The 72089-nt window shown below is 38.5% G+C and overlaps 1 protein-coding gene across 1 annotated transcript; it reads left to right on the forward strand.

The window, feature by feature from the left end:
* Positions 1–21165: 21165 nt before the first annotated feature.
* Positions 21166–54997, forward strand: LOC148000254 (uncharacterized). Its single transcript, XM_087591934.1, has 6 exons — positions 21166–21230; positions 23343–23484; positions 49964–50021; positions 50907–50974; positions 51290–51481; positions 54894–54997. The coding sequence occupies exons 2-6, from the start codon at positions 23385–23387 to the stop codon at positions 54995–54997; spliced, it is 522 nt and encodes a 173-aa protein (XP_087448060.1). The 5' UTR covers positions 21166–21230; positions 23343–23384.
* The last annotated feature ends 17092 nt before the right edge of the window (positions 54998–72089 follow it).

The following is a 72089-nucleotide window of genomic DNA, read 5'->3' on the forward strand; positions in this document are numbered from 1 at the left end:
GGGAACCATTACAACAAGCTTCTAGTGAGGCCTGACAGTCTGCTTAACAAACTGTTAAGCTTGAGGGGGATTTGACCAAAATTCAGAATCATAATTGATGTCAAACTTTGGGCCTGCTTAGGAAATGCAGAACCTTGAGCTCTGAACCTCTTAGTATTACTAATTCAGGTAACGACATTGTTGAAAGTGAACTAACTTGCTTCAACATTTGATGTGTAGTTCTGCCTGCCCAAGGGTCAAAGCGTGAATATATCTTTACTTGATAAGACAACTGGACTCAACTTTTCACACATCATTTTAAAGTGTATAGATTTGTACTCTAATCGCAGCCTGTATTTGTCCCATATGCTGCTTTTTATTCAAATGTATTCTCTCTGGGAAGACATTAATTCAGCAATGATCATACAGAAAATGCTGTCTCATTTGAAACTGAGCTCTTTTTCCCATGGATCAAATCAAAATTATGATAATAAAATACCTTGATTTTCATGGAAACTTGGCCTCTTAGATGCTGAATCTGCTGCAGCTATTTCAGTGCCTTCTTGGCTTCTGTGGCTATAAAAATAATGTATAAAATGAAAAGAAGGTAGGTTTTCCTGAGAAATATCTTGTTCTTGTGGGATAAACACATTTTAGAACAATTAACATGCAATAAAAGTCATAATGTTTCATGCTCCCTAGTGATGACAGCAAGAATTGGAAGTGGATAGGGTAGAGAAGGAACCCTGAGACAGCAATTCAGAGAGCAGCCTTGCTGGAGGTCCGTTTCTTGGCTCTTCTTAGGGCATACCCTTGTCTAGAGTTCCCATGCGGATATGACTAAAACCTGAAGGTTGAACCTAGATACCATATGGTTAGGACAACTGGACTGACCACCTCATTCTTCTTCCCTACCTCACCTTAGTTTCTAACATCAGTCTCTTTAAAAGTATCTGACTAGCATTTAATGTACCATGACTGAGTGCGATAGTCTCTCTCTTCTGCCTCCCTACCTTCCTCACTTCTTCATTTTTCGCTCCCTCTCTCCCTCCCTCCCTTTGACTGCTCTCCATCCCATCTATGAATATATAACAATTTTCTTTATAAAATCAACTCTATGTGGTTTTATAATCTCATTCTTTGTATTCTTGAAACAAGAACTCAAAGCCACTGTCTCAGGGCAGCATTGGTGGCCATTGGTTTTCTTAGACCATGGGCCCACCAAGCTAAACTTTCCAAGATCTGAGAAAGGTTCTGTCAAACTCAACTACCCATATATTTTATTATCACCAGGATAGATCCCAGGTCTGAATTGGGTAAATCAGCAAGTCCAGGAGGAATAGATCTTTCAAAATGGGAGCAGGTACAGTGTCACTCACTCTTTTCAGTAGTCAAGTAATATAATAACACAAAACCCCAACAAACTTGAGAAGAAGGTTATTACAACAGAGGCTCTCCAGTACCATCTACAGCCCCAACACATTGTTATTTTACATGATACAACCCATGCAGTGGATTTACTGTATTTCATTGTCATTGACTCTTGTGTATACTTCTCACTGGGGGACATAGGCATTTGTGCTGGTTTTGAATAAAAGACTACTTCTACCTAAGCATGCAAGTCTGCCATTAAGCTACATTACTTATTGTTCATATGTCACGTGAAAAATAATCTCTACTACCTTTCATCACCTGATTCTTACCTTAGGAATTATTCACTTTTATTTATGTTACCAATTTGACATTTGAAAGAGTACGTATTGTATTACTGGACATTTTACTTTAATAAATTACATTTTTACTATTCCCGGGATACAGATAGGGCAACATCTATAGCTATGATTTAAGGAATTTCAGCCACTTGCACCCTTGTTACAGAGATATGTTCAGAAACAGGTCTTTCCTAAGGGTCCTGAAACCAAACATCACATTGTGAGTCCCTGTCCACCCATCTAAAATAAGTACCCAGATGATCATCTCCGAGAGCATCCAGTGTGTTAAATGCCATCTTCAGAATAACAGAGTATAACCATCTGAACTAAAAGAAAATTAAATCAATAAGCATTTTACATGGGGATCAGGCAGTACAGCGCTTAATTCAAATTGCCGAGGCTCTCCAAGGCAGAGGGGAAATGTTAAGTACATTTCTAAAGAAGCATCTCAGTGTCATCAGCAGAAGAGCAAGCAATTCCATGCATTCCAATCAAAACTCAAGAACACAGATCGACTAAGTGCCGAACTTGAAACTAGTCTGCTGTGCCCTGTACTCTCATCTCTCCAATGTCAAGTGGGTGCGCTACTGTCTGCCTCATATTTTTAACAATTGTCCTTCTCAGGGTGAAAACATATGTTTTTTTTTCATTTACTGAATACTTTCTGCATGTTGAGACAGGCCGTTTCCCTGCCTTAAGTGTAGATAAACGGGAATAACTTTCTCTGAACCTGTAGCCAGTTGAGTCTATGCTCACAGCCCAGCAGTGACATGTTTTGAATGAGAATTAAAAGACAGAAAGGAGTCAGAAGCCTCTGTTGGTCTTCTGATAACTCCAGCACAGTCAATGAGACACAGCAGGAATAAATAAGACGGGACAGACGGTTCAGGTTCCTACTTGGGAGGAATCGCTCTACTCTGTCCTTTGCTAACTCTGCAACTGAGTAGCCCACACAAAGATGAGCCTTTCTTTCCTTTTAATTTCATATCTCTCCCACTAGCCATTCTTGCCTGAAGTTTTTAGCAGAAATGTAAAGAGATTTCTCTTCTCCCAAGACTAAGTATATAGCTATCAACTAAGTCCTTTCTGGTGAGCCTATTAGTTTGTGGCCATTACTTACAGACTATGTGAAACTTTACAAGCAGCAACCATCTGACTAAGTCTGACTGGATTAATTTTTTAGTCCTTATAACAGTGACAATTAGGTTTTCCAGGAGTATATGTGTATGGCCACTTGTAGGGCTCTTTGGAAGGGCTGATAAGGGCTTAAAGTAAATCAGGAATCTTACATCTTTTCCCACTTCTTCCATAAAGGCATACCCATATGTCAAACACACCCACTGCTTCTCTGCTTAAACACAGTGATAGTCATACCCAACATGGAAAGGACAGGCTACATTACAGTTTGTAAGGCTTCACATTTTCTGAAATAAAGTTTCTGCTGTGACAACATGATGTTCTTTTTTCTTGTTCTTTTTCCATTGACACGTCCTTAAGTAACAGTTCCTCTTGTATTCTTCTAAATGCTACCAAAATGACCTAGGGCTATTTCATTTGTATAGTCAGAATCCTTACTTTGAATTATCCACTTAATGTTGTAGATGACAGTCTAACCCTCTGAAGTCCTTTGATTTTACCCTATTTCTATTGCACTTGGCCTTCCCATTTTATACTGTAAATCATAAGAAAGAGACTTGCAGAAAGAGACTATTGTATAAATGACATATTGCTCTCAGAAAAATATATGAGAAACAATAAAGAAAAGGGGAAAAACTATGTTTGACAAGTAGTTTAAATTGTAGTCTACCCTCCATTTCTTTCCTAGGCTGGTAGTCCAGGGTGCCACGACATAGTGGGATGTCTTCCTTTAAGACAAAAGAAAAAGAGTTTGTACTAGCATTTCGGTTAGTTATGGTTTATGAGACAGCCTAAGAAATGCAAATGGCTTTTCAGACATTATTAAGGATGAAGTCTTATCTAGAGCAAAAGCAACATTCTGAAAAAAAAAACTATGAGCAAAAAACAGTCACAGCAGCTAAAGACTGGGACTATTGACCTTGAAGGCAGCCAGGCTAGGTCATGATGGCTGTGCAGAACAGAAAAAGTAATTTATGAAAAGATAATGCCTGCTTATGTTGTCTAAATACCAAAAGGACATGAGGGAGATGAACTTATAAGTCTTATTACTTTTCCTTCCATCTCCATCCTATTTATTTTTTAGTTTTATTATATTAAATTTCTTGAGTATTTCTCCACACAGGTTTATCTATGAAAGCAAAGGAAATACAAACACCAATTTATTGTGGACTATATGTTCTGTATACACAATTTATAAGTGTATTTAGTGTAAGAATTCAATCTTCATTGTCCTGTACTGGCTCTTCTTTTCTTGGGTGGGGTGTAAATAATTAAATTAGTGATGTAAGATCTTACCCGGTAGCTTTGAAGAGGCTGAAATTTGCTTTGTATCTCAAGCTGTTTTCAAACTCAAAGGTAATCCTCCTGTTTCTGCCTCCCAAGTACTGGGATCATATGCATGTACCTGATGTTCTGTTTACTTTTCTAAATTAAATGCTGGGTTTTTATATACAGTAATACATAATAACTACCCTGACTAGCCCAGCCATATAGATGCCCTTAGCTTATCCCTTAGCCATGCAGTTAACACAATCTAGTCACTCACTGTCTCCCATTCTGTTAGAATATGTTCATTTGTATACATGTTGTTAGTAGTATTTGATTAAAGGCATGGTGACAGTGAAGTAGCTCGTGCAGAGAAAAAGTTCAAAACAGATCTTAGAGATATTGATATGTTGGTAATCCTAGATATATAATATAAAGAAAGGTGTGTGTGTGTGTGTGTGAGAGAGAGAGAGAGAGAGAGAGAGAGAGAGAGAGAGAGAGAGAGAGATCTAGACAACTTGAAAACTTACATCTTAGACTTCATTAGGGGAGCTTCTTCTGTCAAAAGCTTTACGCAATTCAAAGGTAGTCTGACAGAGATACCATACTTGCAAGAGTTACAAGCAATGGAAAATCATGAAATGATTGTTCTTTTCACTCTAATAAAGAGCCCATGAATGCATTGTGAGCTGAAATACAATTATTTCCTTAAAAGAAGATTCGATCTGAGCAGGCCAAGTGGCTTATCATCATTTAACTCAGGTCATGGGAGGGCAGTAGCCACAAGCTTATTATGTCTTATTCAACTTAATTTATATTTATTAAAACTTCCGATTTGTTCATTCTAACTAGCCCACACAGGCTACATGATGTTCTGTTCTATAGAATACTATAACAACTCATCCCACTGGCTTCTTGCTGTGCAACCGTACCTCAAATTCCTATCAGTGTGGAAGCCAGCAGCATCTTAGTACATTGCTTTCATCTGTGAATTCCATGAAAAGAGATTTAATCTTTGACAGAGATAAATATGCATATTTTGCATTTTCTTTTAGTAGCCATTCTATAGCATAGCAATCGTAATAGTAAGTACGATGTATGCACAAGTTACTATAAAATGGCTTACTAAAGACTCCTTAGATTAAGGAAGAAAGTAAAGGATTATTTGCACAGAATATTGTAAGGTCCAATGAAATTATGACGGTAGAAATGGATACTATCCAATCTTTTTGACCTCAAACAAGAAAGACTCCGTAAAGTCTAGTCCCTTCTTCAAGTAGATTAATGAATTCAGGATATAATAGATCCCTGAAGTGATTTGCATGTATTGATTAAATGCCACAAGTGAGATGCTGTTGGTTAAATTGCCAGAGACACAGAAAGGAGAAAGCACAACTGCGTGCATCGTTTAAATAAATAGCGAGGCAACTCCTCCTGACACATGATTATATTCTTTACATTCGCCCCATGTTTGTATACATAAAGAGAATATGGTATATAACACACACTGAAAAGACCTGCACAATGTGCTCTAACACTGCAACTAACCGTGTCTTTAGAAAATACTTCATTATTTGTTGAAATAAAAAAGTAATGATTAATTTACTGATTAAAGAAAACCTCAAAAAGTGGAGACCTGGACTGGTGTCTATGTACTAAACTGAATAATAGTTTGGAAGCCTTTGCTATTAACTATCACAGTGACTTGGGCTGACTATGGAACAGGATGAGTTAAATCAAAAGACCACAGGTTCAGGGGACCTTGGCAAAGAGAATGTTTTCCACAAGATCCCAGTGTCTCACTTCCTTAAGCCTCGTTCCTGAATTTCTCAGAATGATTCGTCTATGTGACAGAGTTATGGAACCATTTAGAGGCAAAGTCTTACTGGGAAAGTGTGTCTTTGTGGGCTTGCCCTCAAGATTTACAACTGAGTCTTCTGCCTCTGCTGCAATGCCTTCCCTACTTGGGTGGACTGAGGTCCGAAATTGTCCAGTTCAGCTACTGATGAAGGAAGCAACATTAGAGTTTAATGGGAAATGTGAAATGGGTTGTTGGTTTCAAGTTAGGGGTGTAGTGTTCTGGTTTATAGCATGACTTTTGTTTCAGTCAGCCAATCTCTCTCTCTCTCTCTCTCTCTCTCTCTCTCTCTCTCTCTCTCTCTCTCTGTCTGTCTCTGTGTGTGTGTTAATGTGTCTCCATGTCTGTCTCTGTTTTTGTGTGTCTCTCTACATGTCTGTCTATCTGTCTTCATGTCTCTCTCTGTGTCTCTGTCTCTCTCTGTGTTTGCTCCTGTTTGCCTCTCTCTGTCTCTTTCTTTCTCTGTCCTGTCTGCCTGTCTCTGTGTCTCTGTCTCTGTCTATGTCTCTCTCTGTCTCTCTGTCTCTCTCTCTCGCCCCCCCAAATACCCACCCCCGATCTACAGAGATGTGTAGAAATGAGTCACAACAATGGCAAAGGAGCTGCCTGTTGCTGGCTTTCCACCTTGATGGACAATAACGCCAAACTGTGATCCAGAATAAGTCCTTTCTGTCTTCAGGGTAGAGTCACAGCAGTCAGAACATAACTAACACAGAGGCAGCAGACACTGCAAGGCAGGTGAGGCTGCAGCTTCTCAGCTGAAGGAAGAAACAGAGTTTATTGACTATTGTGTGAAGAAGTGGGGTGGGATATAGTTTGGCAATTGTCGATTAGTCATGGGAAGGTTTCAGAAGCTGTTTCCTTTCTTTGTGCACGTCTTACTTTCTACAGGGTGGCTAATGGTCCTTGCAAGGACTGCTGAGTTACAGATGCCACTATTAACTTGCATAAATATGCTGGTTGGGTAGAAGAAACTGGTGCTAGTGGACAATGGCCAATTTAACCCCTTATTTCACTAAAACATCTCTTAATTGGCTGACAGGTCTGGACACAGAACTGGCTCCCAGGTGGAAACAGTGCAGGAGACAGGGCATGAAGACAATTTTAAGCTTTCCAGCCAATTTGAGGGACACGTCTTACTATAGAATCTCGACTAAAGAGTTAATGACTGCTACAAATTAGCTAGCCTTTAAATATGTAAGAAATAATTTCAGCAGCTTTGATCATATTGCGCATGTCAGAGATACTACCAAAGCAGGGGGTGGAGCTGGAAATAATGTGTGTCATTCAAAATGCATTATTTTTAAATCTAATCAAGAGTAAACACCATTTGAGGAATGATTTACACTGCCCTTTGGTAACAGTTCCTTCTTATATCTGTCAATTTTGTGGCCATCTTAAATCTCACTAATTTCAGCTTTCTTTGGTCATAAGGAGCTGCTGGCATGTGACATTATTGTTCTGTGGCTAAATCTGATAGTTTGTGCCAAAGCTGTTTAAAGAGTACAAGGATTGTGGCATAGGAGAGCACAGCATGCTTTTAGTAGATAACAGGTTAAGGGGCCCAGATTCAGAGGAACTGTCACCTTGTGACCCACCTGCTCATTTTCAATAATAGTTAATAGATTTTTCCTCTTAAACCAGGTATGGTATATGTCTTAGTTAGGGTTTCCACTGCTGCCCAAAACAATCATGACCAAGAAGTGAGTTTGGGAGGAAAGGATTTATTCAGCTTACACTTCCACATTGCTGTTCATCACCAAAGGAAGTCAGGACGGAAACTCACACAGGGCAGGAAGCAGGAGCTGATGCAGAGGCCATGGAGGGATGTTGCTTACTGGCTTGCTCAGTTTGCTTTCTTGTAGAACCCAAGACTATCAGCCCAGGGATGGTACCACCCATAAGGGACCCTCCCTCCCTTGATCACTAATTGAGAAAATGCCTTAAAGCTGGATGTCATGGGGGCATTTCCTCAAGGGAGGCTCCTTTCTCTGTGATAACTCCAGCTTGTGTCAAGCTGAGATACAAAACCAGCCAGGACAGAAGTGAATGCTTGTAATCCTAGGGTTTGGAAAGCTAAGCAGGAGGATTAGCACAAAGTCTAGGTCAAATAAAGAGAATCAAGAGAGGGAGACAGACAGTAAGAGAGGAGAAAGTCTATCTGATCCCTTCTCTTCAATTCCTCCTTAGTATGTGTGAAAATCTGCTTTAGAATCTGAATTTCTACCACTGTTGAGGTTGCTCACCTCCACAATTTCATTTTGACAACAAGGTCAAGTGTCTCCTACACATTAGTTCAGCTAGATTAAAGCTTTCAAAAAGTCAGTAAGGGAAGAGGCTAATGGATATGAAGTAGAGCAGGTGTATGAAGGTTTGGAGGGGGGAAGGGAAGGGAGCAATGGAATTAAATTCTCAAAACTAAACAACTAAAATAGAAAAGGAGCAGGATATAGGACCAATAACGAGAGCACAAGACTTCAAATAGACCGTCATGGAGTTGGAGAGAGCACTCAATTGTTAAGAGTACCTGCTGCTCTTACATAGGATCAGGACATGGTTCTCAATATCTACATACATGCTGGCTTACAACTATTTGGATTTCTAGTTACAAGGAGTGGATCCTTTGTTTCTTATCTTTGTGGTTACTCATACACTTAGTGTGCTTACATGTAGGCAAAACAATTCTATGTGTAAAATAAAAATGAATCTTTCTAAGAATTGACTGGCAGCTGCTTTGCAAAATCATTATTTTAGAGAATAGGTTGATTTCAATCTCTTCTTTGGTCTAAGATGATTCTGAGGAGAAAACGGAATCTTCATTTGGTCCTCTAATTACTTGACTTTCACTCCAGGCACTGGGGTCCCTCTCTTCAACTTGAATGTGCTTTTAAGTTCATAGTATTGATGGTAAGTGGCACTGATAAAGAGTTCTCAAAGAAATGTGAAAGTGAGCCATATGGATTTTGGCCATATTAATAAGCTTCTTTATTAGATATAGCCGACAAGATCGTTCACACAAACCCTTAGTGGTGAAATCTCATCTATCACATGAGGGAGCAAATTGATTACTGTTCCCCATAAGGCATTGACAGTATTATTAATTTTCTTATTATGAGGGAGAGAGAGAGAGACAGAGAGAGACAGAGAGAGACAGAGAGAGACAGAGAGAGACAGAGAGACAGAGACAGAGACAGAGAGAGACAGAGACAGAGACAGAGACAGAGACAGAGACAGACAGAGAGAGAGAGACTGTACCTGATGGGGTATGCCTGGCTTTCACTTTCGTTCAGTCTTTGTCCTTTTCTGCTCCCTGCTCTTTGCCTTTCCCCGATTGACCTAAAGGATCAAGGTTGAATGAGTTCCCTAGGTGGTATTAAGTCTCCTCCTCTTTGCTTTTTTTCTTTTCTTCTCTTTTCTTTTTTTTTTAATAGTGAGACTGCCAAATCCTTTGTTACTGCGAGCTCTCTGGATAAATTCTTATTTGTAACTTGATGAATGATTAGTCCTTTCCACAGAGGCAATCAATAAATGACATTTTCATTGCTCGGAGGAAAAAGAAAAATTGCAAAGGAAGCCGTGCTAGGGTTAATATCTGCCTGTTTGGAAAGGAGAATGAAAAGAAGAGTCCCTGAGGGCCAGGGCTTCACCTCACTGCGTATTGAAATGTGAGGCACAACCAACGGTCTGGTTAATAACAATTCATGGATCTGCCAATCTTTTTGGCCAATGTCATCAATATTTTACACTGCAAAATAACAACAATTAAGAATCAGGACCTGGAGAAGCACTTTGGGCAAAAGTGTTTCTACCATGATAATGAAATCGACACTATAGAGCCTGTATTTCCAATAGGTGTTCCGGGAAAGAAGCAAGTGGGATTTGCTTTTCTAAAGCGTTCTTTGTAACCAGGGAGCACTGATGCACCAGACTTGTTCTGTGATTTTTTTCCATAAAACTCAGACAAAAGTGATTTAGAAATGAGCAGTGGCCTCAGAGTCCTGTTTCCTCACGACTTACCATGGCCTAGATAACGCTGGGGATATTGGATAAGTAAAAAACTAAACAACGACTTGGATTAAATCTTGCCAATATTACACTTGATAGGCAACATAGTTTACAAAGCACACACAACCACCCATTTCCCCTAATTCAATTTCTATGAGTTTTAAGAAATGTAAAATTGATCTGAGTTTTATTTATCGTAGTTATTAGTGAGAGTGAAAATCAGTAGGGCATTGCATTCCATTTTTAAAATTGTATTTGGCTTGCAAGCTTGAGTTGAATTTTTGCTTATTTTCAGATCATTTTTTTATTCATACTTTAAGGATACATTTGCTTTGGCATTTGGCAACCTAAGATAGCTAAAACCATATCCTCAGGTATATTCCACACCTGGATAGGCTTTTACTGGAACTCACAGATAACATACATACATCCTTTCAGGAACATTCTTGCCATAAAAATTACATGAACATAATCATTCCCACCTTGGGCAATTCATTGTGATAAGAATATCTCTTATATTCTAAGAGGCTGAAACTTATCCTGGACTTCACAGCCAAAGTATACACACCTTGAGGTCACTTCAGACTTTAGACTGCTATTCTACTGGGTACTTAGTCTGTTAAAGCTGCCTTTAGGAGGATAATGTAGCAATCAACCTTACTTGGCTTGTATGTCTCTCCAAATCAACCCTTAGAATCTAAACTAAAGCATAGCTGTAATCTTAAATTATCTACTCTGACACATAGTAATCATATGTGTTCTGATAATCCTTTTCAGGAAATAACAAGTATGCTGAAAGCAGCAGTCTTATAAGATGAATGCCCACCATGAATCTTGTACTCAGCACTCAGATATTGTTTGATAAACAGTGTTGATATTTGTAATAATGTTTGTTCTCTGGATCAGTTGGGGTCAGGTAGAGTTAGTGACTTAATCCCTTGTAAAACACTGTTTAAGATTTCTATAAATTCCTCCATGTGATACTTTCTCTTCTGGTCAATAAAAGTTAGAGAAAAAGCCCTTTGTTAGGGACACACTTATACAGGGGGACACAGACACAGGCACAGATCACAAGACAGGCATGTACTCATACAACAGACAGACAGGATGGAAGGAAGGCCCAGGAAAAGTGAAATAGAGAATTGAAATCTGAACCAGCTCTTTCCTTTCTTTCCTTCATGTGGACACCAGCACATCTTTGATGGCTGGGACTTTATTATTAATGCCTCAAACTGACCACACCCCACATTGAGAAGTATGAAATTAGAGTCAGTAACAGCTCTGTGACTCATAGCCCTCAGCTTGTTTCACTATAGAATCTACAGTGTTCCCTGGGGAAAATGGCTGACCAGTCTTCCTGGTCTGATCCCTCACACTGTATTTGCAAGCTCCAGCTTTAGCTACTGTGATTTACCAGAGTAAAAGAAGGTCTTTCCTCAGACTCTAGTACTGATAGCTGTGGCAGCTAAACAATTAAACATTGTCTAACAAATGAGAAGGGAAAATGTTTTTCAGTATCTTCAGAAACTGTTCTTCAAGTGAGGAAAACAGAAGCACACGTTTGTGCCTTTCTAAAATCCTGAGGCCTACATAGGAATGTGATATGAGACAGGTATGGCAGGCAGGGTTGATATCAGGCATAGTGGTGTATGAGGACTTCAGCCTCATGGCCTGAGTAGTCTAACTGTGCATTGGAGGTGTCCTTGATACACCATTTCCCTGTTGTAAAAGTCATAGCTAGAACTCTTTTAAACTTCTTATTTGAGGAAAGTAAATACCTGATACTTGGGGTTTTCTATAACAGGTAACTGAAAGCATAATGTATGTTCTGAGAAATTCTTCTTTTGTTTTATAATCTATCAATGTACATACATACACACACATATACACATACAACTTATATATATATATATATATATATATATATATATAGTTACTAGATAAACATGTCTTCATCTTTGAAAGGTAGACATTCATTTTGTATTTCATAACAGGTAGTTCCTCTATGGAAACCTCACCTGTTGAAGATAGTAAGAAAGGCTGAGTAAAATATGTTATTGCATTTTGAACGATATAACATTCATCTCTAGAAATCAGAGGTGAGTAAAATTTTCTCTCTTCACCAATCCTTTTAAGTACAACCAATCCCAAGAGAGTCTCTCAAACATTCTTCAAGGTTAAAACTATGATTTTCATTGAAAATAAATGAACACAATAGAAACTTGGCCATCTTGCAGAGAATAAAAGACTGGATTGCAGACCATTCAATGGTTCACCTATATTTGAACCCCTCCTCCCCAATCTCTGCCATACTTACAGAAGGGTGGACGTGAAGAGCAAAAGAGCCAGAGGGGGTTGATGACTACAAAGAGACAGTGATTTCCCCAAACAGAGGGTAGGTGCACACATGCACTCAGAGGAGTTGTGATAGTACGAGCAATAATTGTACAAGCCCAAGCCAGACAAAATTCCATCACCAAGAGGAGTCGTGAGCAGGAAGACCCTCACAGGCCAAGGAGCTATTAGCAACTTAGAGCTGACAAGAGAGTTAGATTTCTTTTTCTTTTTTTCTATCATTTAGCTCTTTTATCGTTTTATTGAAAATATATTTTCCCTCACATAATATATCCTGATTATGATGATTATGGTTTCCCCTTTCTCTGCTCCTCGCAGCTCCTACCCTCTTTCCTTCCCATCTGTATCCACACCCACTCTTTCTCTCATTAGAAAACAAACAGGATTTCTAAAGGATAATAATAAAGCATGATATGATAAAACAAAAAGCAAACACATTGGAATTGGACAAAACAAACAAGCAGAAGGAAAAAAGTTCAAGAATAGACACAAGAAACAGACTCACTCATCTGTCCTGTCAGAAATCCCACAAAATCACTAAACTAGAAGCTGTAACATATGTGAGGAGGATCTGGTGTAGACCCATCCAGGCCCTGTGTATGCTGCCTCAGACTCTGTGAGTTCATATGTGTGTTGCTCAAGTTGATTTACAGGGTCTTGTTTGCTTGTGTCCTCCATTTCTTTAGGGCTGAGTGTTCCAAGGGTTCCCACTTTCTGCATAATGTCCGGCACAGACTCCCTGTATTGGTTCTCCTCTGCTGCAGGAGGAAGCTTCTCAATGGATGACTAAGTAAGGCACTGATCTATGAGTATAGCAGAGTGTTGTTAGGTGTCATTTTATTGTTACCTTTGTTTGTTTTTTTAGAACAGTCTCATTTGGTTTTATCCGAGATCCTTGGGCTATCTACTCTTAGACTCTTGATCACCCAAGAAAGAGCAAGTATGGGGTTCCATCTCATGGAATGAGCCTTAAATCAAATCAGACATTGGTTAGTCCAACAAGTGTTATGCCACCATTGCTATAGTGTAGGCAGGACAGCATTGTATATCAAAGAATTTGTGGATGTGTTAGCATTTACATTTCTCTTTTGGTTGCATACACAGCACTTTCCTATACCAAAGACTCTAGCACGAAAGATTGAAGGCTCTGTGTAGGCACCGTCTCAAATTATCCATGTTCAATGATCTATGTAGCTGTTGACGTCAGCAATAGTGCCTAACTGTCAGTGTATGAAAAAGCAACATGTATTCTTGGCAACAGCTCAGTAGCCATATCTTACCAAATGAAGATTATAGTACTGGGGTTGACTTATATCCAATTGAGCTGCTGTCCAATGGGGTTCCATTGGAATGACAAAACTATCCAGGCTGTTGTCCAAAGATTCAATTTTCTTTAAAACAATAGGTTGTGGTTGAGATCTTTGTGAAGCTTGCTTTGTGTGTGTGTGTGTGTGTGTGTGTGTGTGTGTATGTGTGTGTGTATGGGTGTGTGTGTGTGTGTGTGCATGGTACATATAAATAAGATATGTAATATATAGATAAAAGATTAATATATCTATATAGTGTGGTCTCTATTAAGTCAATCATTATCCAGTGGAAGCCACACATTGAATAATATACAGGCAACAAATATTTGACTTTGTAGAGAAAAAATGACACAAAGTTGGGTGCCTTAGAAGAGGTAAAGGTATGGAAGAAGCTGGGGGTAAACATGGTCATAATATGTTGTATGGAATTCTGAAAAAATTAATAATGTTTTTCTCAAAAAAGAAATGTGGAAGAAGTGTTATCTCTGTTTCTTGTGCCTTCACTTAGCATCTTTTCCTTTTGTTTGTTTTTCTTGTCCAATCCCAATGTGTTGATTACTGTTTTTGTCTTACTATAGTATATTATTGGAAACATAAAAAATAAAACCAAATATGTTTTGTGGCAACAAAAACAAAATCAGAAAAGAAACATGGAATGCGTGAACATACTCTAGCAGAGGTCTCAAAAAGATGATTTAATTCCAAAGTTTGGAATTTCTATATAAATTAGCACGTATTTATGTTCAAACTCACAGTGTACCTAATGTTTTGTGAGATCTAAATTTCCATTTTTGACTCATCTTTAATCAGTGTGATTTCCAACTATGTGCTAAGCCCTCTGTTAGGATGTTACATTAATATATGACACAATTTCTTAAGAAATGAATTACCTCTGCTTGTTCATGGGCAGAGTTGACAGCTATATAATAATGACATCCACTGGACATCCACATTTGGTCATACTTTAGCAAAGTGAGTAAAATCCAATTGCAACACTTTGTGTTACTTATCCACTGTTCTTAATGTCCTGACTTATTGGATCCCAGAGGCAAAACCTACAATATCCTGCAAGAATGAGATATTTTCCTCCTATGTCAAGCAGAATAATGCTAATATGGATGAAAATTGAATACATCAGAATTCCTATTTTTCATGATTGAGGCTAAGGAAAAGCGAAGGACCAAATCAATTCCTTGACCTGGTAAAATGGCCTCATCTCATCCCAGAAATTGAAGGCATTATAAATGTAATATATTTTAAACTTCTTTTTTACTGTAGCTATAAAGTCAATGATATAATTCTTTCATTGGTGGCTCTTAAAAGGACCATGTTTTTACTTGTTAACAAAAAAATCACCTCATTTAATGTGAAAATATTATTTTAAGTAACTAACATCTACTGGTTATGTTTTTTTTTTCTGCGTAGTCATAAGACCAAGTTAGCTTTAATGCTCACATTTATGATGATTTTCATAAGGAATAAAGATGAAGTATAGTGAGGAAAAAAATAGGACTTGAGTTTAGAATGAGGACAACTGAAAAATAGGAAACATTCCCTAGTATATTAAAACTTTTTTAACATAATATTTTTACTGATTATTTGGGAATTTCACATAACGCACCTAAATCACACTCACTTCCATTGATTCCCCCACCTCAAATAAAAGAAAACAAAATCCAATTTGTGTTGGCCATATAATCGCTGGAGCTTGGTCATACTCTCCAAACACTGCCAGAAGCCATCAATTGTGGAGAGCTATACTTCAATAATTTTATCAAAGTTTTTAAGAGTTCTTTTTAATGGCTTCCTGTCAAGGCTGTTTCCTTTGAGGGGTGGGGATTGTACAGGAGGAGGGAGAGATTATTACAGAAGCCTTTCATGTCTCTCATTCTCCACGGTGAAACTGTAGTCATTGATATCACTCCAAAAAAGCTTCCTTGAAATTTACAGTCAATGGAAGCATGACTAGAGAATGAAACACAGATATTCACATGGTACAAGGCATTGTCATACCTTCAGATCTCAGCATGGCACTATAGAGCATGGTCATTAACATGGTCCCTGGTGCAGTCAAGGCCTTAGACTGACTCATAGCCCTCAGAAGCAGCATGGACTGCAATGGACATCAACATGACCTCAGGTGCCAGCATAAGCCACACACAGCAACATGGCCCAGGCTGCAACAAAGACAATGAATATTGCATGACCTTTGTTTACCTTCGTTTATGGGCCATGGACATTATCTTGGCCTACAGCAGAAACATAGACCCCAGCCTGTCCCTGGGAAGCAGAATAGACCAGTTCCACTAACATGGTTTTCATGGCTGTATAGACTATGGGCATCAAATTGGTCACTGGTGGTAGCACAGGCCTCAGATATTGACATGGCCACTAGCAGTGGCCCAGACCATGGACAATCACATGAACCTTGGAATTCAACATATCCTGGAACTACAGCATAGACCATGAGTTCCAGTTTTGTGAGTCTACTTTTTATAAGCATCTTCTCAGAGGTCCAGTCTTTCTTGTTGTTATTGTTCCAGGGGTACTATGGACTCTATATGTTGCTCTTGGAGTCTTCTCTCCAAGACTTCATGGGTTTCTCAGAGCTACTGCTATCTTCAAGGGCATGGTTTAGGCTGAATGCTTGGCTCTGAGTAAACAATTTTATTTTTAGGCAATTCAATATGAGTACACTACTGTATTTACATATTCACAGCTTTCCTTCTCCTACCTCCAACTTCACCCATGTCTTCTGACCCCATATTGTTTTAAATTCTTGATGTCTTCTATAATTAGTTACAGATACACACACACACACACACACACACACACACACACACTTAAATTATGAGGAAGAAGACTTAGTATTTACTTTATCTTTGAGCTAACTACAGGAAACATTCAGAAACATTGTAATTGCAGGCCTTATAGGATGAGAATTGATAGACAAAAATGATCAATAGGAGATAGATAAAAAATGAATGATAACTAGCTATCTAGAGATAGATGGACAGCTACATAGATGGTAATACACAATAGATAAATAGATAGATGATAGATAGGTAGATAGATAAATAGTTTGTGGTATATGCCTATAATTCTAGTACTCTAAATACAGAGACAAGCGTATAAGAATTTCAAGATTGTCTTTAACCACATAGGAGCTGGAAGATATTTCATAAAGCCTGTCTTAAAAAGCAAGCAAAACAATACTTTCTGAAAACATATAATGTTAAACTTTGTAAAATATTATAATTGAGAGTATATTTTATTTAAACATTGGCTTTCATTTTAGATGATAATATACTATGACAGATAAGAAAATTCATTGACTCCAAGAAGCTAGTTATTGGTAGGATTTTCTGGAAAATCTTATTTGTGACATCATTTTTGTCTTATTGTCCATTTTCATATACTTTTTGGCATCCTTAGTTGAGTCTCCTTTCATTCTCATCTATCTTGATAAAGTATTACTTTTGACTGGAATATCCTCTCAATTTTTAAATTTAATTTCTCTTATAAAATATTGGATACAGAAATGGTCTCCCATTCAGTTTTATGACTAGGGTGATTGTCCTCACACCAGGACTTTAAGCTTTGAGTAAATAATAATTATAAATAAGGGCTCAAAATTGACTGGTCCAGGAACTCAGAAGCCACGGGTTTCTATGTGATCTTTTCCTTTGATGGTTCAATTTGAAAGAGCTTGTCAGCTTTTGTGACATTCATATCCAAGGCTTCCTTACCATCTTTAATTGGTGTTAAGGATAAGCATCCTTCCTGTGACTGTCTGTCACTTCACAGGTCCCTTTCGGTGTCATTAGCTTTGTTGTCTACACTCACTGTAAGTAGGAAGTCAGAATCATCACATGAGGTGAGTTAAAAGCATAAAAATGGTTGCCCTCTGTCAAATTGCTGGTCTTTGCACAAGCTGACGATTTATTCCCTCCTCATAACTGGAAGTGCCACAAATTTTGTGGCTTACACTGACATTTTTGCTTAAAAGACATTATTGCCTGCAATCTTATTTCACACCATGCTAGTCTGGTAAATGGCCGTTTTTCATATTAAGAATTTCAACCTGTGTGCTGATTGGTGGGCTAATAACATGGGAAGCTCTCCCTTGGGGACTATAAAGAGATCGTTGGATTCTCAGACCTAATACAGCTTCTCTTTACTTCAAAATAGGTCTCTTTTTTATCAACAACAAGATTTCAACCAAACATGCCCCTTCACTCCGAGGCAGGGTGAATGAATATAAATTCATATTATAGATCTTTAATTGTTATGCCATGTACACAGTTCTGTTATATCTTGTTCATATCCTAAGTTCTGTATTATTCTTCTGTATCCTAAGAAAGACAACTTCTCTTAGAGATTTTCATTTTAGTATATTTTGAAAGAAATCTTGGATTATCTTGCTTCCAACTTTGTATTAAGGACCACCCACAATGAATGACCATGTGTGCTCATTAAATATAATTATTTTTATGTTTTTATCTTGTTGGTAGATCTTCAAGCACACACACACACACACACACACACACACACACACACACACACACAGACACCGAATCCCAGAAACACACTCACTACACATAACATACATAAAAGTATGTATGCCATACTACAGGCAAATACATCATCTTGCAATATACAATTATATTTATCCTGCAATCCCCTGAAGTTTGGCCCCACTTTCTGGTCTTCAATTCCTCATCTGTTGCTCCATTTACTCATCTACTATCCTACTATGGCCTTCCTTCTCAAAGTAGTTAATGCTCTGTTTTCAAATAGATACCCAAACCAAGATATTCTAACTTTTATAAATATTTTGACATGTTTATACTCTAAAACATGTATACATTTGAGATTACAACTAATAAGTAATAACACATTATAGCATAATTTAAAGTAAAAATAATTATCACATTTTACCAGTATGGGGGATATATATGAAGTAACTCTTCCAGATCAATACAGTTTACCCATTGCAAAGACAAGAGATAAAGAGGTCTAGTCACTTCGAAAGAGAAATGTAAACATCAGCCCACCCACAGATCTGTTGATCTGCAATGCGTCCTTCTTGCAAGATATACTAGGGCCATGACAGCCCAATGCTTGTGGAAGTAGCCAAGCAATATCTGATTTGACTTAGCACCCACTGCATGAGATGGAACCCATACTTGTTATTGCTTGGGTGAACAAGAATCTGAGACTAGATAACCCAAGGACCTAGGGTAAAACTAAATAACACTGTCAGAAAGTAAAATGTAGCATTAAAATAATGCCAAACCACAATGTGCTATTCTCATAGACCAGTGCCTTTTTTCAGTCAGCAATTGAGAAGCTTCCTCCTGTAGCAGAGGGAAACCAATACAGGGAGTCTGTGTCAGACGTTATGCAGAAAGCAGGAAACCTGGAACACTAAGCCCTAAATGGAAGAAGTGGAGGAGGACACAAGCAAACAAGACCCTGTAAATTAACTTGAGCAACACACATATGAACTCATAGAGCCTGAGGCAGCATACAAAGGGTCTGGATGGGTCTACACCAGATCCTCCTCACATATATTACAGCTTTTAGTTTAGTGATTTTGTGGGATTTCTGACAGCAGAGATGAGTGAGTCTGTTTCTCGTGCCTATTCTTGAACTTTTTTCCTTCTGCTTGTTTGGTCCAATTTCCATGTGTTTGCTTTTGTTTTATTTTACTATATTTTATTATTATCCATTAGTTGCATTTTTTTTAATGAGAGAGAGAGAACAGGTGTGGATCTAGATGGGAGTGGATGTATAAGAATGAGTAGAGGGAATTGAAACTATACTTGGATTTTTGTATGTGGGAAGGAAATCTATTTTCAATAAAAAGGGGGAAAGAAGTCTAGATATTCAACAGAGCCATTAACCTAACCTGGCACAATTATACTGTGTAAAATTCATACTCATTCTTAGCTCATTGGCTAAAAATTAAGTGTGTAATATTGGATATAACTCTTCAAGATGTACTATCATACTTTAAAAAATTAATGCACTTTTGAACTTTTTGTAAATCCTGGTTTAATTAAGAAAGTTTTACAGAGGGCTTTCAATGGTGTTTTGACAGAATAGACTCATGATATAAACAAAATATCATTCTAGACTAGAAAAGGTGAACTTTTTGAGAGCTTCAAGAGAGAAACTCTTCAAGATTTTTGGTCAAATGTATTGAAAACCTTATTCTCCTAAATATGTGAACCCTCATTAAACCAGTATGTACAGTGACCCCCACAAAATTACATTTTCTAAAAAAGGTAACTATGGGTCACCACAGTGATTTGTTTGATCCTATTAAAAATGTCTGTGAGTTATTCTGTGAGAATTAAATGTTCTGGTTAAGCTGATTAACCAGAAGGAATACTGTGCTAGTGTGCCTCATGCTGTGGAGAACAAAATGTTCCCCACTGGAGAGAGACTAAATGTTAAAGGTGAGTGCTTTAGCATCTAAAAGCATCTTGGAAATGTTTCATGTTATTTCAGTATTTTGATGTTTGAGATGCAAGTGCCGATTTTTGATTATCTGTTTGAAACCCTTCTCACAATAGGAATGAGATATTGAACAGAAAGAAAGAAAGAAAGAAAGAAAGAAAGAAAGAAAGAAGAAAGAACGAACAAGTGCAATCTACAGAGTGTTCAAACCCGACATGCTCTCTCAGCAGAAATTATTTATCATTGTGTACTGTTATCTCATGTCCATTGATTGGGCCCAGTGGTTGATGGGTAGTTAAGCATTCCCTCAACCCCACCAAGGGGGTATTCCTTTCTTTGCAAGTGATCAGTCTCTCATCTGCCTACAGAATTGACTTCCTTGTTTTATTATGTGGACTAAGCCTGACTTGAATATTTGAACTTTGAATTCATTTGAAATCAGAATCAACTCTAGAGGAAATTGTGCTGGTGAGACGGCATCTTAGACAAGGTAAAGGGAAACATGTGCTTCATTGCCTTAAATTAGATATTTGTCTGTGAAATGCAGGGACAAACATGGAAATACTTTTCCATGATTCACCTTAAAGTCACCAGAAAATCTGAAAAAGAGAAAGGTCATGATGCTGGTTAATTGGCCATCACCGGCCCCTGAGAAAACAGAAGGCACCAAATACCTTGACATGTTTATCTATTATTGATCCTCCTCCCTCATATCCTCCTTTTCCTGTAGCCTTGCTTCGTTGTGTCTTCTCTTCCTGGTTGTTGTAAGATACCCAGTTTCCTCACCTTGTACTGCCCACCATGAAGGTCTACCTTGCTACAGCAAGGCCAAATGACAGTATACCCACACCTCTGAAACTGTGAGCTAAAATCCATCTCACCTGCTTTTTATGAGTTGATTTTATTACCTAACAAAATGTCCCCAAACTGATAGGATTCCCTACCCTTTAGCTTTCTTCTACTACCTTCCTCTCTCTGAGTTGTGATCTCATTGTGGTTTTGCTCAACATTCTATTTTGCTTTCCAGTGTTAACCACATCACAATGGTAGTATCTTACCACAGACATCCTTTGTCACCCAGACAGCCCATTACCTGTCTTCAAGTTCCTTTCTTTACATCTGTATCACAAAGAATGGGTACAGGTATGGCTAGCATTTTAATATGTTAAGTATATGTTGTCTGGCAGTATTATATTATAGTCTAGGAGTGCCACTGGTAATTAAGTGTAAAACAGTAGCATATACTTTTAAATTAGAACACATTTCTAGAACCTTCCTCAGAATCACTAACAAAGTGTCTTTATGTTTCAGGCGTCCATCATCTGTGGTAACTGAGAACTGTTCTTGGGATGATGTGAAACATGTTTTCTTGGCAGTGAACTTACGTAGATAGGGAAGCACTTTCTTCAACCTTCTGCTGTCAGGGAAATGATATACAATAATAGAAAATTTACAACAGCTTAAAATTGATAATGTGGTCAAGCATTATTGCTGTGCACAAGGGCAAATTAGGCCTTGGAAATTCCAGTCATCAGATCCTAAATTTCTTGGGATTTATAGTGCCTTTGAGTCAGACTTCTCTGCTGCCCTACCCCCCTCCCCAGTACAGGAAATAAGATTATTTCCTAGTGGACTGCAGCTTCCTGTCTTTTCAGCAGGCATAAGCACAAAATGAGGGGATTTTAAAAACACATGTAGTTTACTCCTTAACTGTTTGTAAATCTCTCTCAAACATATTGTCTTATTTGATCTTCACCAAACCAGTGAGGTGACAAGCCGCCAGCATTCAGCATGTGACAACTCTTGAGATGCAGTCCCACATTTCAACTTCCATATTTAGCCCCCCCTTAAATACATTGCCAAAGCAATACTCCAGGCCAGGCGAGTGTTATTCACAGTCATTTTCTTCTGCTAGGAAACTTCACATTCTCAATCAGATTGGAAGGGACATGCAAAGTCACTTCAAGAATAAAATATGCCCCAAGCAAAACTCTACCGACCACAGTCTGCTTAAGAGGACTTACTCATGAAGAAGAGTGTGTGTCAATACACATTAGCAGAAGCAGTCAAGTTCATGTGGATTCCATGTTGGAAAATATCATGAGTGTGTGCGATTTGTGTAGACAGATAAACCAACCAACAAACAAAGCAACAAATAAAGACTCACAAACTTTAGCAATTAAATCTTCAAATTAAATAATAATATGCTCTGAAATCAAGTTTTCCGAATTCACAATTCTAAAGCAAACATCAAACGATTTGATAGTATAACTAGGTTTTGCCAGGCAAACGGTGTGTATATAAACAGCACATGGCTAGGATGATTTTATTCCGTTTCACACTTTAATTAACAAATTGCTTCCGTGATCTTTATACTCTGGATCTCGAGGCTGTCAGGATGAAAATCACAGTGCTGGTCCCTTCAGCTGCCCACTCCCCTCCGCCTTTCATCTCTTAGGGTTCTGTCTGAACATTGAATCATTTCAAAAAATGATTAAGTTGCTCAAAGTTTAGAAGCCTGGAGTGGAGGCTAAAAAAAATGTTTAACCACCTCATTTTACAAGACATTTAAAGAGGCTCTTAAAGGCAATAGCAAGGGGGAGAGCCTGGCACAAGTTCACAACAGTATGGAGTGTATTTAGAACTACTGCAGATGGGAATGAGAGTTCACTATAGAAACTGGCTTCAAACTCAGAGTCAATAGTTCCAGCTGGAGATTTAGCACAAAGGAGCAGAGTGTAGGCCGTGGACTGCACCTTAGTAACAGGAGACATTGGGGCATGAAGAGTCCTGACAAACTGCCCTAAAGGCAGACCAAGGGTTAAGGTGGTATATTGACATCTACTGTCTCTATAACAAACTATGCAAGAAACAACTCAAAAAGGCAAATATTTATTTGAATCACGGTTTCTAAAGTTTAATCTGTTTAATATGCTAGAGTTCAAAACAAGACAAAAGATCACAAACGACAAAGGTGGGGAAGCAGAGGCACAATGACAGTGCTCCTGGACAACACAGTTCACATTCACAGGTGGATTTTCTCCTGCATTTAATGCTCTCTGAAACTGTACACACACACACACACACACACACACACACACACACACACACACACACACACACACACACACGCACACACTCGCACGCACGCACGCACGCACGCATGAACACACGCACGCACGTACGCACGCACGCACGCACGCACGCCCGTGCACGCATTCACACAGATACTCTGCTATGCTCTTGTCTGTTCAGCATCCCTGCCCTTCAATCAATCATCACAGCCAGACAGGAAGGATGAAGAATGAAGAGCTTGACAAGGTATCAAAGATAAATTTTCTTCCCAAACGATCTAAGCAGAACTCATGGGCTGGACAGGCTAAGGATAAAGATGAAGGTGGGTGCCTCTCACTTACTTACACCAGATTTATTGTTGGGACCTAATTCCTTCCATAGAAAACTCAAGAGAAAAGAATTGATCTTGGTCTTGATTTCCGAGGACCCAGTCAATCACGGCCTGAAAAGAATGGAGGAGGATCATGCATCATGGTGTCTCTCTCCCTTTCTATTTTCCTTTTTTTCTGTAGTGGGTTTGGCCTATTGCTGCTAGTATAATAGCGTCAGTTTGGGTTCCCCAAACTGCTTACCATGTCTGCTCTTAGATCTGGGCTCCTGCCACCAGTTGGTTCTGATTAGTAAATAAAAATGCCAACAGCCTCATGTGGTTTGTGAATTTTATCTCGGGTATTCCAAGCTTTTAGGCTAATAGCTGCTTATCAGTGAACGCGTACCGTATTTGTGCTTTTGTGACTGGGTTACCTCACTCAGGATGATATTTTCTAGTTCCATCCATTTGCCTATGAATTTTATAAAGTCATTGTTTTTAATAGCTGAGTAGTAGTCCATTGTGTAAATAAACCACATTTTCTTTATCCATTTCTCTGTTGAAAGACATCTGGGTTCCTTCTAGCTTCTTGCTATTATAAATAAGGCTGGTATGAATATAGAGGAGCATGTATCCTTGTTATGTGTTGGAGCATCATTTGGATATATGCCCAGGAGTGGTATAGCTGGGTCCTCAGGTCGTACTATGTCCAATTTTCTGAGGAACCTCCAGACTGATTTCCAGAGTAATTGTACCAGCTTATAATACCACCAACAATTCACAAATCACATGAAACTCAAAAAGAATGAAGACCAAAGTGTGGATGTTTCAGACCTTCTTAGAAGGGGGAACAAAATTACTCACAGGAGGAAATACTGAGACAAAGTATGGAGCACAAACTGAAAGGCCATGCAGAGACTGCCCCACCTGGGAATATATCCCTTACCGAACCCAGATAATATTGCAGATGCCAAGAAGTGCATGCTGAAAAGAGCTCAGACTGAGATAGCTGTCTCCTGAGAGCCTCTGCCAGAGCCTTACAAATACAGAGGCAGTTGCTCACAGCCAATCACTGAACTGAAAACAGGGTTCCCTATGGAGGAGTTAGAGAAAGTAGCTAAAGGGTTTGTAAACCCATAAGAATATCACAGTATCAAACAATCAGACACCCCCTCCCCCCGAGCTCCCAGGGACTAAACTACCATCCAAAGAATACACAGGGATGTACATATGGCTCTATCCACATATGTAACAGAGGATGGCCTTGTTGAGCATCAATGGTAGGAGAAGCCCTTGGTCTGTGAAGGATCGCTGCTCAGTGTAGGGGAATGTCAGGGCAGGGAGGTGGGAGGGAGTATTTGGGTGGATGGCAGAACACCCTCATAGAAGCAGGGAGAGGGAGGAAGCAATAGCAGATTTCTGGAAGGAAAACTGGGAAAGAGCATGACATTTTAAATGTAAATTAAAAAATGCCAACAGCTAATATCCGGGAAGGACAGACAGAGGCAGGTTTTTGGATTTTCCTGGGTTTGGGACCAGGAGAGAGGATAAGGAAGGAGGAGATCTGCAATGCTGGGTCTATGAAGAGGAGAGGAGAGGCACCATGTCTGAGATGAGTGTAGGACAGTGAGGCATTGACACCACGTGAAGGAGCAGAGCGAGCGTGGCCCTGTTGGGCAGCCCTATGGGTCCAGAGCAGCCAAGATAGAATATAGAGCTTAGTAAGAAGAAATTCAGGGTTATAGGCTAGAGGTGGATTAACTGTGTGGAGGTTATGTGGTGACCCAGCTATCTAGCTGCTTAAGGCATGTCCAAATATAAAATCTCTCTCTCTCTCTCTCTCTCTCTCTCTCTCTCTCTCTCTCTCTCTCTCTCTCTCTCTCTCTCTCTCTCTCTCTTTCTCTCTCTCTCTCTCTGCAAAATTCAGGAGCGTGAAGCATTGAGGTAGGTAGCGAACTCACTGTCCAGCTAGATTGGCAGCTGGTTGGATGATGCAGTTCTCACTGAATTTGGACCTTTCTGTCTTAGTTACTCTTCTGGATAAGCCCTCACAGATGAGCCCTAGAGATGTACTTCAGTCTACTAGATGACTCCATATACAGTCAAGCTGATAATGGAGATTAACTAACAGGTTCTTGGAGGAGCCTGTCTCAAGTTTAACCTTAAGAAAAAAAGTCTCCAATGGAGGAGTTAGAGAAATGACTGAGATAGCCGAGGAGGTTTGCAACCCCATACAAGAACAACAGTATCAACCAAACAGACCCTCCAGAGCTCCCAGGACTAAACCACCAAACAAAGAGTATATACATGGAACAACCCATGGCTCCAGCTGCATATGCAGTAGAGGATAGACCTTGTTGGGCATCAATGAGAGTAGAAACCCTTGGTCCTGTGAAGGATCAATGCTCCAGTGTAGAGGATTGCTAGGGCAGGGAGGCAAGAAGGTGTGGGTGGGTAGGTGAGGGAGCACCCTCATCGAGGCAGGGAGTAGGGGATGAGATAGGGGGCTTCCAGAAGGAAAACTGGAAAAGGGGGTACATTTGAAACGTAAATAAAAAAAGGAAAAAGAAAAAAGTCTCTCTTGGGCTGGAGAGATGGCTCAGTGGTTAAGAGCTCTGACTGCTCTTCCAGAGGTCCTGAGTTCAAATCCCAGCAACACATGTTGGCTCACAATCATCTTTAATGAATTCTGATGCCTTCTTCCAGTGTGTCTGAAGACAGCTACAGTGTACTTATATAGTAAATAAATAAATAAATAAATAAATAAATAAATAAATAAATAAATCTTTTTTTAAGTAAAGATCTGTGTGCATCACATTGAATACAGTCACTAGTGTTCAAGCAGTGTTACTTTTCAGGTTTATTTCAACACACAGCTATGCCTGAACTTTTATTCTTCTTCAATTTCAGTCTTCACAATGGTCAGTTTTTTATCTGTACAACAATTCACTAAGTTGGTAACATTGGCTGCTCCTTTCTTCCCAAGGCATGCTTTAGATTATTCCTGGTGTTACTGGTCTTCAAAGAAATTGAAGAGCACACTTACACTTCTGCCCTTGCTTGGAGAGATGTCCCCAAAGGAGAGATTAATGTATTCAGAAAACTGTGCCTCATAGTTCTCATATCACATATCCTTATAAAATGATGGTACCAAATTAGATTGCAATCAAACTTTATGAGTAATTCAGAGATCTCTTAACCTTGTCATATTGGTATGTTACAATTTAAAATACTAATTCAGCGAGTACAAACATTTACCATGGGTTTATTTCATTTGCATTTCTTTAATTGCTTTTGATGAATTAGTTTTTCGTTTCACCTTTGGCAAATTTTCTATAGCCTAAGAGTAGTCTACTTATTGCTTCCATTCAATTCTTTTTAGTTTTTAAAATTAAATGTATTTACTTTGTGTGTGTGTGTGTGTGTGTGTGTGTGTGAGAGAGAGAGAGAGAGAGAGAGAGAGAGAGAGAGAGAGAGAGAGAGATACCATGCATCATGCAGGAGAATCTAGGTTCTCTCTTTCAAACATGTGGGCTCCAGAATCAAACTCATATCATCAGGCTTAGTAACCAATGCCTGTTGAGCCATCATTCATTAAAGTCTACAGCATTACAATCAAATGTGGTACTCTAGGGATTAACCTCAAATACCCATATGAATTTTAAAAAAATCAACAAAGCATTTAAAATCCTAATTTAGAATCTATTCAGACAAATGAGCAAAACAAACAAACAAAAACAAAGAAAAAAACAAGCCTAATGATATGAAATCAAAGTCTAATTCATTGAGCTGAAATGACTGGCTTAGAAATTTCTCAAACATGTAAAATCCTCTGATTGTATGCTTCAACTTTCTGAAGAAAATTCTCTCATATAAGTATTTAAAGGTCTCCCTGAGATGCTCAGTAGAAATATTCCTAGGATTGACAGGATGGCTCAGCAGTTAAGAGTACATAATCTTCTCTCAGAGGACAGGGACCTAAGTTCAGGTTCCACAACCCATGTTAACTACCTTAAAAGTACCTGTAACTCCAACCCTAAGGAGTACCATCACACACACACACACACACACACACACACACACACACACACACACAGGAATTAAAATCAAAAAATTCAACAAAGATTTAGAAATTCTCATCTAAAATCTGTTGAGATAAATGAACCAAGTGAAATAAAGTGTTCAAATGTTTTTATAGAGTTTCTTCAATATGTATACATATTATATACATTTATTATTTTCTATTTATTCATATGTATTAAATTATTCTGTTTTCACACATTGTAAGTTATGCTCTTTGATAACACTAACACATAACCATTCTTCCAACTCATGTTACAATTTTATTTCATGAAATTAATTAATTTGTTGGCATTATTGTTCCCAAAATCATCTAAGTACTATGAAAGTTTCTGTTTATGTCTATGACTCTAATGTCCTCTTGAGTCTTGTTGCAAGTCTGTTTGTTGGCTAATTAGGAAAATGACCAGGAAGTTGAAGTTTAGACTTTAGAGATAGGAGAACACTCTTGTACAGAAGAGACAGTCTTGTTACATCATAGTTTCAATTCAAATCAGACCCCTTTAAAGACTGCAGTAGCAGGACATGTCAGGACTGTTGTCCATGAACTTGTGAGTGACAGCTTCAGTAATCCACATGTTCTTCACACTTCCCAGGCCATTTGTTCTTTGCCTTCTCTGCCATTCCCTTCACAATGCCCTCACTTCCAACCAGATATAACCTTCGTTCCCCTTGATACGGGTTTTCTGAGACACAGAGTGAACAATCTTTCTCAAGGACAGATGGATTGCACCTGTTGTTTCTCCCTGTCTAAGTGCCCTGTCACTCCATTAGGGAAGGAAATTAAACTGGCTTGGCTCAGTGGGTGCCTCACTGAGGGAAGGAGCCGACTGCACACCAGAGTCTTGCCTTCTCTCAGGTGATTGCAAATTGATTACGTGACAGTCTGCTCCATTCTTTTCCAGCTACTGAAATTCTAAGCTGACTACTTAATGATTATGAAGATAAAGCTTGTCTTTTCTTTTAAGATATGAGTGTCATCATCAGTCTTTCCCATGATTTCAAGGACACCTGGTGACTTCCATTGGTTTATCACAACAGTGGCTGATTACTCAAGAGCCCACCATTAGTATCTGCCAGTCTGGCTTGGTCCTCATCATTTTTTTTTTACTGAATTACAATCTCCTCACAGTACAGGAACTGCCACTGGGTTCATCATGTTTTCATATCTTTGCTGAATTTTTTATATCCAAACACAAAAATGAATGACTTAATACCAAAAAAGTATAAAAAGTCAGTGGCTTATGGAGAACTTCTAAACATGAAAAGTTTTAAGACACTTCATGGAATATATTGATATTACAGTGTGTGTGTGTGTGTGTGTGTGTGTGTGTGTGTGTGTGTGTGTGTATGTGTGTTTGTGTATGTATGCATACATATATAAACAATATAATGTAAAATCATACACACAAAGACACAATCGTATCCCCAGGAGAGGCTAAATTTTTTTGTCCTTTTTATTTATTCTTCTCTCATACATTACATCCTGGCTGCAGTTTCCCCTCTCTCCTCTTCCCCTCGTCTCCCCCGCTGCCCTTTCCCTGGAAATACTCCTGCTCTCATCCCCCTGCAGAAAAGAGCAGTCCTTCCAGAGACATCAATCAGATACGGCAAACAAGTGACAGTAAAACCAGGCACATGTTCTCAGTTCAAGACTGGATGAGGCAACCCAGAGGAGGAAAGGGGTCCCGAAAGCAGGCAGAAGAGTCAAAGACAGGCCCTGCTCCCGTTTTTAGGATTCTCAAGAACACTGAACTATATAACGATAACACATGCAGAGGACCTAGGTCAGTCCTATGCAAGCCCACTGATGTCTGTGAGCCCACTTGAGTTCCGGTCAGTTGATCCTGTGGGCCATGTTCTTGTGTCCTTGTTTCTTCTGGCTCTTCCGATCCTTCCTCCTGCTCCTCCTGCTCCTCCTCTTCCTCCTCCTCCCTCTCCTCCTCCTCTTTTTCTTTTCTAGCCTTTAATCACTGCCTATAGTTTTTGTCTAGGAGCAGGACCTAGCAAAATTTCCCTCTTTTAGATTAACATGTCCGTCGATATTGGTATTGCTCTGTTGTTTTTGCAGCCACCAGGGAGACTTTCCCAGCAGACTTCCTGGTATCGTGGCTCTTATAATTCTTCTTCTACCTCTTCTGATTTGTTCCCTGGGCTATAAATGCAGGGACTGTGAAGTAAATGGATCCCTTGAGTCTGAGCTCCTTAAGATTTTTTGTTCTCAGCATTGTGTCGGGTTGTAGTTTTCTCCAATGGTCTCTACTTGCTGTAAAGAAAAGCTTCTTTGATGAGGGGTGGTAATTACAATTATTAGTGACTATAAGGAGAAACAGATAATAATTTCATACATCTTAGAATTGTGGTGGCTTGTTCTGTGTCTTAGAATATGGCTGTATATTGGCCACTCTGGAGAATGTTCATATGCCTTTGAAAATAATGTAAATTCTCTTAATATGTGACTGAATATTTCTCTCCTAGAAGCACTTGAATTACAGACATTTATGCTATATATCTAGTTTGCATTTTTCTTCTGAGGATTCAAATTCAGGTCCTTATATTTATGTTGCAAGTGCTTTTAATCTATAAGACATTTCCCAAGGCTCATTGTGACTCCTTTCTGCAGCCAATTGTTTCCAATAATCTAGCCATCTTCTCAATGTACTTACATCATGATATCATTCCCTAAGGTCATTATTATGTCAATGTTTAAATATGAGGGTCAGAACTTCATATCTCAGTTCCTATGGGCAGCTTTAGTTTTGAAGCCAAGATAAAGCCTTGACTTCAAAATTTGAATCTCTTGCCTTTCAGTCACCTTTCTCATCCCTTTCTGTTAATAGTCTCTATAATGTTACAGAAAAAGCTGATCATAGATATTTTCTATGTTCTATGCACCATATACTTTATCCACCTCATTTCATCTATTCTTAAGACAATAAAACTTATGAAAAACACAATATCATCCCTGCTTCACAAAAAAAGGAAAGAAAAGTCAAATGTATTTAATAATAATATTTTTTAAAAAGATGACAACAAAGTTTAGTTGTGCCTCTGAAACGTGTGATTTTCTCATATACCCTTTCTGGATTCAGATTTTGGGGATCATTTCTCAGATTATTCTATGTTATCACAACATAGTATTTAAAGAGGAACTTTTATTTTCTCACTGTACTATACTTACTTTTATTTTCCTCAAACTCAGAATCCTTTCTTTTGGATCAAAAATTGTGTTCCCTTTTAAAGTAATTTATGTATTTGTCAGGACAACATCATAAAAAGAGAAGGTGATTCTTTGTCAATCAGGTGAAAATTTAAATGCTGAATCTACTATGCCTTCTTATATTGTGTGGCTCAGTAAATATCAATTTTCAATTTTCTTGTGTGCAACATGCATTTAATGCTACAGAATTTTCCATATTGGAGGAGAGTTAAATAGAAAAATTTATTATTTATGTAGCATCATATCTAGCTCACAGCATTTGGTTTGCTTATTCCTTCTGAGGTCCAATTATTACATTTGTTATATCCCACTTGTTTCTTGTTTTATTTCACTGCCCTTTCAGGCTCTTTTCTGTTCAGGTTATAGCAGCATGGATTGCAATTCCTCCTCTCAGTCTGAATCTTTTTTGTTCATCCAATGGATTCTTTCTTCCTCCTCCACTTGGCTATCCATATTCACAGGTGCACAGGCTCTGGCACATCTTAATGTCATCCATAGTTAGGGCCAGATAAACTCCACGAATCTCAATCAGACCACCACCACCATCACCACCATCACCACCCCAGTCACTACCACCACATCCCAATAGTTTCTTCAAACCTATGTGAGAATTCTTGTCTTAAAAGTCATGGATAATTACACAGTCTAATTTTTCAAATATTAAATATTGACAATCTGTGTTGAGCACTTGATTTTTTTTTTTTTTTGGCCTGATTCCTCAAAAGGTGCAGACACGGTGTAGAAACAAACACTGACATTTATTCAGGGAAATGTGTGAGTATTGGATAAAATATTCATGCTCAATCAACAGATTCATGTTCATGTGAGTACAAGTATAAGATCCAAGATGCTCAGGTTTAGGAATTTCAGACAGAAAATATTTGAGGCTTTAGAAACTCAAATTGCAATTATGCTTCTATCTACATTAACCTACTGGGGAAAAAAAGGGTACACATACATTTCCAAAAACACACATCCATACACAATATCCCTGCTCACATATGACCACAAACATAGACAGGTACACACACACACACACACACACACGCACGCACACACGCACGCACACATATGCAGGCTTACACATGGACTTGAAAACATACAAATGTGAACTTACTCTCAACACTATGCACACATGCTCTCAAATGCACAAACATATACATATATGCATATATTTGGGCAAATATACAAAGGTGTGTTAGCACTAAAATGATCACTTCCAAGTGGCTAACAAAAATACTAATGAATTTATTAATTTATCATTTATTATTATTAATTACTAATTCATTAATTAGTTCAACCATGCGCGTCATATACTTACATCTAGTCAAGAGATCAAAGATTCATATAGGGGAGTGCACAGGGCACAGGAGCCACAGGGCAGTCTAGGACAGGACTCTTCCGGTCTCCATCTGTACCCAGAGCTAAAGCTGTCCCACAGCTCTCAACCCAAACCCTGCCTGCAGAAAGCTGATCTGTCAGGAGCAATCTGCCTCCTAAGCCCAAGGTAGGACACCACTTTCTCTCCACTGACTATCCAAAGAGAAACCCACCAAGGATACAGGAGCCTCAGAGCTGCCTGGAACAGCATTCTTCCAGTCTCCCTCTACTCCCAGAGCTGGGGCAGTCCCACAGACCTCAGACCCAAAACCTGTCCACAGAGAGCTGGACTGCCAGGAGCATTCTCCCTCCTATGTCCACAGCCCACAGGTGGAAGCCAACTTTCTCTCCAAAAAGAGACTCTCCGAAGAATGTGGGAGCCACAGGGCAGCCTGCATCAGGACCCCTCTTGACTCCATTTGCATCTAGAACTAAGGCTGTATTCCTTACAGAGCCCTCCAGACCCAAAACCTGCCCAGAAAGCGCTGATCTCCCAGAGTGTTCTGACACTTAAGATCACAAGTTCACAGAACCACAGGACCACAAGTTCCACTAAGAGACAGCAAGATATAACCATATGGCCAGAGGCAAGCACAAGAACCTAAGCAACAGAAACCAAGACTACTTGGCATCATCAGAACCCAGTTCTCCCACCACAGCAAATACTGGATATCCCAACACACCAGAAAAGCAAGATTAAGATTTAAAATCACATCTCATGATGATGATAGAGGACTTTAAGAAGGACATAAATAACTCCCTTAAAGGAATATAGGACAACACTGGTAAACATGTAGAAGCCCTTAAAGAAGAAACACAAAAATCACTTAAAGAATGAAAGGAAAACACTACCACACAGGTAAAGGAATCGAATGAAACCATCTAGGATCTAAAAATGGAAATAGAAACTGTTGTTGTAAAAATATATAAAATGAATCAGTCTTTTTACCCACTCTAGGTCAGGCACAGCAGTACCTCAAGATATCTTAATCTCAGTCAGCAAAGCATCTCACCTGTTCTGCTCCATCCCATATCACACTGCCAAAGGCTTCTCTCTGAGCCTGGCAGCAATCTCTCTACCCATCTAGTTCCCAAGGCGGGATTCCATGCCAGAAACACACATCCCAACTCCGTGGCATTCCACACGCTCTCCCAAATTCAATTCTCCACATGAAAGAACACACAACACAATAACCTTTGATCCAATTAATAAGATATAATTGCCCACCTAAACATACAAAGTCCTATACACATCCATCCTTTAAGAACATTCATAACAACATGTAAATACACAGAGTAGAATCTTAATGTTAGCTTCCATGTTCTCTCTGCCATGGCTTCTCGCCCTCCCTCTTCTCTTCCTCCTTTCCCATCTCCTCCCCTTCCTTTAAATTTTTCCCACCTATTCTTCCTTCTTGTCCAATAACAGGCCTCATTCTATCCTGTATCTGCCTCACCTGTATGATCATTCCACAAGAAACAATGAAGAAATCACAAAGGGAGAAAACCCTACAGATGCAAAGGGATCAGGAGTCATTGACGCAAGCATCACCATTAGAATACAAGAGATTGAAGAGAGAATCTCACAGGCAGAAGATACCATAGAAAACATTGCCACAATAGTCAAAGGAAATGGAAAAAGCAAAAAGATCCTAACCCAAAAGATCCAGGAAACCCAGGACACAATGAGAAGACCAAACCTGAAGGTAAATAGGTATAGAACAGAACAAAGATTCTCAACTTAAAGAGTCAGTAAATATCTTCAACAAAAATATAGAAGAAAACTTCCCTAATGTAAACACTTACAAGAAGCCTACAAAACTCCAAAAAACATTGGACCAGAAAAGATATCCGTCCTGTCATATAATAGTCACAACACCAAATACACAAAACAAAGAAAGAATATTAGAAGCAGTAAGGGAAAACGTCAAGTAACATAAAGGCAGACCTATCAGAATTACACCAGACTTCTCACCAGAGACTATGAAAGCTAGAAGATCCTGGAAAGATGTCATACAGACCTGAAGAAAACACAAATGCCAGGCAAGGCCACTATATCCAGCAAAACTCTCAATTAGCATAGATGGAAAAACCAAGAAATTCCATAACAAAAATAATTTACGCAATATCTTTCCACAAATCCAGTCATAAAACGATAATAGATGGAAAACTCCAACACAACAAGAGAATCTATACCCTAAAGAAAGTGAGAAAATAATCTTCCCTTCACCAAACCCAAAAGAAGATAGCCACACAACGTAATTCCACCTGTAACAACAAAAACAATAGGAAACGTCATTGGCCCCTAATAGCTCATCATGAATAGACTAAATTCCTCAATAAAAAGACATAGACTGGATAGCATTTTGCTTCATACAGGAAACACAAACACAGACACTATCCCAGAGTAAAATGATGGAAAACAATTTCCCAAGCAAATGGTCCCAAGAAACAAGCTGGAGTAGCTTTCTAATATGGAATGAAATCGACTTTCAACCATAAGCTATCAAAAAAGGTAAGGAAGGAAACTTCATACACATTGAAGGAAAAATCTACCATAATGAACTCTCAATTTTGAACATCTATGCTGCAAATGCAAGGGTATCTCCATTCATAAAAGAAACTTCACTAAAGTTCAAAGCATACATTGAAACTCACACAATAATAGTGGAAGACTTCAATACATCACTCTCATCATGGAAGATCATGGAAACAGAAACTAAACAGAGACACAGTGAAACTAACAGAAGTTATGAAACAAATGGATTTAACATATATCTATAGAATACTTCATCCTAAAACAAAAGAATATATCTTCTTCTCAGCACCTTATGTTACCTTCTCCAAAATTGGCCATATATTTGGTCACAAAACATGCCTCAACACATACAAGAAGATCACTACAATCCCCTGAATCTATCAGATCATCATGGACTAAGACTGGTTTTCAATAAAAAGAAACAGCAGAAAGCCTAAAAATTCATGGAAGCTGAACAATGCTTTACTCAGTGACAACTGGTCACTGGAATGAATAAAGAAAGAAATTAAATTCTTTCTATAATTTAATGAAAATGAAGGCACAGTATACCCAAACTTAGGGGATACAATGAAAGCAGTGCTTAACGGAAAACTCACAGTTCTGAATGCCTCCAAAAAGAAACTGGAGAGAGATAGGGCATAGAGTAGCAGTTTGACAACACACTTGAAAGCTCTAGAACATAAAGAAGCAATTTCACCCAAGAGGAGTAGATGGCAGGAAATAATCAAGTCCAGGGCTGAAATCAACCAAGTAGAAACAAAAGAACTATACAAAAAATAAAAAAATAAAAAAAAAGAGAAAAACAAAAAACAAAACCAGGACATGGTTCTTTGATAAAATCAACCAGATTGATAAACCATTAGTCAGACTAACCAGAGGGCAGAGAGACAGTATCCAAATTAATCAAATCAGAAAGGAAAAAGAAGATATAACAACAGAAACCACAGAAATTTAAAAAAATATCAGATCCTACTACAAAAGCCTATACTCAACAAAACTGGGAAATCTGGATTAAATGGACAATTTTCTAGACAGATACCATGTACCAAGTTAAATCAGAATCTAAACACTCCCATAAATCTTAAAGAAATAGAAGCAGTCATTTAAATTCTCCCAACCAAAAAAAGCTCAGGACCAGATGGGTTTGGTGCAGACTTCTATCACACCTTCCTAGAAGACCTTATACCAATACTCTTCAAACTAGTACACAAAATAGAAACAGAAGGAACACTACCCAATTCCTTCCTTGAAGCCACAATTATGCTTATACCTAAACTACACAAAGACCCTACAAAAAAAGAGAACTTTGGATCAATTTCCCTCATGAATATGGATGGAAAAATACTCTATAAAATTCTTGTGAACCAAATCCAAGAACACAGCAAAAAGATAATTCACCATGACCAAGTAGGCTTCATCCCAGGGATACAGGGATGGTTCAATATATGGAAATCTATCAATGTCATCCACTATATAAACAAACTCAAGGGAAAAAAAACCACATAATCATCTCATTATATGCTGAGAAAGCATTTGACAAAATTCAACACCCCTTCATGATAAAAGTCTTGGAAAGATCAGGAATTCAAAACCCATATCTAAAAATAGTAAAAGCAATATATAGCAAACCAGTAGCCAACATCAAACTAAATGGAGAGAAGCTTGAAGCAATCCCACTAAAATCAGGGACTAGACAAGGCTGTCCATTTTCATTCTCTCCCTTTTAATTCAATCTAGTACTTGAAATCCTAGCAGAGCAATTAGACAACAAAAAGAGGTCAAAGGGATACAAAGTGTAAAGAAATCAAAATATCACTATTTGCAGATGATATGATAGTATACTTAAGTGACCCCAAAAGTTCCACCAGAGAACTACTAAGCCTGATAAACAACTTCAGCAAAGTGTCTGGGTGTAAAATTAACTCAAACAAATAAGTAGCCTTCCTCTACTCAAAGGATAAATAGGCAGAGAAAGAAATTACCGAAATAATAGTCCCAAATAATATAAAATACCTCAGTGTGACTCTAACCAAGCAAGTAAAAGACCTATATGACAAGAACTTCAAGTCTCTGAAGAAAGAACTTGAAGACGATCTCAGAAAATGGACAGATCTCCCATGCTCATGGATTGGCAGGATATATAGTATAAAATATAGTAAAAAATGGCGATTGTGCTGAAAGTAATCTGCAGATTCAATATAATTCCCATCAAAATCCCAACCTAATTCTTCATAGAGTTACAAACATCAATTTGCTATTTATGTTTAGAATAACAAAAAACCCAGGATAGCGAAAACTACTATCAACAATAAAAAGAATTGTGGAAATCACCATCTCTGACCTCAAGCTGTATTATAGAGCAATCATGATTAAAAAAACAAAACAAAACAAACAAAGCAAAACAAAACACCCTGCATGATATTGGTACAGAGACAGGCAAGTAGATGAATGGAATATAATTGAAGATACAGAAATGAACCCAACCTCCCCTGGTCACTTGATCTTTTGACGAAGGAGCTAAAATCCAGTGGAAAAAGATAGCCTTTTCTTCAGAGCATGACAAATACAGAGGCGAATGCTAGCAGCAAACCTTTGAACTTAGAATGGGGTACCCAAGGGAGGAGTTAGAGAAAGGATTGAATGAGTTGAAGGGGTTTGCAACTTCATAACAACAACAATATCAACCGACTTGAGATTCCAGGGACTAAATCACCATCCAAAGAGTACACATGGACAGACCCATGGCTCCAGCTGCATGTGTAGCAGAGGATGGCCTTGGTGGGCACCAATGGCAGGAGAAGTCTCATTTCCCCAATGTAGGGAATGCCAGGGGGTTGAGGTGGGAGATGGGGGAGGGGAATGTGAGCACCTTTATAGAAGCAAGGGGAGTTGGGAGGGGTTATGGGAAAAGGGGAAAAGGGGAAAAGGGGATAACAGTTGAAATGTAAATACATAAAATATCCAAGAAAAAGAAAAAATAAACATAAAAAAATTTTAGTCACAAAAAGATTCCTATGATATTACTATGTACGTATATTATATATTTATTATATCATATTTAAAATGTGCATGTGCCTCTTGTTAAAATTTAATAATTAAAAATTAGGTCATTAAGTTTCCTTATTATTCTTGAAAAAAGTTCTGATTAATAGCTAAATCGCCAAATATTCTTTGAGTTGTTAAATATAACAAGATATAGTTTTACTATGTTTGTAATGAAATCATTTTTATAAAATCTTAAAAAAAATATACAGTTTCTCAGTGTGCTCCTAGAAAGTAAACTTTTCATTTCAAATAATCTTTTATTACATATTAATTAGAAATGATGGTCTTCATTGTGACATTTTCATTCATATAGATAATGTACTTGATCTTACTCACCCCCATAATTACCCTCTTTTATTTCCTTTTGACTCCTGTTGATCGTTGTTTTTTTCCCAACTAGTCCCGCAGAGCTTTAATGTCTAGTTCTTTTACAGTATGAGTTACATTAGGGCTGCTTACGGGAGCATAGGTGAGAGGTTAACTGGAGTAATGGCCCCTTAGCATTGCATCAGACTGAAAAAAAGTTCTCTCCTTCTAGCTTCTATTAAGTCCCTGTAAGTTCTTAAAAAGGGGTTGGGGCTCAGGAATCTTCCTTACTCCATGACAGGCTGCTTGTGGCTTGGTGAGGCCACTCTTGTACAGGTACCCTTAGTTGCCTTGAGTTCAAAAGTTGTTTTCTATTAATTGTGTGTGTGTGTGTGTGTGTGTGTGTGTGTGTGTGTGTGTGTGTGTCCATGTTTCTTGCTTTATGTTTATTGTTTGGTTTTTGGGGTTTTGGTTTGTTTTAAATAGTTTGTATTTGGCCTGTATGAGTTTGGTTTGTTTGCTGTTTTGGTTTTTACCGAGAGCAAGAGAAAAAGTATCATGTTGGGTGGGTGGAGAGATTGGGAGGATCTAGGAAGATTTGTGTGAAGAGTAAAATGTGATCACATTATATTACATAAATTTGTTTTCCAGTAAAAAGTGTGCAAAACAATGTCATTTCTCAACAGTCCATGTTCCCCATAATGTCTCACCTTCTTCCAACTCTAAGATTCTCTCTGCTCCTTTCTCCACAATCACCACTCTCTTGTCTCTTCTTCTGGAGTGTTCCCTGCTGATAGAGACAGGAGTCAGGGAATATGGATGTCCACTACACGAAGTTTTTTACTTGGTATACTAACGCATTATGGTCACACATGTAGGTGGACATATATGCAAGCAGAACATTGATACACATAAATAAAAAGAAGTACATCTTACAAAATGTTAATTTTGCCAGTCAAAATCATAGATCCTCTTAAGGGAAGTTTCTGCTGATATTTTGCTAAATAATGGTGATGAGCCCATCAAACTGCCTTCTAAATAACCATGTTTGTATTAATGGATTATTCCTTATGACAGAGCCAATGAAAGTTGAATTTCTTTTTGCACTGGGTAGCGGTAGCTACAGATACTCCAGAGACATCAATGTGATGACAATTAGCAACAGTCAAATGCTTAAGGCATCTTCTAAATCTTCTGATATATAATGTTTCTGATTTTGTCTTTTATCTCTGCTTATTCTTAGAGTTCATGTATATCTTTGTCAGTATTCCATAGCTGTGAAGAGACACCATGACCACATCAACTCATATAAAAGAAAACACTGAATTAGGGGATTGCTTGTAGTTTCAGAGACTTAGCCCTGGCAGTGGGAAGGCATTTTTGCTTGAGATATGGCTCAGAGCTACATCCTGACTTGCAGGCCCAGAGACTAGGCCTAGCATCTGTTTTTGAAATACTTCCTCCAACAAGGCTACCCCTGTTCTAACCAGGCCACAGCTCTAATCCTTGTAATCCTTCAAAATAGTTCCACGCATTGGGGACCAAACATTCACATAAAGTCAATGAGGGCAATTTTCATTCAAACTGCCACAATCTGTTTGCTTTGTGTCTGTGTGCTTTGGGCTTACTAAGACTTCCTTTGGAGACAGAATGTCTACAGTTGGTCATTCATTTTGATTCTTGAGGAGTTCATAAACAAGTGTAAGTCAACAGATCTTCACTCATGTAAACATAATTAAAACAGACAGACTCTCTTCTTTAGTGAAACGATGGTTTTAATCAGTCTCCTGCTACATTTTCATTAAAACATGTTATTTTCCTAAATCTGTCCAATCTTCCACAAATCATTTCTAGAGATTTATAGATGTACAGTTCACTCCACTCTCACACTCATTACCTGCACAATGCTTAGTTTATCTTATTGATGACACTTCACAGGGTACTAATTAATTTGAAAGGTTTTAGATTAAAGGAATCATCCCATGACTTTTACCTGCTTGAAAGCTGCCTAAACGCTACAGAGTCAAAAACTGCTGCAATGCACACAATGTACCATCCCTGCATAAGCATACCCATAGACACATACCTATACACACACATACATTAATATACACATGGATATATAAGTAAACACATATATGCACATACAAACACATATTTACACCTGCTTACAAACACACAAATATACATACACACAAACATACATAACATTTGCATGTACACAACTACACACACACAAACATATAAATATATATACAATTATAACAACATATATAAAGAAACATATATATATATACAATCAAACATAAAATGTGTTTAAATTTTTTTGTCTGTTTCAAATCTTCTATATTTTAAAGTCTTCTGAATATTTATCCATATGTTTTAGAAGCAATTTAAGTGTAGCATTTTGAGGAGAATGATATGTTCTAATGATTGTAAATTTATAAAATCTTGCAATGTTGTGAAATGTTCTCACTCTGTATAAACTTGTATTTTTTTAATTTAAAGGTTTAGATTGTCACTTTTGCAACATGTTGGCCAACATAAAATTGTAGCATCAAAAAGTCTTTAGTAGAATATATTATGCTTTATTCCTTCAAGAGTGTTTCTTCAAAATGTCACATTGGTGTCCCCATGAATTATTTTCTAAGAATTGAAATGATAGAAATTTAAAAAGCATGCAAACAAAAACCCCTCTCTTTTTGAAAAATAGGGGCCCAAGGAAGTTCTTTATTGTGTAGGAGGAAATGTCAGTTTATTTCCTGTTGCTATATAGTAAAATATCCTGACAAAGGCAACTTCAGGGAGAAAGGGTTTGTTCTATATGACAGTTCGCAGTCCCAGGTTATAGTCCATGGTGATGGAAAGTCACGGCAGAAGCTGCAGCATTTGGATGCATCTCCCCATATCAGAATAGAGAACAATGGATACATGGATGTGCATGCAATGGTAGCCAAGCTGCCTCTCTCCTTTTCCTTCAGTCTAAAACCCAGCCCATAAAATAGTACTACCTGCTTTCAGAGAAAGTTTTCCCACCTTAACTAACACAGTGAATAAAGTCCTTCACAGAAATGCTCACTTCCAACCTAATCTAGAGAATTCATTATGACTTCCTTTCTGGATGACTGTGTGATAATGAAAACTCATATACATGCATTTGCTAGTCTTTCTAAACGTAGTTTTAAAAGATGTTGGTTCTTCAATACAATTCATCCACATTAGCCATATCATCTTCATGCACTTGTTTTGACTACATTATGTAAATGTTAACTGATCCCCAGAACACAGGTCAAGCTTGATACAATAGAACAACACTGTGCTTCTGAAGGGACTTGTAAGCAACATCTGAATGGAAGCAGGAGACTCCAGAAGTTCACCAGCCAGCTCACCTGGGATATGTGGAGCCAACAAAGATCCCATCACAGAACAAGATGGAAAGAGGAACACCACCCAAAGCAGTCTTCTGACATCCACACACACAAGACAGCTACCTCACTAACACACATGTACACATACTCACTCACACATGAGAAAGTGAATATTTTTAATTGAAATGACCATACTAGCTTTCCTCTAAAATCTGGCATACTTTGAATAATTTCCTTAGAGAAGGTGACGTCTGAATGGTTGCTTACTTATGTCAGTTACTCTTTGTATAAATATGGTTTAAGATAGAAAACAATCTTGAACCCCAGCTCTTTGCTATTAAGTGATATAAGTGAGCAAGGTTTGCTGAAGAGGGATGGGTGTGGCATTTGCCTCCACAGTCAAAGGTGCTCTCACCTCACTCCTTGCTTCAGAGAGCAACTGCCAATGTTCTCCCTCTCCAGACAGCATCCCACCACCACTGCCGTTAGTTTTTGCCCAGTGGGCAGTGAAATGACATTGGCTTTGTGCAATCGGATCTGATTATTCTAGCTCCATTGACACTGGAGAACATTAGGGGGGAAGCCACTCAGAAATTAAAGAAAAGCGGGAAATGCGGTTGGAGAATTTTGTAATGCATAGTAAATATTCAGACTATTTCTTTCTTTCTTATCACCCTGCCCAATTACCAGAGCAGATGGAAGGAGGAGAAATTAATTGAATGGAAATTCAGAACAAATGGAATGTTTTCAAAAACTTCACTGAAGTCGTCATGATGAATATGTTGATTGAGTTGCAATACAGGGCCTTTGAGACTAATCCACTGGGAGTTTTGTGCAATTACTAATCTAAGCTCTGAAGAGTTTGTAGCTTTTATCACTGACCTTTGACCTGCAGAGAGCAACATCCACGTAGCAGAGATTCTGCTCACATAAAGTTGAATAGGTATCTTGCTTGGAGCAGAAAATAGCTGTGTCCAAGCCACTTGCCTCTCCTCTCCTCTTTCATCCTTTCCCCTCTTCGTCCTCCCCTCCTCTCTTCTCCCTGCCTCTTAGTCCTCCCTTTCCATTAATTCCCATCTCTCCCTTCTCTTTTGCCCTCCTCTCGCACCTCCTCCCCTGCTTTCCCTCTCCTCTTCATCTGTCTACTGTCCATCTCTAGCCACTCATCTACCTGTTTTTACTCATCTGTAGATAAATATATGCATATTCAATTATATGCATTGCCCTCTGTCTATTGTTTTAAACTTAAACAGCAGTAAAAATGAATTTATATCTATATTTATATGCATATGAATGCAAGGAAATACATAATATGGTCTTCACTGGTGATGCTGAATGGTGTTGGTATGCCTACCTATTTCTTGTTAGGATCATTTGTCATGACTTCATAGAGAGAAATGCACAAAAAACCTTCTAGTGTTGTTTTGGTGGTTTCTTGGCTCTTCTGCAGATTTAGGCCAATTAGCAGAGCCCTGAGATTTCTTCTAGGTCTACCTGCTCCTGCTGATTCATAAATGGTGTTTATAAGACCTGCCATTGCTGATCTGTGAATGGTGTTTGCGAGTGGATTGAGCTGCGGCTGCTGTGTGAACTGAACTGCCGAGATCCTGACAACACATATTGGATTTGCTCCAAAGAAATATTCCTAAGCAGATGTTTACAGAACTGCTTCTTTTCCAAACCCCACGATGAGTATCCATAAAACATACCAAGTGTCCCTCTGAAGAACTGCTCTCCAGCCATGGAGCTCCCAGACTCAGGCACTCAGATGGAGAGACATTGGCAAACCTAGGCCTGGATGTTATCCTTTAGGGATGCATCCTATAATAGTCTTGAGTGCACACTTTGTTCCCAGGTTATATAAGCCTTGATCTTAGTTTGGGTGGCTCAGGGAATGTTGGATGACACATTTCCTGGGATGGGAATGATCACTTGTAACTGCTGGAATAGATGTAGGCGGGAGATTTTATGAAGGCAAAGCTTTCTGGAGATTTCATTTCCATCTCTGCTCTACTAATTCATATCCCTTACCAAAGAAAATGAAAGGATGACACCAGGGAGCTGAGGAGGGTTAAGGATGACTGGGGCTGCGATTCAAGGGATGGATAAGATTTGGATCATGGGGGAGGAAGTAGTGGAAATTTTATCCAATGCACAATACCAATCTGTTACTGAAGCATTGCGCCTGCCCTGGGGGATATTACAGAACAACAGGTCTGCCTAAGTGGAAAAATAATTGTTTCATGTACTTAGGAGAAAATTTTGCATGGCTTGGGTAAAAATTCTTCCTGAATATTATTATAAAGTTTTGTAACCTTCAGTTGGCTATTAATCAGTTAACATGTGGAAACAACCTCCCCTGTACCTGAGGTATCCGGCGTCTTCGTCGAGCTTTCTCAGAACACACTCTCTCCAGTGGTGTGAATGTCAGGGTGAGTCTTCCCTCCTTGTTAGAAGGCTATCTTAAAAGAAGTACAATTCTATATTTCTATAGATGCATGCCATATCAAGTTTCCTAACAGTTTGAGGACATAGAGTTTTGCTTACAGACCGGAAATAGACATGTGTAGCCATTATTTCATTGATTTAATTCATCTCTAGTCTGTTAAAAGCAGTGAGATGGTGAGCTACCTAAGTATGTACTTATCAGAAAAGCCAGAACTCCAGCATTATCAAAGAAAACTCATTGTGTTACTACAACTCAATCAATAATAACTAAATTGATATTTGTACCCGTATATGACATGGGTATCTCATAGAGGAAGATTTAGTTGCTGCATCATGATGGACTCCCCTCTCTCACACAGAGCTCCAGGTCTTCCTTGTCTGTGCCATTTGGTACTGATACTTCTCCAGAGGCAGACTCTTTTCCCTTCAGTGTGAGGCCTCCACTCTCCTTAGCTTTCAGCAGGCTCTGTGGGTCCCTTCTGTCTCCAAATTAAGTAGCAAAGGAGCATAGCTACCAATGTTCGCCCAGCTCCTTTGGTGAAAGCTGTGCATACCAAAAACCTTCCTTAAGAGCCCTCTGTTTGTGTACCACTCCATATATTGCAAAACAAATAATAAAAGTAATATTCACTGCTCCAATTTAAGTGCCCACTTGTCACAGAACGATCTCAACTGACAGTTTGTACTGTTTCGTTAGGGCATTATGAAGCTTTCTGTCAATTCTGGGTCAGTACTGGCCTCCTGCTGAGTCATGTTGCTACTTGTCAGGTTGGCTATTACTTAAGGTAGAAGGATTGTGAGACTTCAATAATTACAGTACTAACAGTTTTGTTTAAATGTTTATATTATGACATGTGGCTATTTCCATGTATGCACTTTGGCCACATCATGATTGTTTTTTTCCTTTCTCTCCAGTCCATTAACCCTTTCTGTTCTCAGCTTCACTTCAAGTGTCAGATCATCAACTCACATATGAGTCTATGTATCTATAAGGTTCAGGACCCTTCAGTGACAAAAGTCTAGTATTTTCAATAATTAAGTTTTGATATACAAGTGTCTTATTAATATACTTAGTAAATACCTACATTTCAGTGCTTCACATTATTGGCTTGATGGTAAAATAAAAAGAATATATTTGATCTCCTGGATACATGAACAGCTGTGGTTCTTCTTAACAAGTTATAAAGCATATTAAAAATCACTTCTCAAATCACATTTTTATTTACACATACTATACAATTATTCAAACAAAACAAGTTAATACATCAGTAGCTAAAAATATAAATTCTATTCTTGTCTCAGCTTCATTTAGGAAATATAAAATTTTGAGGCATCCACTTGAGTTTTTTCTTATGGGTCACTGTCTGGTGTTGAGCCACTCCTAGAGTCTTTTATGACAATCTGTGTACCCATGTCTGTTCACGGGCCATGGTCTTTGCTTTTGACATGCTCACAAACACAATCTTGTTGTATCAAGAAAAACATATCCACAAAGGTACTTTGCCTAAGCTAGACATTAGAAAGAGTTGGGCCTGGAGATATGGCTTGGTCTTTGTAGACTAGACTCACAACCAAAGAGAAAGAGTTGGATTCAACAGAAGCACAGACATTTGCATATCAGGCTTCAGTCCACTGGATCTTCACTAGAAATGCAGAGTTCTGGTGGTATCTGAGCAAAACTCTGTAGTTGTAAAAATATAAAAATGAAAAATATTGTGGTTCTTTTACTGCTCTGGGTCCTGCACTGCAGTGCCCCAAGATACCTGCTAGATATCTTGGTGGAAACACATCCCAGCTGCACTTTCCTACACTCAAACCCTCACATAAAAGAACACACAACACAATAATCTTAGATCCAATTGATAAGATATAATCGCCTACTTAAACATACAATGCCCGGTACCATCCATCCCTCGAGAACATTAATAACAACTTGTAAATACACAGAGCAGAATCTTAACATCACCTGCCGTGGCTTCTCACCCTCTCTCCATCCTGTCTCTTCCTTTCTCTTCTAGTCTCCTCCTCTTCCTTCAATCTTCTCTCCCGCCCATCCTTCCTTCTCCTCCAATGACAGGCCTCCTTCTATCCTGTACCTGCCCCTCACCTGTACTTTACAAATTCAATGCAGAAAAGGTTCTGGTGAAGTCATCTGATTCCTGAGTAGTGACTAGGCAGCTGTCTTTAGGGCAGTGGAATTAACATCAAAATACAGATAACTTCAGGGCAAACCACAACAAACTCAGCTGAATAAAAAAACATATATAACAAACATAGACTTTCTCAGTTTCTAGAAACTCCTTTAGTTAAGTATAGAAAGTACATTAAAAGTTTTAGTCTACTGTGTATTAAGGGTTTACACAAAATATATCACAATAATGCAATCTACTGAATCAACTAGATTAAAAGATGATCCTTGATGTACCATTGAAAATATTGTAAAAATTTGACTTGGTCTTTTTTTCCATCCAGTTCCTATTTAAGTGCCCATTCTACAAACTACCAGACTATCTTACCTCTTCTAATTTTCCTACTTAATGGGAACTAATGACCTACAAATAAGCCTAGAAACACTAGACATAGCTTATCACTTTTCCATGTGCACACACACACACAAACACACACACGCACACACACACACACGCACATATCAAATAGAATCTATTACTCTCTCCATTGTTACAGAGATTCTACAGGAAAGAAATGGGAAGTGCAACACTGAACAGTTGTGTCTAAGCAGAAGGGGATACCTCCATATTCTTCAGGTTTTCTGTTAGTGTGAAGTACCTTAGTGAACAATTCAAAAGCAAAAAGTGTTTATTTGGGTTGCCAATTTCACGAACGCCTTTACAATTGGTTGGACCCTTGCAATTGAACAAAAACCTCATGGCAAGAAAAGCAGGCAGCAGAGGACATATACTCACATTGTGGCAGATGGGAAACAGAAGATAAGATTGGGACCAGGCTGGGCAGAACTTCCTAAATGCTTCTGTGCTCTCTTTCTACCAGCTAGACTCCACCCCTACATAGCTCCATAGTCTCCCCAAATCTGCCCACTAGTTACAGGCATTCAAGGTCTGAACCTGTGGAGAATTTCAGACTACAACTGTTTTATTTCTTGATTGGTTGGTTGGTTGGTTGGTTGGTTGATTGGTTGGTTGGTTGGTTGGTTGATTGGTTGGTTGGTTATAGTGCATCCAGGCACAGGGGAATGAGACATATCAGGAATCACTATACTATTTAAGATTGTTTTCAAAATGGTTTTTAAATGTTTATGACTATTATAATGATGACAACGGTAATCACTGAGAAAGGTTTTCACATAATCCACTAGAAAGCAGGAATGTTAAAAGTTAAGTCATCTATTATAGGATAGAGGTGACTGTCAGAGAACTGAGGAAATGAAGATGGTCTCTCAGTGAGTGGGAATCGGGAGGGTGTTCTAAGTAGCAATCTTGGGCATGTGTTATACAACATCACTCTTCTATAGTCTGCTCTCTTATTTGGTTTTCCTGTTTTAAGATGGTTTCTGGTTTTAAAGATGTTACAAAAAATATATTTCACAAAAGAAATTTGAAAATGAAACAACCCTATACCATTTGAGAAATACTCATAAATAGAATGAGCTGTTTTGGTGTTGGGTATGTGAACATTTGAGACCATATCTTACATATGACCCTAATCACATGCCTTCTAATCCTCCCACAGGTAAGCTTGCACCTCCATAGACCTCTCTTTCTGATCTCCGTTCAGACTAACTTTTAGCCAGCCAAGAAAATTAAATGCGCTTAACGCAAACACTGGAATAGTGTCAAATTGTCTATAACATTAGACACAAAGTTAATTGTATCTTGTATCTTTTGTGCTACAGTATTAAAATCCTGAAGTTTCACAATGGAAAATATTTTTCTTCCATGATGTACAAAATGGGACTCACTTTTATGGAAAATAAGCTCACTTCTCTATTTGGAAACACAAATTCCAATTAACATCTTATCTTATGTAGTTTTGTCAGCATGAGATTTACTTTCCTATGAGGAGAAAAGTAGGCTATGTTCAAATAATGAGACTTTTTAAAATAAGGAGTTGAATCATTCTGCAAGATTTAAAATACATTTCCTTTCTTGTTCTGTGATAAGAACATTGTCGGTATATTAAACATTTCTCACTTTCGTCTGTTATATGACCCAAACCTAATTTAACAAAACATGTTTTCTTTCAATTAGTGTAACTATATTTTAAGTATCATTCTCTTTATTTTTTCTAATTTCAGCTACCCTAAATGATTTTATAGTGAATGAATTTGCTTAAGCCAATTTGAAATGGATTGCTCAATGCCTATAGTTTGGTCCATAGGTGTAGTTATCTAAGAGACAACAGTAAAGGAATTCATGCCATCACTCCCTATAGAGCCTACAGTGGAAGAGAATAAGGTAATCCTCTTACTCCATCTCTGTAACTTTATAATTATTAAAGAATTTCCCTAACCATGGTATCATTGAAAGTACAAAAATCAGCAGCAACTGCACTGACTCACATACATTATTGTAGACACCAGGTTGAGTTTATGAGCTGAGAGGTGTATGAAAGTTAGTTAATTGCACTGTAGGCTTCTGGTATCTGCTCAGTGGAATTTCTGGGAACTTGCCTACTTTTCATCAGGAAGAGTCTTCCTGTAATTAAGACTCTACCCTTTTTGTCTTACAGCTCCAATGGGTTTTTGAGGTTCTGATACTTTTAGTATGTTCTTTAAAACAGGTTAAAAAGTAGGAATTTACTGTTAGAAGAATTTCCACACAATTCCCAGCAAAAACCTTAACAAGTTCATGGCCAGATCCTGCTGGATTAAGGCCATTCCTATAGGCAAAGACACTCATGAATCATAGAAGAATCAGTAATAGAGGCATGGTTTCTTGAACACAGAGTGAACAGTCTATAAAACTGCAATGCAAGCTTATGATATCTTCTCCAGAAAATGCTTCAGTATGATGTTAAGTGCAAACATTCTATTTACTGAAGTTTTAAAATACTTCACAATAAAGCATGCTTGGGAGTGAATGACTAGCCATAACGATTCCCTTATTTGGGTACAAAGCAAAAATGTTTTAGAGCAGAAATGTTTAGAGGTGTTGAAGATGGCAAGAGTTGCAAAGATAATTTACTATTATGTTAAGATCTCTTAAAACACAAAAATAATTCATCATATAGATCAATAACTTCAACATTTTTCATTTACCTTTTAAATTCCTTGAAAAAATGCATTCGAGTACATGAAATATAGTTCTAATTTGTATCAGTGTGAAATGGAGAAGCACACTGCTTTCATAAAAAGAACAGAGCTAAGGAAAAAACAAACCAAAACAAACGGAAACAAAGTAAAAGAGAAACTATGAAAGCCATTTTAAAACATTTTCAATCCAGAGGTTATGAATTGAAAAAAATCAAACAGATTAGACCTTTACCCATGGTGCTAGCTGACAGCTACTCCATATGTGTCTTTATAAATTACTAAAGTGTATCCCTAAAATTCATGTAGATTCATATTTGCATTTTTGTTGTGGGATTCTTTGAAAATTGATTATCATGTCCAACTATAAAAACCTGAAATAAAAGAGCCATCTGAATTGGATTAGGAAAATGATAATAAAATATAAGTATGATTATAACAAAATATGAGTTTATTATTTTTTCATATACTTTGATTCCGCTTGAAATTCTACTAAAGATCAAAAAATCAGCCAGTGTCCTGTGCTGAGTATTATTATCTATCATATAATACAATGAGTTATCTTCTATTCTGTCAGTACTTTTCTCGAAGTGTTTATGGGAATTCACTTACTTTGTTTTTCTAAATAAAATTTTTTCCTTAAATGTATTACTGTTGGAAATTCATTAGTCCCTCCATTTTGAAAGCAATTCGTAAGCTCAGAATTATTCTTATTCAACAATTCATAAACTCCTGTGACATGACTAAAAAGGTTACACACATAGATGTTTCTGGTTCCATTATTGATCACACAGACCTTTAACATTTAGACAAAGGGGGAATCTTTGTGAAATTCAAAATATTCATTTTTAATTTCTTGTTGTTTTAAAACTTATTAGGTCCTGTGTGTGAGAAGCCACATGAAGAAGAAATAACCAGGGCTGGAGAGACAACCCAGTTCGTAATTTCCTTGCTCTTTAAGGCCTATGATGGGTCTGCATAACCCAAATACTAAAAACCAGGGGTGGCGATGCATGCTTGCAATCTGAGTGCTGGAAAGCAGAGACAAGCAGATTCCTGGGATTTGCTATCTAGCAACCATAGCTGAACCTTGAAATTTCAGGTGTCAGTCAGATACACTCTCAGAAGATGAGGTGGTTGGTGTCTTGAGGGATGATGTAGACCTCTACTTCATATGCTCATACTTCTGCACCTATACATGTATACACATGTACAAGTGCACACCTACATGTATATACATCACACACTACTCCCATACACACATGCTCCACACATGAACATACACACGTGCATACGTATGCACACATACATACTAACATACATACCCCTACACAAATTGCATTTCCCACACACAAACACACATGTATATACCACATGTATCACACACTCAAAAACATCACATATCCCTGCGCATACACTATATACATACAAACACATAAGCACAGAGATGCACCATGCATCACACACCTACACACACACACACACACACACACACACACACACACACCACCTATAAACACATGCACTAACAGACGAACCTTCACAAAGTCATGGCCATTTTCTGAAACTTTTCTGCTCTACACACAAGCGGCAACTCAACATAAACCAACCCCTCCCAATCATTTCCTTTTTCTTTTCCTTAAAAAATTTAGATATATGTTTTTGAGATCCCAAACAGGATTATTTTATGATGATTTTGGCCTTGTTAACATATTGATCCAGCTTATGTGTTCAGTTTATTTTGAAAATTGTCATTGATCAGATAGTTTATTCAGCAGTTCAAATAACTCTTGTTGAAAAGAATCCTGATTATGTCCCAAGGTGCATTGTTCAAGCCAGTTCTTTTCATATAACTACTCTGAGTCTGCGTTCATCGACTACCCAATCAGGTGAGAAATAAAGGTTAGCATCCTTACGTGGATATTCTAACATCTTTTAGTCCCAGAGATTTAGATAAGAAGCACTTGTTCTGTGGAATGTATTTTGTAATTCTCTCCTTACAGTGATGGCCCCTTAAGGTGTGGGTGTAATAACATCACAACATTCACTATTGATCTGTAAATGAGCAACATAATATGCATTAATGATTTTCCCATTTCCATTCTCTCTTAAAACCATGTTGCTCTATTAGAAAGTCTCCTTAATGGGTGGTAGCTGAGGACTTAAATTGTATCTATTTACATTTACCTGTTTATCTTTTCCAGGTTTTTCAACGAAGCATCAAACCCTGAAGGGAACCAGAAGTTTGTGTCTTTCCGAGGGTCAAGAATTTATAAAACAGACCTTACCAGCTAAGAGGAGCTTGGATACTGCCTTCACTAGAAATATTAAAAAGGGAAGTATAATGTCCAATTTTCTGAGGAACCTCCAGACTGATTTCCAGAATGGTTTTACCAGTCTGCAATCCCACCAACAATGGAGGAGTGTTCCTCTTTCTCCACATCCTCGCCAGCATTTGTTGTCACCTGAGTTTTTGATCTTAGCCATTCTCACTGGTGTGAGGTGAAATCTCAGGGTTGTTTTGATTTGCATTTCCCTTATGACTAAAGATGTTGAACATTTCTTTAGGTGTTTCTCAGCCATTCGGCATTCCTCAGCTGTGAATTCTTTGCTTAGCTCTGAACCCCATTTTTTAATAGGGTTATTTGTCTCCCTGCGGTCTAACTTCTTGAGTTCTTTGTATATTTAGGATATAAGCCCTCTATCTGTTGTAGGATTGGTAAAGATCTTTTCCCAATCTGTTTGTTGCCGTTTTGTCCTAACCACAGTGTCCTTTGCCTTACAGAAGCTTTGCAGTTTTATGAGATCCCATTTGTCGATTCTTGATCTTAGAGCATAAGCCATTGGTGTTTTGTTCAGGAAATTTTTTCCAGTGCCCATGTGTTCAAGATGCTGCCCCAGTTTTTCTTCTATTAGTTTGAGTGTATCTGGTTAGATGTGGAGGTCTGAAATTCATAGACAAATGGTTGGAACTGGAAAATATCATCCTGAGTGAGGTAACCCAATCACAGAAAAACACACATGGTATGCACTCATTGATAAGTGACTATTAGCCCAAATGCTTGAATTACCCTAGATGCCTAGAACACATGAAACTCAAGACGGATGATCAAAATGTGAATGCTTCACTCCTTCTTTAAAAGGGGGAACAAGAATATCCTTGGCAGGGAATAGAGAGGCAAAGATTAAAACAGAGGCAGAAGGAACACCCATTCAGAGCCTGCCCCATATGTGGCCCATACATATACAGCCACCCAATTAGACAAGATGGATGAAGCAAAGAAGTGCAGGCTTACAGGAGTCGGATGTAGATCTCTCCTGAGAGACACAGCCAGAATACAGCAAATACATAGGAGAATGCCAGCAGTAAAGCACTGAACTGAGAACAGGACCCCCATTGAAGGAATCAGAGAAAGAACTGGAAGAGCTTGAAGGGGCTTGAGACCCCATATGTACAACAATGCCAAGCAACTAGAGTTTCCAGGGACTAAGCCACTACCTAAAGACTATACATGGACTGACCCTGGACTCTGACCTCATAGGTAGCAATGAATATCCTAGTAAGAGCACCAGTGGAAGAGGAAGCTCTTGGTCCTGCTAAGACTGAACCCCCAGTGAACGTGATTGTTGGGGGGAGGGCAGCAATGGGGGGACAGTGGGGAGGGGAACACCCATAAAGAAGGGGAGGAGGGATTAGGAGGATGTTTGCCCGGAAACCGGGAAAGGGAACAACATTCGAAATGTAAATAAGAAATACTCAAGTTAATAAAAAAATAAAATAAAATAAATTAAAAAGGGAAGTATATTTTACAGTGATGATATTATCCGTATGTGGAGTGTATCAAATCATGACCCTAAATAGATATTCCTGTGCCCTGACACTCACCCGCTGTATATGTGAGTTTATTGTAAGGGTTTTGAGACTTTAAGACCTTTGTGACAACCTCATCCTGATTACTCAGGTAACAGCTACAAGTGTATTTACAGGAAACATTAAACAAAACAAAAACATGAATACCAAAGGCAGGAGGAAAATAGCCATGGTAGCAGATGGGAGTTAAAAACCAAAGCCATGGGGCTACCCGAGAGGAGAAGAGGGAAGGGCTGTTTTCACTGAAGGGCTGGTAGAAGCATGGAGTCTCCTAATAGAGAGCATGTGCCTCTCAGGCAAGGGAACAAATGTGAAATGCCTTTTTTCTAAGAAGAATGGAAAACAGTTTTAAAGTCTACCTTTACACATAGACTTCTAATGTCACTACTAATTTTTGCTTCTGTGTTTTATCCCCTCCCCCCCCCGATACAAACAGCTACCCTCCATGAACATATCTATTATTTTCATTTTCTTATCTCTTCCTCACAACTGTGACAAATCTTGCGTCTCTAGGAGCCTATGTAGTTTTTTAAATGACTTTACATTTTTCCCTGATCTGTATTAAGAATTAACTGTACAGGTTAATAGCTAGAAGGCCTTTTCTTATTGATGAGTCTTCTTGGACTAGCACACAGTGAGCCCTTGTTGGTTCATAGGTTGTATTTTTCTGACCTTTGAGGTGGGGATGCTTGGGCCATTACTGTTATCTTTGATTATCACTAGTCCAAACCCAAAGCCACAAAATGTTGGAGATAAAATTAAATTGGATGGAAAAGGAAGCTGACCTTTAGGTAAAGTCATTCGAAAGAATCTCAGCTAGATGTGACAAAATAAAGAAATAAAAATGTAAGACCTCTCCACTGGGAGAGCTGATAACCAACAGAAAGACACTTCCTCTACAGTCATTCGGTTTATTATCAAGAGACAAATGTCACATATTAAGCCAGTGTGCTCTCTATGTGTTTCCTGCTTTGGAAGAGAAACTATACTATACCATACTATACCAGGAGACAGAGACAAACAGACAGACAGAGAGAGAGAGAGAGAGAGAGAGAGAGAGAGAGAGAGAGAGAGAGAGAGAGAGAGAGAGAACAGCTGCTATATATTTCATGCCATTCCCTGGAGGTATTTAATGTTTTATTCATAAAAGGTCAAATATTAACTATGTGATAAAGAAATGAAAATTAAGAGTTTGTTTTCAAAGATCTTCTCTGGCTGTTGTATTTACTGCATTTTGGCTCAGTAATTATTCTACATTTACCTTATAACAAATTTCAATGATAGCTTTCGAATGAAATGACTGCTTAGTGTGCATACAAATTGAAAATTCCAGTTCCCTGTACTCCAGTGCTGTTTACAGTGAAGTGTATCTTTTAGTTTTAGATTTGGGGATATGCTAGGCAGTGCTCACTGTTCCTCTCAGATGAGGTGACCGCACGTCTACTCCTCTGGCGAGTCCGTTTCACAAGTGGATACCAGCCTTTAGATGCTTGTTTCTGTTTCTCCCCATGAATATGATTTGCTTCGTTATTATTTTCAATCAATGGTTAGGCACAAGGAGACAGAGATGTGCTAATTGTATTAAATCATGCTAATTCAGGAGGTCTTTGGAAGTCTTTGAATCCCTTTCCTTCCAAACCATTGCTCCAGATAAAGCGTCCTGGATTTCTTCACAGTATATGACCCTGTAGTCCTACCTGCAATCCCACTCAGACTCCCATATTTTACTGACACAGAGATAGAGAATGTTTTAGCCTGGGTTATTTTGTATGTTTTGAGTCTTTATTGTCTTCCAGTTCTGAAAATATGCTAAAAGAAGTTTCTAATGCTCCTCAGTCATTAGATTATGTTAGTTACATCATTTCTTCTCAGCACTGGTTTGTTCAGCCTAAAGTGCTGGATATCTGTCTCTATCACGTGTATCTTCTGTTCTCCAGCTAGAACTGATGAATACACTCTGGCCCATCTTGCTTTTGATAATGAGTGCTGTCAAAAGCAAAAGAAAATACAGTTGCTCAGACACTTCCTGTTTCAAGCATAATTGAACAATCAAGCCTGCCGTACAAGGGAGGCCAGACTGAAGGAGGGATGTTTCCCAGCAAAGAACAGGGATTTGGAGATGGGAACTAGAATTTTGTTTTTTATTTCCGCGAATCTGCAATTATTGAGTTTCTGCTGGAGACATTTATTTCCTGCTTGGAAAATGTGCTTAGAGCTTAAGGAACCTGAGGAGGCAGAGTGCTTGCCAGGGAAGTGTGAGGATCTAAATTCTGACAGCCAGCACTCAGAGAAATGCTGACAGAGCAGCTGGAGCACAACTGTGTTCCAAGCACTTCTGTGAGGAACTGGAGGCAGGGATTGAAGAATTCCCAGGAGCCCCCCTCTCCAGCCCCACCAGGAGTACCAGATAGGGTGTTTATGCAGTGGGAAATGACTAGGGAGATTTTGTCTCAAAACAAACTACAGGATGCCATGGTTAGGGTTTCCTTCTCTGTGATAAAAAAGCATGATCACAACCAACTGGGGGATTTACTAAAGGGTTTCTTTCATCTTACTCCTCATCCATGAAGGAAGTCAGGGCAGACTCAAGGCAAGAGCGGAACTAGAATCCAAGTTTTCTCATTTTCTCCTCATTGAGTGCTCAGTTCGCTTTCTTAAGACCATTGACCAGAATGGCATGTCCACAGTGGGCCATTTTTACTATATTGATCCTGCCAATCCATGAGCATGGGAGATCTTTCCATCTTCTGAGGTCTTCTTCAATTTCTTTCTTCAGTGTCTTGAAGTTCTTATTGTACAGATCTTTTATTGCTTGGTTAAAGTCACACCGAGGTACTTTATATTATTTTGGGCTATTATGAAGGGTGTCGTTTCCCTAATTTCTTTCACGGCTTGTTTCTCTTTTGTGTAGAGGAAGGCTACTGATTTATTTGAGTTAATTTTATACCCAGCCACTTTGCTGAAGTTGTTCATCAGCTTTAGTAGTTCTCTGGTGGAACTTTTGGGATCACTTAAATATACTATCATATCATCTGCAAATAGTAATATTTTGACTTCTCCTTTTCCGATCTGTATCCCCTTGACCTCCTTTTGTTGTCTGATTGCTCTGGCTAGAACTTCAAGAACTATATTGAATAAGTAGGGAGAGAGTGGGCAGCCTTGTCTAGTCCCTGATTTTAGTGGGATTGCTTCAAGTTTCTCTCCATTTAGTTTAATGTTAGCAACTGGTTTGCTGTATATGGCTTTTACTATGTTTAGGTATGGGCCTTGAATTCCTATTCTTTCCAGGACTTTTATCATGAAGGGGTGTTGAATTTTGTCAAATGCTTTCTCAGCATCTAATGAAATGATCATGTGGTTCTGTTCTTTCAGTTTGTTTATATAATGGATCACGTTGATGGTTTTCCGTATATTAAACCATCCCTGCATGCCTGGGATGAAGCCTACTTGATCATGGTGGATGATTGTTTTGATGCGCTCTTGAATTCGGTTTGCCAGAATTTTATTGAGTATTTTTGCATCGATATTCATAAGGGAAATTGGTCTGAAGTTCTCTTTCTTTGTTGTGTCTTTGTGTGGTTTAGGTATAAGAGTAATTGTGGCTTCGTAGAAGGAATTCGGTAGTGCTCCATCTGTTTCAATTTTGTGGAATAGTTTGGATAATATTGGTATGAGGTCTTCTATGAAGGTCTGATAGAATTCTGCACTAAAGCCGTCTGGACCTGGGCTCTTTTGGTTGGGAGACCTTTAATGACTGCTTCTATTTCTATAGGAGTTATGGGGTTGTTTAACTGGTTTATCTGTTCCTGATTTAACTTCGGTACCTGGTATATGTCTAGGAAATTGTCCATTTCCTGTAGATTTTCAAGTTTTGTTGAATATAGGCTTTTATAGTAAGATCTGATGATTTTTTGAATTTCCTCTGAATCTGTAGTTATGTCTCCCTTTTCATTTCTGATTTTGTTAATTTGGACACACTCTCCATGTCCTCTCGTTAGTATGGCTAAGGGTTTATCTATCTTGTTGATTTTCTCAAAGAACCAACTTTTGGTTCTGTTGATTCTTTCTATGATCCTTTTTGTTTCTACTTGGTTGATTTCAGCTCTGAGTTTGATTATTTCCTGCCTTCTACTCCTCCTGGGTGTATTTGCTTCTTTTTGTTCTAGAGCTTTTAGGTGTGCTGTCAAGCTGCTGACATATGCTCTTTCCTGTTTCTTTCTGCAGGCACTCAGCGCTATGAATTTTCCTATTAGCACAGCTTTCATTGTGTCCCATAAGTTTGGGTATGTTGTACCTTCATTTTCATTAAATTCTAAAAAGTCTTTAATTTCTTTCTTTATTTCTTCCTTAACCAGGTTATCATTGAGTAGAGCATTGTTCAATTTCCACGTATATGTGGGCATTCTTCCCTTATTGTTATTGAAGGCCAGTTTTAGGCCGTGGTGGTCCGATAGCACGCATGGGATTATTTCTATCTTTTCTGTACCTGTTGAGGCCCGTTTTTTGACTAATTATATGGTCAATTTTGGAGAAAGTACCATGAGGAGCTGAGAAGAAGGTATATCTTTTTGCTTTAGGATAGAATGTTCTATAAATATCCGTTAAGTCCATTTGGCTCATGCCTTCTCTTAGTCTGTCTACGTCTCTGTTTAATTTCTGTTTCCATGATCTGTCCATTGATGAGAGTGGGGTGTTGAAATCTCCCACTATTATTGTATGAGGTGCAATGTGTGTTTTGAGCTTTAGTAAGGTTTCTTTTACGTATGTAGGTGCCCTTGTATTTGGGGCATAGATATTTAGGATTGAGAGTTCATCTTGGTGGATTTTTCCTTTGATGAATATGAAGTGTCCTTCCTTATCTTTTTTGATGGCTTTTAGTTGAAAATTGATTTTATCTGATATTAGAATGGCAACTCCAGCTTGCTTCTTCCGACCACTTGCTTGGAAATTTGTTTTCCAGCCTTTCACTCTGAGGTAGTGTCTGTCTTTGTTTCTGAGGTGTGTTTCCTGTAGGCAGCAGAATGCAGGGTCCTCGTTGCGTATCCAGTTTGTTAATCTATTTCTTTTTATAGGGGAGTTGAGGCCATTGATTTTGAGAGATATTAAGGAATAGTGATTATTGCTTCCCGTTATATTCATATTTGGATGTGAGGTTATGTTTGTGTGCTTTCATTCTCTTTGTTTTGTTGCCAAGACGATTAGTTTCTTGCTTCTTCTAGGGTATAGCTTGCCTCCTTATGTTGGGCTTTACCATTTATTATCCTTTGTAGTGCTGGATTTGTAGAAAGATATTGTGTAAATTTGGTTTTGTCATGGAATATCTTAGTTTCTCCATCTATGTTAATTGAGAGTTTTGCAGGATACAGTAACCTGGGCTGGCATTTGTGTTCTCTTAGGGTCTGTATGACATCAGTCCAGGATCTTCTGGCCTTCATAGTTTCTGGCGAGAAGTCTGGTGTGATTCTGATAGGTCTGCCTTTATATGTTACTTGACCTTTTTCCTTTACTGCTTTTAATATTCTTTCTTTAATTTGTGCGTTTGGTGTTTTGCCAATTATGTGACGGGAGGTGTTTCTTTTCTGGTCCAATCTATTTGGAGTTCTGTAGGCTTCTTGTATGCCTATGGGTATCTCTTTTTTTAGGTTAGGGAAGTTTTCTTCTATGATTTTGTTGAAGATATTTACTGGTCCTTTGAGCTGGGAGTCTTCACTCTCTTCTATACCTATTATCCTTAGGTTTGATCTTCTCATTGAGTCCTGGATTTCCTGTATGTTTTGGACCAGTAGCTTTTTCCGCTTTACATTCTCTTTGACAGTTGAGTCAATGATTTCTATGGAATCTTCTGCTCCTGAGATTCTCTCTTCCATCTCTTATATTCTGTTGGTGAAGCTTGTATCTACAGCTCCTTGTCTCTTCTTTTGGTTTTCTATATCCAGGGTTGTTTCCATGTGTTCTTTCTTGATTGCTTCTATTTCCATTTTTAATTCCTTCAACTGTTTGATTGTGTTTTCCTGGAATTCTTTCAGGGATTTTTGTGACTCCTCTCTATGGGCTTCTACTTGTTTAATTATGTTTTCCTGGAATTCTTTCAGGCATATTTGTGATTCCTCTCTGTAGGCTTCTACTTGTTCTCTAAGGGAGTTCTTCATGTCTTTCTTGAAGTCCTCCAGCATCATGATCAAATATGATTTTGAAACTAGATCTTGCTTTTCTGGTGTGTTTGGATATTCCATGTTTGTTTTGGTGGGAGAATTGGGCTCCGATGGTGCCATGTAGTCTTGGTTTCTGTTGCTTGGGTTCCTGTGCTTGCCTCTCGCCATCAGATTATCTCTAGTGTTACTTTGTTCTGCTATTTCTGACAGTGGCTAGACTGCCCTATAAGCCTGTGTGTCAGGAGTGCTGTAGACCTGTTTTCCTGTTTTCTTTCAGCCTGTTATGGCGACAGAGTGTTCTGCTTTCGGGCGTGTAGTTTTCCCTCTCTACAGGTCTTCAGCTGTTCCTCTGGGCCTATGTCTTGAGTTCACCAGACAGGTCACTTGCAGCAGAAAAGTTGGTCCTACCTGTGGTCCCGAGGCTCAAGTTCACTCGTGGGGTGCTGCCCACGGGCTCTCTGCAGCGGCAGCAACCAGGAAGACCTGTGCCGCCGTTTCCGGGAGCTTCAGTGCACCAGGGTTCCAGATGGTCTTTGGTGTTTTCCTCTGGCGTCCGAGATGTGTGTGCACAGAGCAGACTCTTCTGGTTTCCTGGCTTGTCTGCCTCTTTGAGGGTTTAGCTCTCCCTCCCACGGGATTTGGGTGCAGAGAACTGTTTATCCAGTCTGTTTCCTTCAGGTTCCGGCGGTGTCTCAGGCAGGGGTCCTGCCGCTCCTGGGCCCTCCCCCACGGGAACCCAGAGGCCTTATACAGTTGCCTCTTGGGCCAGGGATGTGGGCAGGGGTGGGCAGTGTTGGTGGTCTCTTCTGCTCTGCAGCCTCAGGAGTGCCCACCTGACCAGGTGGTGAGGTCTCTTTCCCACGGTGTCTGGGAGCAGAGAGCTGCTGCGGGCCGGGATCCGAGGGTGTGGGACTCCCGGTAATCACAGGAGGTGCCCGGTCCTAGAGGAATTCTGCCTCTGTGTGTCCAGAGATCACCAGACAGGTCTCTTGCAGCAGAAAAGTTGGTCTTACCTGTGGTCCCGAGGCTCAAGTTTGCTCGCGGGGTGCTGCCCAAGAGCTCTCCACGGCAGCAGCAACCAGGAAGATCACACACACACACTCTTAAAATAAGTTGTTGCATGTAATATTAAAAAAACAATCCCTGCTAACACTGGTTAGGCACCGGCTGGTGGTCTCGATCTGTTGCCAACCTGGTACAGAGCCAAGACTAAATGTCTTCCATTGCTGATGCCTCTCCAGATCTCTGAGAGAACTCTCTTCTCCCTGTGGCTGGCTGCTGCTAAACCCACTCAGCACTCCCAAATTTGCACAGATAGCTGGGGTGCACTCTTGCAAACCCATGCTCTGCCATGGTCTTTCCCTGGAGCTCAGATGAACTACTGAGAGATAGAAAATACCAAGACAATCTTAGTTTAGAATCAACAAATTTTTTAATACTGTTTTGTTTGTTTGTTTGTTTGTTTTGTTGGGTATTTTTATTTACATTTTAAATGTTATCCTCTTTCCTGGCTTCCCCTCCAAAAACCCGCTATCCCATCCCATCGAGCCCCCTTCTTTGGGGCTACCCACCCACCTTCTCTCTCCCACCTCCCGGCCCTGACATTCCCCTACATCCGGGCATCGAGCCTTCATAGGATCTCTCCCACCATTGATGCCCAACAAGGCCATCCTCTGCTACATATGCAGATGGAGCCATCAGTCTGTCCATGTGTACTCTTGGGATAGTGGTTTAGTCCCTGGGAGCTCTGGAGAGTCTGGTTGGTTGATATTGTTGTTCTTCTTATGGGGTTCTTCAGCTACATCAGTCCTTTCTTTAACTCCTCATTGGGACCCCGTTATCGGTTCAATGGTTGGCTGTGAGCATCTGCCTCTGTATTTGTTAAGCTCTGGCAGAGCCCCTTAGGAGACAGAATCAACAGATAACACAATCACCAGGTGCAGAATGTAGCATCTTAAATTCACCAAGTATTGTATTTTTAGAAATCTTCCAGTGGCTGGATCCTGGTGGATTCTGGCAACGGAAGTAACAGTCCCATCCTACATCTTGGTTGCCTTTCTCCTGCATTCCTGCATTCCAAACAGATTCCCCCTCCTCCTGCCTGTCTTCCCTCTTTCTCTCAGACCCGGAAGGCCCACCTCCTTCTCTCCCAGTGATTGGCTTCTTGTCTTTATCATTTAATCAATTAAAAGAAAAGGTCTGCTACTACAACAAGTCTTTTAAAAATGCATGCCTCTGTACGTTTGTCTTTCATAGTTAATTTTGGTGCAAAGACCTTTAATATTTTCAATATATATTTTAATATATGTTAAAATAAATAAGCAGATAGATAATTAAATAACCACAAACTGCCCTTGGAATTAACTTTAAGAGTCAATGATTGAATGAACAGGAAGCCAATATCCTGTGCAGGAAACCAGTATTTATGATGTGAGGTTTTCCCAATGGCAGAGAGCCTTGCCTATGTAAAACAGCATGCTTGGACTTTAGAAAATTGAGTTTGAGAGCACTTTCTAGATGTCCACAGAGTCAATTTGGATTTGTATGCCTGCTTGTGCCAATCTTTTTTCTATTACCTGGGCTCTGTCAAAGGATGGAAGCAACAGGTTAGTTTTATCCTAGCATACTTTGGACTTGAGAAGATTTTCCTGCACTTTGCATTACCCCAGCCCCTATCCTGGAACTGATGGATAATACAGACATTTAAAAGATACCAACACTAACTAACACGTGAGCTTGGAAGTTCCACAAAATACAAGGTCAGTGCACAAAAATTGTTTGCATTTTTGTAATATTCCCCTCTACAATGGAAAAAAATCAACATTTCAAATAGTCCTGCAAATATAGCAGAATATTATTAATAATGTCACGGATGTTCTCTGTCACGAAGTGGGACTCGAGTTGAGCCAGTTGTTAGTTGGCCATTCTCTCATTTTCTGCTCCCTCTTTATCCCTGCACCTCTCCAAGGCAGGAAAAATTGTGGGTCAAAGGTTTTGTGACTAGGTTGGTCAGCCCATCATATCTCCATTGGAAGTCCTGACTGGTTTCATGAATTGGCCATTTCATGCTCCATATCTCGGACTGCTAAGAGTTTTAGCTAAAGTCAGTTTCATATATTCCTGGGACTTTCCATTGTCTTAGATTTCTACCTTGTCTCAGAGATACACCTCCCCATCCCCACATTGCCTCCAGTTCTCTTTCCCAGTTTTCTCTCCCACCAGAAGACAGGCGAGCAAAACATTCATCTGAGTGGCTTCACTTAGCAGCTGATAAAAACAGATGTAGAGATCCACATACAAATATTATGAGGAGGTCAGAGAATCTTGTTGAAGAGGGGGAGGAAGAATTGGAAGAGCCAGAGAAGTAAAACACACCAGAATAAAACCTACAAAATCAACTAACGTGGGCACATGGGATCTCACAGAGACTAATCCACCTTTATGAGAGTATGCATGGGATCGGCCTAACACTTCTACACATATGTAATATATGTACAGCTTGATCCTCATGCAGAACCTCTAACAGCAGGAGCAGGGTCTATCTCTGACTCTGGTGACTGCCTTTGAATTCCTTACCCCTAATTGGGCTGCCTTGTCTAACCTAAATAGAAATAGACCAAGGTGGGCTGACATCCATGGGAGGTCTCCCCTTCTCTGAGGAGAATGGGAGGGGAGAAGGAGGGACTTGGAGGACAGGATGGAAAGGAAATTCTGATCAGGATGTAAAGTAAATAAATTAATGAAAAAAATCTATAGTGAAATTGGCAAAAATGCATAATTATCTGATGGTTTGAATTTAATAGTGCTGATGGGACAAATTGTTCCTAATGAGTAAGTAAATTTGAAATACCCAGGAGCTGAGTGACTATGTGTGTTGCTGCTTATAATCCTGAACCACTAGTCTAAACAGTTTTGCTAACCTGCTCTTTGCCAACTTTGGTTCCTCTTAACCAAAGATGACTTCTGTATTACAACAGTATTACATGTTAACAGTGTGATTATGACCTTTATTTATCTAAAAATTAAATGCTTAGTCAATTTATCATGTCTTAATTTAATCTCTGTACATCACACTTTCCAGTTAAAGTGTTTAAACGTGTACTATATTGCAATGAAATTAACCAACCATTCAAAATTTACCGCTACAGAAAAGAAATGTGCTAAACATTCATTTAATCACAATGGATATGTGCAAACAGCATCTTTCTTTTTTATAATATGTAAAATTATAAGACAAATGTTAATTAATAATCTGGATGATAAAATAAATTTTTGTGTATAAATATATATCCCAGTTGTTTTTAAATTCAGTTGTGATTCATTGTGCTGGATTTTTTTTTAAACCAGGAAACTTCTTGCAGTTCCTCATGCCACTTAAAATATTTCCTCTGCTTCACTGTGTTTTTCTTCCCTTGCCTTCCCTTATTTTCATCTCTCTCTCTCTCTCTCTCTCTCTCTCTCTCTCTCTCTCTCTCTCTCTCTCTCTCTCTCTCTCCTTTTGAGATAGGGTCTGACACTGTAGCCCAGCCTGATTTCAAACAATTCAAATCTTACTGTCTCACCCTTCTGAGTACTAAAGTTTTAAATCCATCCCACCGTGTCCAGATTACTTTCTTTCTTAGTTGACTGTTAAACCTCTTGGATAAAACTCCCAAGACATTTTAAATTTATTTATTTTTTTATTATTTTTATGCCTGATAGTGTTTTGCCTGGAGTTGTGTACTACATGCATGCTTGGTGCCCATGGAGGCCAAAAGGGCTCATCAGATTTCCTGGGACTGAAGTTACACATAGTTGTGAGCTGTCAAATAGCTCAAAATCGAACTTGGGTCTTCTGGAAGAGCAGCTAATGGTCTAAACTCCCGAGCCATCATTCCCAGTCATTCCTGTTGACCTTCAATTCTTGATCTTCCTACCTTAGAAGCTGGGATTATAAGCATAAAATATTGCATTCATATGTGTCTCTTTGTTAACAGACACACCCATAAGGGTGGTACATGGCTCAGTAGACAAGGTAATTACAGCATGCAAGAACGTGGATATCTACCAAAAATACTCTGATTTGTTAAATTCTGACAGGAAATAAACACTCACTAAATAGTAGCCTTAATAGAAAATGAAATATTCTATATTTTATTTCATATTTCTATAGAGAAATGAAAGTGATAGAAAGAAATACAATCTATTCTAAGAAAAAATTGTGTCTGAAAGGAGGGTAAGAATTCATCCCTGGTATCTGGTCTCACAATACATGTGTGTAATCTCATGTGAATGTATGTGTGATAGTTTGTATATGCTTGGCCCAAGGAGTGGCACTATAAGGAGATAAATCCTTGTTGAAGTAGATTTGTCACTGTGGGCATGGGCTTTAACATCCTCATCGTAGCTGCCTGGAAGCCAGTCTTCTGCTAGCTGCCTTTGGAACAAGAGGCAGAACTCTCAGTTCCTTTTGTACCATGCCTACCTGGACTCTGCCATGCCTCTGCCTTGAGAATAATGGACTGAAACTCTGAACCTATAAGCCAGCCCCAATCAAATGTCATCCTTATAAGATTGCCCTGGTCATGGTGTTTGTTCATAGAAGTAAAACCCTAATTAAGACAGTATGTGTTGACCTCGAAAACTGTACAAATCACTACATTTGTACACTCTCAGTTGGGGCAACCATGGATATGTCCAGCAAAGCTAATTTTGGTTGTTACCATTTTTTTTACCTCTTAGCATCATTCTTTTGGCTTCTTTCCTGTTTTCTATCCTTATGAATAACCATATTATCTGTAGAGACCTAGTAAGAAAACTCTGAGTGATTATATTATGAAAATAAACATGAAATTACATGCATATAAATATATATTTGTATAAATATAGGTTTATGTATACATGTGTAGATAGATATATCTAATACACACACAGACACACACATATGTATATGTATATATATATGTGTGTATATATGAAGGATCATGATAGAAATGTAATGTAAAGATGTCAAGGTCATTCAATTGGAATTATGAGACAATGATAAGGAGTCAACAGAATTCAAAGCACCAGTGACCCGCCAAGTGGCACTCAGAAAAGGTAATCAAAAAGAAGCAGATACATAGTGATATTTGAGAAGAACAATTCAAACTGCATTTTGATTCCTTTTTAACACAAATTTAAAGAAGGGAATGAGAGCAGAAGCTAAACGTGCAGCTCTGATATTCTAAACAGAAGCAAATATCCTACCAAATCAGAACAGAAAACAAACAAACAAACAAACCAGAAAACAACAACAAAGAAAAACACTACTCTGTCTGACAAAGCCAAAATCCTAAAAGTTGTGTTCCCGATAGGAAGACAAGCAGTTGCTTTGTAAGAAACTGCTGCGGACGGTCTATGAAGTTACAATTCAATTTCTTCAGAGACAGAGATTAAATATTGATGCCCAATCAATAGCCAAAGCACCTTGGGTGACACATTAAGTGATTGTAAATTGGACTTTAGACAATAATACAAAGTCCTCTCAAAATCCTTGTTCAGTTGCCTCTAACGACAGCATTTGCTAAAATGGTTTTCATTTTGTAGTCTAGTGAAAAATCAAATACTGGATTCAGCTTTTAGAATGCCTTTCTTGGAACAGTTGAACTTTTCATCATTAAAGATAAATCCCTGCCCCTTCTCTCCCTTGAAGCATCTGTTTTACGGGAGGGTTGCCCAGTGTGTAGCAGGCACCACGACTAAGGGCATATGCCAGAGATAAACAAAAGAGGCATGCATTTGTAATTAACACTGGGGTTCTATACCATCTCGAAATGAACACAACACATTAAGAAACAGAAGCATCTTGTGTCTCTGAAAATAATCATTTTATAAAGGACTCCGGAATAAAAAGTCAGTTATCTATCATTTTATTTCTTCCAAACCCACAGGGGTTCTGAAAGTGATTCTTTTGTGCATGTATATGTGGATTATTTTTTTCTGTTATAAACAGTGCCCTAGATCCTTAGTTTGTACTGCCATTTAAATATTCACTCATCTGTGCGAAAACAGGATTATATCCTAGAGGTAACCTCAAATTGTCACTGTCATAGAAGGGAAAGCTGATGTTTGGCACCGACTGTGTCCATGGGAACAAAATTTAGGACAGCAGCAACAAAAATCTTGAACATTGTTTCTGTTCTTTAGGCAACAGAAGAGAGAAACCACTCTTATTTCTCTTATTTGCAACAGAGATGTCTCCCTATTGGTACATTTGCTGGTTGGTTTTGCCATAATGATACAAACAGAGGTAACTAGGAAAAGTGAATCTCAGTTTAGAAATTAAAATTAACTCTAGATAGTCCAAGATAGTTCCTGGGGCATTTTCTTAATGATTAATGTGAAAAGACCCAACTCACTTGGAGACAAACTGCCCCTGACCCTGTGGTCCTGGGTCACTAAGACAGCAGCCTCTGTAAGCTGTGTTCCTGGTGAACCAGGTTCCTGTTTCACTTGAGCTCCTGGCTGACCCTTCACAGTAATAGACAGTTTGTTGGGAGTGTAGGCTCAAATAAACTCCTCTTCAAATAAGTTTCTGTCCCAGTTGCATTTGGCTGTGATGCTTTATCCCAGTGATAGAAACCCGAAAAAAAATAGGAATGGAAGAAAAGAAGATAACCTCCAATGCTGACTGGAGTGAATGTTACTCTTAAAATTTCACCAAAAAGCAAAGCAACAACAACAACAAGAATAACAATAACAACAAAAAGGCACGGCTTGCCACAAATTACAATCCAGCTGTGGTGGTTTGAATGCTTGGTCATAGTGAGTAGCGCTATTAAGAAGTGTGGCCTGATTGGAATAGATGAGGCCTTATTGGAAGAAGTCCTAGTACTCAAGCTCTGCCCAGTGTAGAAGGGAGATTCTTCTCCTAACTGCCTTCATATCAAGATGTTGAACTCTCAACTCCTCCTCCAGCACCAAGTCAGTCTGCATCCTGCCATGCTTTCCGCCATGGTGATAATGAACTAAACTTTCGAAATTCTAAGCCAGCCCCAGTTAAATGTTGTCCTTCGTGAGAGTTGCTTTGGTCATGGTGCCTCTTCACAGCAGTGGAAACCTTAAGGAAGACACTAACTTTGTATGCAATTTTTGACATTCTCCAGCTATGGTTTCCTGAATCTGAGGCATCCACCTGAGATGCCTATGAAGGCCACCCTCCCTCCCTAACTTCATAACAGCTATACCTCTTACTTACTCTGCCTCCACATGACATTGCCTGAAAGGCTCAGTCAGCTTGTGAAACTTTAATGCTATTAAAGTTCTAGAAGTTCATTGGCTCTCTTCATCAGCAACAAAAATTTTATCTGACCATCACAAGCCCAATTCTTCTCTGTTCAACCTTGGGTTGTGGTCTTGCCCTTGCTAGAGGAATGTCAGAATTGTAAGGACAGCAACATTCTCTTTTCCCTTCTTCAGCCTCCAACAGTCAGAAAATACAATTCTGTTGGGTACTTTACCTAAGACCCTTAGTAGTTAGTTGTCTTGAGTCCATGTTGTTCTATAAACATGGGGTTATGGAAGCACTTTTGCAGATGAAATTGTTCTCTTGGTTCCTCCATAAAATGGTCTTCATTTGAAGCTCAAGGATCCTGAAACAGGATTTTATGCTAATAGCTTTAAAAAGTGGGAAGTTGAGTCAGGAAGTTAGAGAGTTTGCTGAGCAAGCAGGAGGACCTGCATTCGGAACCTGGCTCTGTGAGAAAAGCAAGGTGTGACTGCCCATGCCTGTAACCCTAGCATTGTGGGGCAGAGAGAGAATTGCAGAGATTCGCTACCTGCTTAGGTCCAGTGAGTTCAGTGAGAGACCTTGTCAAAAAGGAATAAGACAGAGAATACTAAAGCAGGAGATGTCTGTAGACAGACACACATGCACCCATATATGCATGTGCACATGCTCTCTTCATAAACCTCTTGAGCTTAATATTGAGTTCATTCAACCAATTGTTTTACCTAGTAGGTGTGGAAGAGATCTACCAGGAAAGAGGCACAGCCAGCTTTTGTGTCAGTCTTCAGGGTCAGCTTTATTGTTCATATTTTACTCTTTTAAATTATTGCAAAATTTTCCACAGGTCACAGCTGTTATTCTATATTTCAAAAACTTTCTTAGACCATGAGACGCCTAACATTTCTTTTTAAATGAGTAGAGTGAGGGGATATGATAAAAACACATTGTATGCCACTATGAAATTTCCAAAGGATTAATAAAACCAAAATAAAAAAGAGTAACTCAAAAGTTGGTAATAAACAGTAATCAATTACCTGACAGTATACCATGTCTTAGGACAAAGATGAATTCCTTAAACAAAATGTAAGGCCTCCCTTGTGAATTCTGTAAACACAAAGCCAAGCAGAACTTTATTTATTGAATATCAATAAGATTTAGAGGGCAAACTAATTAAGAAACATTGTGAAATCAAAGGAAAGATTTTGCAAATCAATTTGACATGATCTATAGATGATAGGATTCCCCTTTTTTATTAATTCCCTCTAACAAAAGTATTTGTCTAAGCAGCTCAATTTACTTCATAGTTCACTTAGAGACAATGCCAAAGTTTAAGAAGTCTATCTCTGTTGTCTGTTCTCCTATCTCTATCTATCTATCTATCTATCTATCTATCTATCTATCTATCTGTCTGTCTCTCTGCCTATCATCCACATATCTATGCATTTACCTGTATATAATCAGTCTATTTAAAATCATCTATATATGTATATATGTATCTGTCATCTGGGTATCTATATAGTTATGAATCATCTATTTATAAATGTATCTAGTCATCTATTAATCTATTGTCTATATATTTATGTTTATTGTCTATTTATATATTTGATTTCTATGTATCTATATTATATCAGTATCTCTATATCTGTCTATCTGCCCACCCACTGTCATCCCTCTTTCATTAAAATGATCTAAAATAGAACTTTTCTACTTTTTGATGGTGTGAAGTTTGCTTATACAAACTATTCTGGTTTTCATTTCAGTACACCTGTTGAGCTATTAAATATTTCATTATAAAATAGACTTTCTGTTATTTGACTTTGCCTTAATGTAAGCCAATGTAGATATATTAACATGTTAAAGCGTGGCTCGGACAACTATAGCTAGGCTTAGCTGTTCTGTTTGGTGGGCTAATAATTTAAGTGAATTTCTAGTGCATATTATTCTCAATTAATGATGGATGTACTTAGCTATAACTCTACTTGTACATCAAGGAGATCTACACATGGATCATCTATAGTTCCACCTAGGCCAAAAATCTTATTGCTTTTTACTTAGTTGTTGGCCTGCATCATGTCTTCTGGGCTCTGTAGTGTTCTCCAGAGAATATCGTGCTACATTATCATAAATGACAGCTAGATCATAACAGCCAGTATTCTCCTGTTCCCTCCATGAAGGAACTACAGATTGCTTTTATTAAAAACAAAACAAAACAAAACAAAACAAAACAAATGATCTTGTTAACTCACAGGGTTAAAAATGCTTTTGTGTAAATTTTAGGGAACTATAGAAACATTATCAGGGTGTGTTAATTCGCTGTGGGAGAGACTGGAGATGAGGAATCAGATCTGATGAGCTGCAAGAGGAGCTCAGGCTGTAGGCCACATAACTTTGAGGCGTTCAGGTGGCAGGCTAGGTGGCTTCCCTCTTGACAACTGTGATAACCTGGAAATGGGATGAAGAGTATAATTCTTGGGGTTTTCAAAATATACAAAAGCTGTAATGTTGAAATGAAGAATAACAACATGAAACAAGAGCCCTTTTTCATGAGAAAAAGAAAGCTAGTGAAATTATCCAAAATGAATAGAACTAATTAGAGATATAAAAAATGGCAAGTTTTGAGAGAGGAAACAGAAACCTGTTATGAAGGGATGGACAAAGACAGAGATGAGAGAAAACAGAGTAAGGAAAGGGACCCAAGGAACAATAAGAAAGAAGAGGGTTCAGCCAAGACATGTCAATGGATAAAGTAACTTGCCACCAAATCTGATGACCAATGTAAGGGCTCACATGGTGGAAAGAGAAAGTTGACTCCCACAAGTTTTCCTCTGACTTCCACCTATAAATCCAGATGTGTGCATGCATTTTGTATACATTTCTGTACACACACACACGCACACACACATACACACACACACACACCATCTATTCTGAGACTATAATACACAAATTAAACAAAGATAATAAAAATATTTAAAGAAAAAAGTATGAAAAAAGAAAACGAAGGAACAGAGAGTTGCAAGTCCTGGGTTTCAACAGTCCTGAATTCTATGAGTTTGTATATGCATGGCTGTACACATGAGTGGGTAAGTGTCTGATCAGTGACAACAGCAATTGACATCCCTAAGTAAACAAAATTTTATAAGGTTCCCCACTCCTATATGAAGAGCCCTCCATGGTTGCTAAGAGAGGGACAAATCAGTTTTGTGCATGACTGAGCATCCTAAAAGTTTATCCTGTCTCTAGTAGTCAGCCCTAAATGCATATACAAACAAACAGCACTATGTGGACTCAGTAGCTTTTGTATAATAGGTATGTGTCTATAAATGTATATCAGTAACAATAATAAAGAAAAATAAATCTATTTTTTTTCATCCAGCATCTACTTTCAGGTGACTACCTGGACTCCATCTCTAATCTTCAGGAAACTTTAGGCAAATTACTTCTGTCTCTGAACCATCAATATTCTCTACAAATACTGCTGTTCTGAATACTGAATAAAATAATTGATTTCAGGAACATAATATAATGTCTAGGGCACATGAAGTGTAAAAAATAAAAATAGTTATTATGGATAGTATATTATTATAATTTTATTATTATAATTTAAAAACAGGGCACAGACATATGGTAAGCATAAAATATGCTATAATTACTAATATTATTATAGAAACATAGATGTATTTCATGAATATGAAATTCATTATAAATTCATTTTCAGCATCATTTTTGACAATTCAAATAAGTCATTTTCATAAAATCAGAAATAGGGCAAAGTACACAATACATATGTAATTATACTTCAGTCAAATTCCCAAATGGCTTTATTTTAAAGTTGACTATAATTACACACTTCTTCTACAACAGTAAGACATCATAATAATCAGGGAAACATAGACGAGAGACAATGAGAGGAATCTCAATGACATATTTCAACTTAAAAGTTTAAAAATATTAAAAGTGCAAAAATATGTCTATGTATAAAGGAAAATATCACTCAATCAAGAAGAATAGATTAAAACATAGATTTTAAGTCACGAGTAAATTTTTTTTCATGTTTCCCTCTCTTCTGGCTTTACTTTTATGAAGTCTCTGTTGTTATTGAGAAAAAATATGAAATATATTTTGACCATGTCACACCATTCTCCAGTTGGCTCCCAGATCCTCCCTAACCCCCTACCAACATTACCTACTTTAGATTCTAATTTTTCTTTAAATATTCTCTTTACCTCTCATTCACTGCCTTTCTACTGGTTACCCCTTCCCAAAATCCTTCTCCTCCCCTTCTCCTCTGAGTAGATAAAGCCTCCCCGCCCCCTTGTGTATTCTAACCTAGCATATTATGTCTACAAGGCTAGGCACATCTTCTACTGAGACAAGACAAGCCAATTCAATTAGAAGAACATATCCCACACATAGGCACCAGCTTTTACAATAGCTCGGGCTCCAGTTGTTCAGAACGCTCATGAACACCAAGCTGCATATCTGCTAATATCTGTGGGGCGGTCTGGGTCTAACTGTGTATGTTCTTTAGTTGGTGGTTAATCCCCGAGAGCCCCAAAGGTCCAGGTTAGTTGGCACTGTTGTTCTTACTATAAAGTTCTTATCCCCTTCGGGACCTGCAATCCTTCCTCCTATTCTTCCATAAGCTCCATCCACTGTTTGTTTGCGGATGTCTGGATCAGTCTGAGTCAGCTTTTGGGTGGATCATTTCAGAGAACAGCAATTCTAGACTC

Source organism: Rattus norvegicus, chromosome 17 (assembly GCF_021556685.1).
Source record: "Rattus norvegicus strain SHRSP/BbbUtx chromosome 17, alternate assembly SHRSP_T2T, whole genome shotgun sequence".
Lineage (NCBI taxonomy): Eukaryota > Metazoa > Chordata > Mammalia > Rodentia > Muridae > Rattus > Rattus norvegicus.

Bases quoted from the DNA above. Each gene is read 5' to 3' on its own strand.
- LOC148000254 (XM_087591934.1), top strand. From the start codon at position 23,385: ATGAAGAATGAAGAGCTTGACAAGGTATCAAAGATAAATTTTCTTCCC. The intron at 50,975-51,289 runs GTGAGAAATAAA...TATCTTTTCCAG, and splicing joins TTCATCGACTACCCAATCAG to GTTTTTCAACGAAGCATCAA. The intron at 51,482-54,893 runs GTCTGCAATCCC...TCTGTTCTCCAG, and splicing joins TTTCCAGAATGGTTTTACCA to CTAGAACTGATGAATACACT.